The sequence below is a fragment of the Seriola dumerili genome, unplaced genomic scaffold, assembly GCF_002260705.1.
Source record: "Seriola dumerili isolate Sdu_G_001 unplaced genomic scaffold, Sdu_1.0 BDQW01000088.1, whole genome shotgun sequence".
Taxonomy (NCBI): Eukaryota; Metazoa; Chordata; class Actinopteri; order Carangiformes; family Carangidae; genus Seriola; species Seriola dumerili.
Window position 1 is genome coordinate 11,704,342 of NW_019174343.1, and position 72,089 is coordinate 11,776,430.

General features: G+C 39.9%; 3 protein-coding genes and 1 non-coding gene across 4 annotated transcripts; 2 read left to right on the forward strand and 2 right to left on the reverse strand.

The window, feature by feature from the left end:
* Positions 1–1,033: 1,033 nt before the first annotated feature.
* LOC111221923 (uncharacterized protein KIAA1755-like) lies at positions 1,034–29,777 on the forward strand. Its single transcript, XM_022745518.1, has 24 exons — positions 1,034–1,148; positions 12,954–13,151; positions 14,416–15,970; positions 17,021–17,224; positions 17,686–17,809; positions 18,741–18,834; positions 18,993–19,079; positions 19,188–19,304; positions 20,336–20,434; positions 20,521–20,669; positions 21,749–21,887; positions 22,112–22,234; positions 22,436–22,633; positions 22,787–23,772; positions 24,010–24,259; positions 24,805–24,894; positions 25,454–25,678; positions 26,369–26,539; positions 27,540–27,717; positions 27,797–27,913; positions 28,011–28,274; positions 28,470–28,747; positions 28,994–29,052; positions 29,202–29,777. The coding sequence occupies exons 1-23, from the start codon at positions 1,146–1,148 to the stop codon at positions 29,030–29,032; spliced, it is 5,688 nt and encodes a 1,895-aa protein (XP_022601239.1). The 5' UTR covers positions 1,034–1,145; the 3' UTR covers positions 29,033–29,052; positions 29,202–29,777.
* A 3,046-nt stretch (positions 29,778–32,823) lies between these two features.
* LOC111221924 (protein-glutamine gamma-glutamyltransferase 2-like) lies at positions 32,824–44,568 on the forward strand. The gene is made up of 13 exons (XM_022745519.1): positions 32,824–32,915; positions 36,472–36,651; positions 38,653–38,871; positions 39,339–39,457; positions 39,876–40,004; positions 40,132–40,309; positions 40,486–40,618; positions 41,094–41,197; positions 41,289–41,528; positions 41,909–42,184; positions 42,271–42,431; positions 42,699–42,835; positions 43,656–44,568. Exons 1-13 carry the CDS (start codon positions 32,906–32,908, stop codon positions 43,804–43,806), a joined length of 2,037 nt encoding a protein of 678 aa, XP_022601240.1. The 5' UTR covers positions 32,824–32,905; the 3' UTR covers positions 43,807–44,568.
* Positions 37,602–37,673, reverse strand: trnac-gca. The gene has a single exon. It is a non-coding gene; the product is annotated as a tRNA-Cys (tRNA).
* A 2,236-nt stretch (positions 44,569–46,804) lies between the features above and the next one.
* LOC111221885 (V-set and transmembrane domain-containing protein 2-like protein) lies at positions 46,805–69,033 on the reverse strand. Its single transcript, XM_022745475.1, has 4 exons — positions 68,793–69,033; positions 49,558–49,727; positions 47,836–47,880; positions 46,805–47,307 (listed from the first exon to the last, which is right to left on the reverse strand). Exons 1-4 carry the CDS (start codon positions 68,905–68,907, stop codon positions 46,999–47,001), a joined length of 639 nt encoding a protein of 212 aa, XP_022601196.1. The 5' UTR covers positions 68,908–69,033; the 3' UTR covers positions 46,805–46,998.
* Positions 69,034–72,089: the final 3,056 nt, after the last annotated feature.

The following is a 72,089-nucleotide window of genomic DNA, read 5'->3' on the forward strand; positions in this document are numbered from 1 at the left end:
CACGCTCATTCTCTGGCCTTTAGCCGACAGAAATAAACGGTGGCCTGTCAATCTCTTCCCTCAAGGAATTTCTCAGCGATGAACCTTGCTTCTTGCCGCAGAAGGTCTTGGGTTTCGTACTCTATACATCTTCCAACTCCAGATGTAAAATGTAGTCCAGAGGGGTGTAACCCTACATTCCTCTGGCCGAATGTGGAGGTATAGCAGCACTCTACTCATGCCTGCTGCTTGGCTTGGTCCTCTGCAGGGAAGCCCTTCCGCTTTGATATGAGTCAAAGAGACTGGGCAGTCTGCCGGAAGACAATTGCTGAAAAAAGGAAATGAGAAAGCCTGGAGCAGACAGTGGAAGTCTATGAGGGATAGGAGAGGGGAGAAAGACTGACTTAGCCCTCTAAAAGCTCCTAGCGATTAAAATAGAAAGAAAGGGGCCACAAACGAGGGGCTGGATTTCTGCAGCTCTCTGATGCCGGGCCAAAGGAGTGTGTATGCATCCGTGCGCATGTGCGTGTTTACATGCATGACAAAGTAGGATGTGGGAATGTTTGAAGTCTTACCTTACATAGAGTAACACATACACACTGAGTGTGTCTGCGCAGGCTGGCATGCTTTTGTGTATCCATTTGTGGAATACTGTGACTGTGGGTGTGGTTGGGTGTGTGATAAAGCCTGTGTGTTTGAGAGAGAGAGAGCGAAGAAACTCTGAAAAGCCTTGAGGGGGATTTCCTCTGAAAGGGAAAGCTTTTCTCCTCCCCCTCTCAGACACTCTTGCCTTCCCTCCTTCCCTCTCTCTCTCTCTCTCTCTCTCTCTCTCTCTCTCTCTCTCTCTCACCCCCAAACACTCAGAGTAGCCAGAGAAGCGAAAGAGAAGTGAAAGAGGAGGATCAACAGGCAGCCTGACAATTTGCTGCTTTCTGCGCCAAACACTCAGACTTGTGGAAAGTCCATGAAGAATGGAAATGACTTTGGTTACTTTTCGACCAACACAACTCACTGTCATGTGGAAGTACTTCAGCCGCCTTCTGTTGTTGATGCACTAAACATGGCAAGTCTATCAGCACGGAGCCCAGGGAGGCTGTCTGCAGAGGATTATCAGGAACAAAAATGAAAAAACTTTGTGCCTGATAAGAGGAGAAACTCCTGCAAAGATGGTAAAGTAACACCAGGTTTTACTCCTGGTTGTCATTCTTGTCTGCTGCTACTTTCTGGTAAAAGAGTTAAAGTGCTCCACTGACCCACTAACTGAGAGCATGAGTTTCTGACTTTGTTTCTCTCTGTGGCTTTGGTAGTCATGTGTCACTCAAGTTTTTCGAGCCTGATATGTTGTAAGTCTAGTTTAGACAACAAAAGAAAAGAAATGCTTTTAGTAAGTTTTTTTTTTTCTTTCCCCAATTGCACGATACTGTGCACAGCATTGATACACAGTCTTTGTTCTCTTTTTATGAAACCTTGTCTTTGTGACACACAAAGGCAGCACAAAGCTAATGTCACTGCACTCTCCAAACCTTTTTGTTATCCTGAGCACAGTCGGTGGGACTGTTTCACTTCCACAGCCCACAGCATCTCAAGCTTTTTAAGTGTGCGCACGCTGACAAAGAGAGTGACGGAGAGAGGCACATTGTCTTTTGTTTTGCTTCTTGAAGCACTTTGATCAGGACTTAATTGATGCGGATGGCAGACATACTTCAGTGAGTGGAGAGTGTTTTGGTGTATAAATTATTTGACTACTTTGCATGTGCACATAATGGAATTCTCCAGTTCAGTGTTGCGGCTCTTTAAGAAGTTCAGACCGCAGGGCTTTAATGACTGGAGAGGAACTGGTCTAATCCTCGTCACAACAGAAACTAATTAATGACAGTGAGTGAGCCACAAGATGGGAACATGTTAGACTCTGAGGACGGGTTCGTGGGAGGATGTGGCGCTTTTGAACTTTTTTTTTTTATTTGCTGGTTGTTGTTGCTGCTGCCAAAACTGTCAAATATATGCAGATAAAGATCATAATGATGCATGTTCAGCTTACACTCCCAAAGACTCTGAACTTTTTGGCACACTGAAATCTATTCATTGAATCTCCACAATGTTCACCTTTCTATTTTTTCATTGTACCTTTCTTCTTTATATGGAAAGCAGTCAGACTTAATATCTGCCCAAGCGTGCCAGATAAATGATAGCTTTACAGAGAGCAGGAAGGAAGGATGTTTAAAGAAGTCCAGACTTGGCTGCTCATCATGGCCACCGCTGCACTCTCTCCTCCCCTCACATCCACTGCAGCACTTGTTTGACCAGCTTTTACAGCCCCGACTGTTTGTTTTACTTATTGCATGACTGATGCCGTCCTCTGTTACTACTCTCCAACCTACTGTCATGAGTCTAAGTCATTGAATTACTGCGCTGTGCGTGACCAGGAGTTTCTATCTTGGGTAAACACTCAACAATAATACAAAACCCAGAGCAGTAGCATGCTGGTGTGCACTGTATTTGCATTTAGTTACTGTGTGACAAAGCAACCAAGAGTCATTCATTCACCAGCAAGGTCAAGCACTTTCTGCTTAAGACCTCAAAACAGCATGTGCTGTGCGAGTGTACAGTAAACATGGTGATCTGGCACAGGACAGATAGTATGTTTTGTGTCGTTGTCTGTTGCAGTATTCAAAGTTTATCCAAAGTTCATGCAAAGCCTGTGTGAGAGTTGCTCTTGAGTTTTGTGCTCTTGTCTTAGCAAGACGCATTTCGCATGAGCCTTGCAGGTCTTTCACTGATTCAACCATGAGGGTTAATACGCCAACTGTCATTGGCAAAGTTCATTTCTTAGATGATGCTTTTCTTAATCCATAGCAATGAGACAGACCTTTTTAAACCAGCGTTTGTTCATTCATTGCTTTTTCTGCAACTTGTGGGAAGCAAGTCAAAAACTGATCATTAACATATTATCACCTTTTTACACATAAAAGCAGAAACAGAGTAACATTAGCATTTAGCGTCATGTTTGTGTCCACCTGACTAATGTATATCCAATATTTACTATACTTTTAGCTCTATTTTAGACTCCATCATCTCCTTTAAAAAAAAAAAGAAAAACTAGTTCCTTAGCTTCTAAATACTAAATGATCACTAGCTGGTTGCTAGCTTATTTATTGTTTTATATATTTTTATTGATTATTTATTTGCTGGGCTGGAAGCAGACTTCTGAAGACTACCTTCTGGCTGCATCTTGATTGTTGCCAATGAGAGCAGTGAGACTGAACCAAAATCAAAACAATGAGCTGAAAGATAAAATGTTCTACAGAGCTGAGGGAAACTGCAGAATCAGCTGGTAATTCTCTGGGTTCGTCATTACAAACGGCCCCATTTCACGTGCAGTCATTTGGTCCATTGTCGTAAAAATAAAAAATATTGCCTATATTGTCTTCAAGTCTGGAGCTAACCAAAAGCAACAGTCCCAGGCTGTCACATAATATTACGTACCTGCTCCATACATTACAGGGTCACAGCTGTATGTCTCTCTCTCTCTATAAGAGTGCTGGGATAGTCATCAGTGGCTCCCTCCCATGCCTGTATCAAGTCAGCACATCTTTACAATGCTATCATCTGTGCTCCAGTCTGGCAGACAAATAATACTTCATGCCCATAGCATTGCTTCACTTGCTGTGATTTTGCCAAATCCCCAACAGAGGAGGCAGACAGGGAAGATCTAAACAATAGACCAATGTGATTTATGGAGAAAATATGAATAATTGTAGACATCTGCCTTGTGTAGCTGTATGAGCCGAATTATTTCTAATTTGCCCAAGTCACAGAGTCAGGGTTCTGAGAGTTGTTATGGAGCTGTGAACTGTATTTTCGGTGTGTTTATTATCTATGTATCACAAAAGTGGGTCAAACCCAACAGAGGCTGTGCAGTGTATTTTCACTAACAGATGCATTGCCAAGTGTTCAGGGGAAACGTCTGTGCAGCTATAGGCTGTGTGCGAGTCCGTTTTCAGATTGCATTGTCTCTAGAAACTCACTGCAACACTGTCATTTCCTTCCCAGACTCAGTTTGAATGTTGCTGTTGTTGTGGCCTCTGGAGCCTTTTTTTTGGTGGAGAACAGTTGTATTTTAGCTCCTGCAGCGGTCATGACACACCACTCTGCAGTCATAATAGGTTTCTGCTCGCCTACATTTAAAACCAGCTGAAGAGCTTCAATCAAATCTGTGGAGGAGAGCATGATGTGGCACCCTGGGTGACAAGGCAACATTGTCACCCAGGGTGCACAATGATTAAACCTTCCCATGTTATATTTTTAAAGCTCAGTTTGTTTGTGCTATGGGCTAAAAAACTAATTCCTCTCTCTTGCATTTTTCCAAATGTAGACTGCTCTTGCTCTGTTTGGAGTCATGCACTTGTTGGACTACTAGAAAATGTTGCATGGCTAAAGACTGAAGAGCAACAGATGTCAGTGTTTAGTACACTCCTTATAAACACACTTGCATGCTGACCAACTAACAAATTCCTTGTGCTACGGTTTAATGGATTTCACAATGCCTTACTTGTATTTTTAATGCTCTTCAATTTCTTGGCCATTTTAACATTATGAGTTGAACAATGGGAGCTATTATGGCGTGTTGCACTATTCAAAAACAAACCATTTAGAGGTGTATTTCTGATAGTTTGCCAGAGTGCAAGCTTTGAGAAATCAACTCTGTTTTGTCATGTTAAATGTGAGCAGGTTATTATGAAGCAGTCATGGAAACCGGAGAAATCTACATGTGAACTTTTGAAATGTTGCATACTAGTTTTTTTTCTTTTTTTTATGTACATCAGGGCATTTCATCTTTCATTTAAGTGCTAAGCGCCCTGTACAAACACTGTACTACCTTGGCAATCACCTCATCAGGCATTGGGCGATTCCTTTAACTTCACAACTGTCTGATCCTGTAGTGCAGCGGTTCCCAACCTTTTCTAACTTATGGCCCACTTGAGAATCTCTCTAATGCTGATGGCCCACATCCAACCCCATTACAATACACTGCCAAACAATGTGTTCTCAGAGGACTTTTAATTTTAATTATAAACAATCAACCATTCTGGATGGAACTGAAAACAGGGGAAGCTCAATTTCTCTTTTTTGTTTGATGTGGGGGAGATCACTTTTTTATTCACCATCCATCTCTTGATTCTCTTACCTTTTAATTCTTCCTGTTGCTAACCAGCTATCATTGTGTTACTCCAGTTTTTGCCATGAATTTTTAGTGCGCAATCAGACTGAGATAGCAAACAAGTAAAGTGGTGGCAAAGTGGTCCAGCTGGCAACAACATAAAAGTTTCTATCATTACCTTCTTACAGTGCCTACAGAGCCTTAATACAGACACAAAAAACTATTCATTTTAAAATATTTAGTCTTCCCATTTGCTATACTTTTGTGGCCCACAGGTTGGGAACCGCTGCTGTAATGAATTTAAAAATATGCTGAGAATGGATATGAGGGAAGGATCAAATCATTTTTTCTGTTTATTGTTTCACAGCCTCCAAACAGTTTCGTCAGATCAGAGAATGATGCAGGCATCATTTTCAGAGCTTTAAATGTTACATTTCATAACATGTGGTTGCCATGAGTGGCAACTGTGAGTCAGTGTCTGTGATCTCGAAAGAGATGAGAACAGAGATTTATGTAGGATTTACGCACACTTGCTTCATTGTTTTACATGGGGAAATATTTCCAGGATGACTGTCTACAGCAGTGTTGTTCTGAGACTTTCAGGTTAGATGGTAGATTATAACAAGATAGACGTTCATTGTTCATTATTTACAGATTCAGATGACTAAAGATCAAACCAGAAACCTGACACAGGATTTATATGCCCTCTTCACTTTATAAACATAGCTTTAGTTCTGCTGAAGTACAAAATGAATGAATAATAGGATCCCCTGCCAGATTAAAGGTCTGTTAGTGAGAACACACCATGTTTACTCCTGGCAGAAGTGACTCTAAGCGATGATGTGGGAGTTTTTGTCTAGTAGGGTTCTTTTTTTTTTATTGGTTAAAAGGATTTTGAATGGTTTAGCTGAATGGAGTGCCCCTCTGCTGAGTTTAACAAGAGTGGATCTCACACAAAGACGGCACTGTCTCAGCGCCAAACAGGAGATACTGAATGTTTAAGAAGGAAAGAGGGGAGAAGATGGGGGAGTAACAAAAAAATACTGGTTACATGTTTTTGATTACGATCTGACTAAGACTACAACTATGATCATGGTTATGAGGGTGTTGAGTGAAACCAGCAATAGTAAAGCAAGCACTGCAAATACATCTATTAAAACCACAAGTGAGAGAACGAAAGATGAAATCTGCATAAGGACACGACTCACTTGAGATCTCTCTCTTTCTTTCTCCCGTGATAATATTTCTTGTGGTAAGGAGTCATAGCCCATCAGCCCTCTGTGTCCACACTGTGACTGTCTTTTGTTATGGCTGAGTTGGTGGTGTGTTGTCTTAGGCTCCTGGACACATCTGCATGTCCGTACCTGCAGAACTGAGTCAGTGATGGGGATTTACTGGCAGGTCTTGACGCAAATGCCACTTTTGCTAATAGTTTTGGTTTGAGGCCTGATGTGGGAGTGACAGTCCATCTGGATTTCAGGTAAATGTGGTGGCCAGTCAAGAAAGAGACATAAGTAAATCCTTTCAGCATGTCACATCAAGAGTTGTGTCCATTTAGTTAAGGTTAATCTTCTTTACCTTCGCTAATCTTTTGACTGTTTGTGGCTGATGACACAGATACACACTTTGCTTTACAAACTTTGACAGCTCGTTTATACTGTGGCTAAGATCTGACTTTCTTTAGGCAGAGCCCAAGGCAATACAGAAAAATCTATAACTACCTGCTTAATACTCTACACTGCAAAACCTCTCAGCCCTCACTAAATGGTAGCATAGACAAAGAGAGAGCGAACCTTTATAACAGATGCCTGTTGTTCACGCTAACAATTCAGGTCAAACAATGATCTGAAGCTCTTTCTAGGGTTAAATCACAGGCTCCACCGGACAATAGAGAGGGAATCCCCTCGTCTTGAATGTGAAGAAGAGGCGGTGGTGGAATGAGGTCATCAGCTGGACATCGATCAAGCCTCATAATCTGCAGGCCAAGATAAAGGCTCAGGATTTAAGCTTGATTGAACGCACCTCGCTGGCTGACTGCGGGGGTAACATACCTCGGAAAAAGAAGTAGCAATTCTGTGTTTCTGTCAACATAAGGAAAACGAGAGCCAGGCTCCATACACTGATATACAGTGAAAAATTGTGTTTTGATAGTGATGCATAAAAGTGATTGTATCTCAGTGCTCAAATGGGACTGAACAAATTGCTGTTGTTTATTGTAGGGGTGGGAAGATGACGCACTGCACTGAAGACAAAACAGCAGAGAGACTAAACACTAGCTGCACATGCTGTAGAAAATCCCATGAAATGTGGGAATATTGATATCGTCTATTCTTTTAACCCTTAGCAACATGTTTACTAACATATGCAAAAATATGAAGTTTAGAAACATTTACATGTATAGATGTTACAGTACAGCACATTAATGGCTTCACAATGATACTGCTACATTCATTTTTAAATGCTGGTACTTGAAGATGTTCTTTTGAAAGGCCACCTGGTATCATCTGTGCATTTTCTGTTTTTTATCTGTGATTTTGGCATGTAACATGTTTGGTATATCAGCTAGGTGTTGCACCAAAGGAGGCTTCATCTTTGACCTCTGTCAAATGGAGACTGCATGAAAAGACCGGGAAAGTCCAGTACACATATCAGAGCTTCAGGTGTATTTCTGGTGTTTACAGACATAATTTATAATTAATCACTTTTTCAGTTGGTGTACAACCTTTCACCTCCAATGAGTGCCCACACCAGCTACACCAACTATTTGTAGTATAAATTGGGATACTGGGAGAAACAAACAAATATTCTTTTAAAAATGAAGGTCATGGGAATCAATAATGATTCAAAACATGCAGAATAACAAGAGAAATCAAAACCATGAGGACTAGAGAAGATGAAGTAAGTAACTGAGCATGTGTGTTTTTAATGTATCAAATGCAGATGCTGAATGCGTTGCCTGTCAGGCATCCTGTCTTGTCCAGAAAGGTTGTGTTCAAAGGCCAATAGTTCATACATATGTATTTTTACAGTTTGCTTGCTCATTGAACAGTGCAAGTACTTAGCTAACATATTTTAACCAGCATACATATGGTCACAGTCCAAAAGGGCTACTACCATTTACTATCATTTTTCTGTGATTACAATTACGACCATCATTCTCATTATGGTCACAATTAAAGCCAGTGTTTTTTCAAATGCCAAACCAACAGTACCTCTTCAGGACACAATTTTGCTTTGTCTCAAAAGAATTCATGCTGAACCTCTTGCAGCTCAGGCCTGTTTGGCATGTTGTCTGGCAGTTTGTCAGATGTAATGAGATACAGAAGAACTCGCAACACCGGCAGCCACCCTCCCTGCCCTCAGTTCATTTGGCTGGCTAGCCTGTCTGAGCTGGGTCCAGCTGAGCTATGCTTAGGAAAGTCTCAAGAGGGTCTCACTCATATGAATATCACTTGCCAAACCACCCACAGAGAGGACCTCCAGTCAGGGGGAAATGCCTCATGCTTTCAAACTTCGTTGTTTTGAGAGTTTATCCAGGCATTCAGCCTTTGTCAATTTAGACCACAGTGTTAACAAAAAGAGGCTTGAATCTCAAATGATTTTGGAGTAATGTTATGATAATAAGTCACTGACATTTTAGTTGGAGGTTGAATTGCAGTGAAGGACTGATTTTAAGTTACAGAAGAGTAGACGTGCTCTAATAAATGTGTCAGGTGAAACCAGTACTTTCACAGGTACTTTGGTGGACCCACCCACAAGAGGTTAAATACCTGGGTCCTACTCCATTTTCTTGGTCAGACTAGTGCGGACTAGAGAGACCAATACATGATGAACTGATGAAGCCGCTTGGATAAGAGGCGAAACGTCTTCCACAGACAAATACAAGTCCAGTTGCCTTCGATTTAATTTGAGAGAGAGATAATAAATGTGTGGAATCAGCAATGAAATCTACAAGTCAGAGTGACAGCACACACGCCAAGCTGTGCTGATTTAAATAAAACTGAATTGGAAATTGAATTTTTTCTGGTCAGCAGAGTAACTTCACAGCACTGCGCTTTATGAGATAGGAACTCAGGCTTACATTTAGCCATGAGAAATTCAGTAGAACCCAAAGTTGAATGGCTGCAGTCAGTCTAAAACAGCTGTGATGCATTATCATTCAAGAGCCAGCCTCAAAGGTATTCTCTTGTCCATTTCCTAATCTATTGTGACAGATGTGCACAATCAGAAAAAGGAAGCATTCCTTTCTGCTGAGGGCATGCAATGTCTACAGGAGATACAGAGAATCAGAATACTATAAGTGGTCAAATATTGATATTGATTTACATCCAACACCCCACATTAACTGCTGATGATTAATGTTAGCTTATTTCACATACATCTCAGACACTCAGACAAAACCACCAAATGCACAATACCAAAGATGTAGCTAAGCACAAAGGCTGAAAGATTTACTGAAATATTCATTATGACCTTTGCTCCCAATGTTTGATGTCCAAGTTGCTTACATACTGTATGTATCCGTTAGCCAAGTGCTTAGCACGGTCCCAGTGCTAACCAGTGTGAGGTCTTTGAAGCTGCTAGACTTGTGTTTACCCTGGGCCAGGCTCTGGTCTTGGTCAGGCCATCAAGCTAAATGAGGAAGGGGATAAAAACAGAGTCCTTTGTGGGGCTGGGAGATTTGCACAGCAGGGTACTGTGAACTGATTGTATGAATAGCATGCCTGCTGTGGTTAACTTCTAAGACCTGTCCAGACCCAAAATATGTAAGTGTCAAGTCCTTATTTTCAGCTGACAACTCAACCTGAATATTGTTCCTTTTCATCGCAAAGAGACATTTATTTGACTATACAGTCTAAATGAGACAAACTAAAAGAAGCAATGATAAAGAAAAAGTACACCCCTATCCAAGCCAAGACTGTGATATTAAATATAATACTGTATGTTAAATATAAGCACCAAGGATCCTGTTTATTTAGAAAGGTGAACATGTGAAGAAAATTGGTGATTTTTTGCCATGCACAAGCATATTACTGCAAAGTTATTGTTTGTTTCATTTGACACATTACAGCCAACTGACAGGCAAATCCCTTTTTGTCAAAGTCTTTTTTACTGTAGAAGCCATATTATACAATCAAATCAAAAGTACAGTGTTTGCAATGCTCAACATTGTGTTAAAATGCTTGAATTTTTTACTAATCTATGTTGACAACCCTCACATCTCAAAACATCATCACCTCAGTCTTGCTCACCGCCCGGCCGGTTCACCAAAAAGATGCCCTATTTTCATCGCTTTAGTTTCTGAGTATTTAGCTGGACTTCACCCAGAGCTGGTGCCAGTAGCTTATCCAATGCAGATGTTCAGAACGTTACCAAAAGCAGATTTGTAATGCAGTAAACACTAGCACCCAGTGTGAAAGACAATGGTGTCATTTTACACTGTTGCATCTCTATGGGCATTTGTGATTAAACCATATGCTTCTCTATGTGCTTTCCTCCTGATGTCACTTTGAATAAGATCAGACGCTGCCCCTGGTCTGCTACAAATATATCATCTTAAATGAAGTGTATCCTGGCCAGACATGAAACAAGTTGCACATACTCACACAGGACAGACTTAATCATCTCCAGATACAGTTGAAATGCTTTTGATTAGGCTCAGAAATACCCCTCTTGAAATATGACAGTTTTAATTTACCTTAAGTCTTGTGTTGAGTTGACAGACTTCTTCACTGTGATTTTGGTGAATCTGAACTTTTGCTGCAGGTTTCAGTTTGTTTGAGATGATTTTGCTGTGTAAGATTTCACTGATCCAAAAACTGTACTCAAACAGAAAAACATATCACTGTTTCCTTTTGTTCCTGATACTAAAACCAAAGATTCTTTGAGGGACTCCAAACAAGCACAGTGCAGGGTAAAGGGCCAAGAAAAATATCTGTCCGGTCATTTTGCATTTACAGAGCATTTGTTCTGCATGTATCTTGGCCATGTGGACTTCCTTCAAATAAATCAGTGTTACAACATGTCCAAGTAGACATTTTCCTTTGAAATTCACTAGAACTAAGTACTAATTGATCACAAGTGCAGATCACAATGAAAAGCCATGGCTGACCAGAGCTGAAATGCAAAGATGAGCATATTGCATATTGTCTAAAAGTTGCATTAAACACAAATTAACAAAAGTATGGTGATAAAAACATAAAAAGCAGGCAATGACTGGACCCCTTTTAGGGTAGTTGATGTGATTCCATAACCACTATGAAAATCGGTGAACCTATTTAAAGGGTATTTTATGTAATGTTTTCAAACTCTCATTCCTCAAACTATGGCCAAATGAATTTTCCAGTCATAATAGATTGCTGCCAGGTTGTTTCACCTTTTCATACACATATTTCCAGTCAAATAAAAAATGAATGAGGCTGGAAATGATAATTGCAGATGTCCATCAAGTCATAAGAGGAAAAAGGCTACAAACCAGGATTTCAGTGTGAGGGAAGTTGCATTAATTATATGACACAATGTAATCTAATGAAATATTTATTTTGCCTCCATAAAATATTTTGTTGTTCATGTGCCTTGGTTGGAAAGTCAGCTCATTTCTCATTTGAAAAGTATATGCAGATCACACCACTCTTTCGTTAACATAAACACTGATGTTCTGTTAAGCCTAAACTTTATATGCACAGCCGATGTATTCTTGCGATCATTAGGTGTTACGTGATTTTTTATTTGATTTCTGCAGTCCTACTTACGCAGTTTGGTGGAGTTCCTGTGAGTTTGAAATACAAGCATTTGATAAAATGAGGTCCAACATAAGGCTATTGGATACAATCTTAGCGGTTCGGTAAACGATCGTCACTAGATGTCGCACTAGACCACCAGCATCTCAGGCCAAAACAAACGCGTCGTCGGCCACAGCTCTAACCTCCGTTTGGTCACAACTACCCTCCTCCCCTCCATTCATGTTCTCAGTCAGCATGTTAAGCGGCCACTAAACAGACAACAAGAAGCCCAACCAAAGAAAGTGACCTTGTGTACACGAGAGCCAACAACAAAAACAATCCAACCACAACCGTTAGCCCAAGCTAGCCTTGCCTTGATATGCTCCATGACAATGCTGACAGTTAGCCAGCTAGCGATAGCAACATTTGCCGAATACATGTATAATATAGGTATCAGCAAATTAGCTAACTTTATCATGCCTACTGCAGCCGGTTACTAATGAAAACAGACATGTGACATTATGTAGCCATCAGGTTACTTACGCATTGACGGGAAGAAACACCATTTCGGAGTGAAGCTGGAGCAGCTCATAGGGTTCTCCATCTTGGTAAAGCAGGACCAGTATTGGCTCCATGGTTGGACTGGAAAAAAAAATTCTGCCCTGGACTTATCCACGCGAATGAAACACAGACCAACTGGGATTTCAGCATGTAGTCCCGATGGTCAGTCCGTCTGTCATTGTTTCTTCAGTGGAGGAACTTCTGGAAAGGGGCGCTCACCTGAACACTGACACTTTCACCTGAAGGCTGCTCACCGCACTGTGCCATCTAGTGTGTGGGCGGTCCCAGTGTATTTATAAACAGGAGGGACTAATACTACTCACTAACATGCACACGCGCGTGCACTAACATGCACGCCCTACCAGATCTAAGAACAGAGAAACTCAACATTACACACCGTCTTTTTTTTTCTTTTTTTTAATGTCTTGTATTCTTGAGATAGGTCCTGGAAAGTCTCACAATATATGTTTTTTTTCCCCATCGAGACTGCACAAACCCCATCTCACTGACCTCCATCTATTCTTGTCCTGTAGAACCCAGAATCTCTGGACTCATCCATCCAGAGCGCCCTCTCAGCTCTCTTCCCGCCTTTCGAGGCCACAGCGCCCATCGTCCTCAGCCAGTTGTTTCGCACCATTGAGGAGCGTTACCACGGTGATGCATTGCAGTGCCTGCTAGATTTCCTCATCCCCTCCAAACACCTGTTGGAGAGTGTCCAACAGGCAGCATGTGTGAGTATCATACATCTTAACTTACACACTTGTTCCCCTCTCTCTTAAAGTAAAAACTGCATATGCACACATCTTTTAAAATTATATAAGCTGTACCATTACAAACAGCAGTTTTCTTAGAGGGACTTAATGTGCGTCAGGAAATGTAATGCAGTTATTTATTCAGTTAGATTTGGCAGAAAAGCCTCTGCTCTTGGAGGGATGGTTAAAAAAGAATTTAAAATAGAATTAAATATAGGAGGTGGTTGGAGCAGAAACAGTGACATTTGTCAGATTTATTATTTTTACACTTGTGTAAATATGACGTGTTGTCGAGATTTGGATTAGACTATGTAGAGGTTTTCAAATTGTGAGGCACACCTAGGGTTTGTGGGAAGGATGCAGGGCAAGGACACTGCCTGAGGTGAACAGCTGCAATTTTCCTTTAAAATCATAGCTGCTCCTTGTCATGAGTCATAACTCAGTCACATCTTAACACACATGATACTTATAGTTTTAGATTCAGTGTTACATACACTTCTGTAATATCACAGCCTCTGATCAAACAGAACTTACCTAAGAATCATCACATTTTGAAGTTTTATCCAATATCAAGGTAATTCAGTGATAAGTATCTGTACAAAAATCAACAGGTAATAGTTTCAATGCTAACAATTTGCTAAAATGTAAAAAAAAATTAGGTGAAAAAAAATGGGCCCAAGCTGTAGCTCACAGCATATCTCACCAACTCCATGGCAGTATATTTTCTGTGTGTAACCCCACCCCGAACCCCAAAATTATGATTACAGAACTTATCCCAAGACAAAGAATAAAAACAGGGACACTCCCTCTTTTCTTTTCATATACTGCACAGTTTGGGGTGGTGGTGGGGAGTGCAACTGTCTATGCATTCCATAAATAATGTTTATATAAAACTATGATGAATATATAAGCCACAGATTAGCTAGTGTACACTGTTAGGCCAGTGTTTGTACATACAGTATATACAAACACAGAAATGCATGTGAGATAATTCGGATCTTCATATCCTATGTGTATTAAATGTCCTTGAAATCATAAATATTTCATATTGTTCTGGTAATAACTAAGATTTAAAAGTATACTCTTACAAACAATTTACTGCAGATGGCTGAAATTAGGAGGCAAGGAAACTACTTAGAAATAGGGAAAAATACATCAATGAAACTCTGAGAAAAATGAATTATGTAGAGCAAATTAAAACAAAATGGCACTGTAATGATGCTCAATTTTAATGTTTTTCTAGGCTGGATACTCTGATGTGGTTTTCCGCTGTGAGGGCTGGCCTCTATGTCTCCATGACAAAACCGTCATCCAGTTAGCACCTGTGAACCCCTTGCTTCTGCGTCCTGGAGATTTCTATCTACAGGTGGAACCTTTCGGGGACCAAGCGGCTCGCATTGTCCTCAAAAGTCTTCTGGAAGAGGGCTGTCGAGAAGTGGAGGAGACCCCCGTGCCTGAAACTTCGTACCCCAGCATCTTCACTGAAGATTGGCTGCAGGACATCAATGAAGGACGCCATGGAACTCCTCTGTCACGCTGCTTGCTTTGCACAGATCAGGGAGTGATCACATTTCCCTGGGCCAAAATAGCTATCCCAGAATTTCTGGACAAGCCTAAGATCATGCCCAGTTATCGGGAAGCTCCTCCTGAGCCGAAGCAGATCTCAGTTCCCTCCCATTTTAACTCCTCCACCCTCCCGATAGAAGCGGCGATTTTCTCTGCAAAAGACAGGATGTCAGCATCTTTGAGACCTGTGGACTGTTCTTCCAGACTTGTCAAAATGGAGCATGAAAGAAGAATGCCAAAATCATACTCCAAACCTTTAATCAAACCTGTGGGTTGGGTTTCTCCTAATACCTGGGACAGTCGTAACTATCCAGAGATTGAGGGTGACTATGTAGACCTGGTGGATATCGCCAAAGGGAAGGACTTTGTAGATAAACAGAGAGACAGCCACCAAAATCCACCCAATTCAGCTTTGTTCAAACCTGTGACACCTACACCTGCACCACTTGGGCATAGTGTTCCCTGTGGGCGCACCCTCCAGTATGCAGAGGAGCCTTGTACGCCATGTAGCCAGAGAAAGCTGGGGCAGGAGCTCACTGAACACGACTTAAAGTGTCGGTACAGAGACTCTTACCTGGCAGCACTGAGAAACCCAGTCCCTTTTGAGAGGGGGAGTGTAGACCTCCTGTCTGCTCTGGAGGAGGTCGGCCTTTGTGAAGAGGGGGAGTTAAGATCCAGGGGTTTGTTTGTAGCTTCAAGAGATGAATTTGGAAGCATTTGCAACCACTCTAAAGAGGCTGTGATACGTCATGAGCTCTGCCAACACAAACACTGTTGTGAAACAACACCAGAAAACTTTGCGTCTGTCCTTAAAGACAATCCTACGAGTTCTGAATCTGAAAACCTTATGAAGGAATCACCCACGATTTTGAAATCGTCCCCTGGTTTGAGCCATAGTCACAGAGTTCAGACAAAACTTATTTCCCACCCATTAGGACATAATGTCAGTGTGCATCCAGGGTCAGATGTGTGTCTTGGAGAGGGAGACATGAAACCACAGCAGAAGGTGGAGGTTGTAAAACCATCGGGGAAACACAAAGTTAAGATGAGGTCTCTGTCCACTGTGTCAGAGACACCTAAGGGGAGTCCACTTCTCTACAAACTCAACAACAGGAGCCACAGTGATATTTGCCCTGAAACAATCTCCAGCATAATCCAGTGTAAAAAAGGGGAACTGTTGGATCAGGTGACTCCGAAGCTTGAAAGACTGGCCGGAAAGTGTTCAAAAAGAGGCAAGTAGAGTTAGCAAATTAAGACTGACTCTTCAGACTTCTTTTGTAATTCAATATTTCATTCTCTACTGATTTCCTTTTAACCTCCACCCACACACACATTTTGTACATTGTTATTATTGCACACAAAGCCATTTATTATGATCTGTTACTCAACCCTCAAATGGTCTCTGAACGTCCACACCAAACAGACTGATTGAAACTCAACTGTGACCTTGTGTGCTCAAGGGAATGCACTCAACTTAGGGTCACAGTTCATAAAGGCTCTTTAGAAAAAGGGTTCAAAGGTCAAAGGTCAGGCTCTAATATGATCTTCCTCCAAGGATTCTCCCACTGTTGTCTGGGTTCTTTGGCAGTACGGCTGCACTCACGTCATTCCCATTACCGAGGGAGTGAACGGAAATAGCATGCTGCCCCCTGATGAAAGAGAGGGCCTGATACCACTGGGTAAAAAGAAAGAGCAGAGCATTCCTCTAATGTAGAGAGACAGCATAACATGCAAGAAGGAGGTTTCTGTGTGCCCTGCACCCGCTGGCATGCACCATCCTGCCCTCAGAGGGGCATGATGAGATCTTGACTAGAGACATGCTTGTCATGGACTATTAAAGCCGCAAAGAGAGAGAGCACAGGCGAGGCTTTGTTGGCTCTGAGGAGAGTTCAGTTAGGATGTCTGAAATCAAAGCCAGGCTTAGTAGCCACCGCAGTGCTTTGTTACAGACTCGCCATGTCCAATGTTTACATTCTGTCCGCACACAGCTGTGCACCTGTGTAGGGTAGGTCCATGTTGATAAAGAGCTATTAAGCGTTATGGCTGAAGAAATGAGTGATTACTGTTAGTAGTTAGTATGAAACGGCAAATGTCACTGGACAGAATTTAAGTATTGTCTTAGAATTCCCTCAAGAAAAACGGTCTGATGGTTCAAACTAAATCAATTTATGAGAAACAGAACACACCCAGACTAACTTTTCCTTGTAATGTCCCCATGAGATTTTGACTTTTTAGGTTGTCTTTGCTGGTCAGAAAACATGTATATTTGTGTCTACTGACAGACTCCCACTCAAGCAGATGTGAAACTTCCTCCACCACAGATGGAGCCACCTCCAGACTCCACAACTCCAAGATAGAAAAGCCATCATCTCCGCAAGTCCAGATTCCGTCCGCAAGTTCTGACACGTCGCAGCCTCCACAAACAGAAGAATCCATTTTCAGAAGCATCAGTGGTCTGCTTGAATTAGGCATTATTTGTTTGCCAGGTACTTTGCACTAATATGTCTGACATTAGTAATCTTATATTAAAATGTGGTTGGTTATGGGGAGGTTCTTTTAACATGTTTTAGCTTTATATAAAAGCATTGTACATTCACCCAAATAATCCCCAAGTCGATACAGATTTCTTTATCTCAAAATCTCACTTTTATGTCACTGCGTGAAAATGTTATACTGTGATGATGGCGATGTTGAAACGACTGGGAGTCCTAACCAGTCACTAGAAGTCATGACACCTCAAGGACAAACATCAAATGATATATACATTCAGTGATTTGGATGATTTGTAATCCTTATAGCATTTATCAAGCAAATTTACAGTACAACATTTAACAAAACTTTCAATGTGTCTTTACTTGTCTTAGTGCACTACTGGAAGTTTTTCTCCTATCATTTCCTGATAAACAGTTACTAGTCACTAACTTTTCACTGCCCTGGTTGTCTCCAGGCAGCAGGGACAGGACAGGCAGAGCAGTTGTGGAGGTTCATGGTGACAGAAAGGAGTGGACATCCCCCTTTGTATCAGCTCAGAATGTGTGCGAGTTGCTGCTCTACCTACACTCCATACCAAGGTACTGGAAACAATGCTTTATGTATGTATGTATTTAAAAAAAACAACAAATACCTGTAAGCAACAGGCCTTATTTAGTCTAATCATAATTAGAGGAAATTGACCCATGTTCATTGTGGGATAGTGATCTCCTCACTGGCCGAGCAGAACTTTGTTATTGTTGGCTCACTGGGGAGCTCCCAGTGTTGTGGTATGTAACAACAGGCCTGACCACTAGAGGGCAGCAGAGCATTATTGAAGTGTATTTTCTAACTTTGGATATGATGCATGCTCTTAGATCCAAACTAAGAGATTCCCGATGACTCATCCCTTGAATATTTAATGTTTTACAACTAATACAACAAAAAAATATGCAGATTCAGAATTTTATGAATAATTCTGTCTCATCAAGTTTTGCCTTTACATCAGCTCGCAGTTAACATTGACCTGTGTTGACCCTTTGCCAAAACTGTTTCCCATCACCCTCAGATGTCTACTAGCGAACAGTGTTATTTGTTTACACTGGGTTTAATTGTGTCTTTGAACTTCAAAAAGCCATTCTACCAAGATAGCTTGGCCTTCCTCTGTCCCCCCAGTAAAAAGCCCTACTCCCAACAGTCTTTAGCCAGGCTGGCTGCCAACTGTCTGGTATGCAGCGCCTCGCTAGAATTAGCAGTCATGTCTCATGTGGGTTCACACAACAGTTACCCAAGAACAGGGCATTAAGAGGGAGGTTGCGTGTGAAGGTGTTGAAGAAGTGGAATAGGATATGTGAAGAAGTGTGAGTGTGTGTGTGTTCGTGTGTATGTCAAAGAGCGAAAGAAAAATACAGATCTGAGAAGTGCAAGAAGTGAAGCATGAAAGCCTTTGAATGATGCAACTACCACATAAAGACCACTGTGATTAAATAAACATGTCCTCATATGCCCTGACATGAAGGATTGTTTTCATAGGAAAGATGTTCGAGAGCTGGGAATGACTTTGGTCATCAATGCCAGGAAAAAGCCTCCTCCACTCCACCTCTACAAAGCTCTGCTGATGGCCCAGGTTAAAACAAGACAGCTGAATACACACGCCAGAATGAACAATCAAACACAGTCCTTACCCAGAAAACAAACACGTGTCATCAGCAAATACTACTTGTATTAGACCATGAAGATCTTACCTGATTTTTTTGTCTTTCATTTATTGACTTCCTGCTGCAGGAGCAAGCTCTTCATGCTGTGCACAGTATCGTGATGCTGATGGATAAAGACACTTGTCCACGCCCTGAAAAACAGCCCGGGCTGCAGGTCAGAAATAAAAACAACTTTCATGTCCTCCTTTTATTTTCTGACACCAGAGCTGAGTGCTACTTTTCCTTCCTTCCTCACCAAGCCCCTGCTTTGTATCATTACCAGATGGACATGGTGACTTCCATGAAAGCCCTCAACAAGACAGTTGAAGCTTCCCAGCTGACATCTGACCTGGGCGGTACCTTTACTTACAGCCATACAGACTGGCTGCAGTTCTACCAGGTACTGAATATTCACTATGAGTCTACAGAACGGCTGCAGCTGTGGTGTCACATGACACAGTCACTTCGCTGAACTGTGGCTTTTCCTGTACATTCAGAGTAGTTTGCTTGTTATCCTTGTAGGAGCCAAATTTCTCATGTCAAAATACAGTGCAAATGTTATCTTTATTGTCCCATCAGATATCCAGTTTGTTAACTTGCTTGCGTGCTTAGTGTTTAGACACGTTCATACCAGACATTCATAATCTCTGCTGTTGTTTAATGCCACATGTAGCTTGAGCCTTTGAGTGGAGGGAAGATATGGTCACACACAGAGTTTTTTGCACATCAGGGGCATTAAACTGCAGGTCAGAGCTAAGCAGCTGAAGTGTGTTATGTAGAAGGCTTCTCAGGGGTTTCTACATGATTACATAACATATTTCTGTCAGTTTTCTGACTATTTTCTATTACTATTTTTTGTGAATTAATTTGTCATTTTACATCTTCGGGCCCCTTAATAAAACTGAGAGGGAAAAGTTATTCTTTGGTTTAACCACTCATAGACATCTGTATGCAAAGTGTGATGTGAGTAACTAGTAGATAAAGCCTCGATGTAAAGGGTCTCAATCTAAAAAGGCCGGAGAGCAAAACCACTGATGCAGAAGATGGAAACAATCCTTAGGAGCAGCTTTAGGGAGTAGCTGTGTCGCCTACAAAGTAGACAGGCAAAGATGAACAACCCAGGATGTTAAAGTAGTGGTCAGTTCCAAGAAACTACTGTGACATTGTTCAGTATCTCTGTTCTAGGTCTTTTTCTGCCATAGCAAGCAGCACACTGAGCGAAGTCTCCTGTGTTTAGAGAGCTTCAACTAATAAGCACACCTCAGTACACACGTATAGGCCTTAGGATGATACTGCCCGTTGTTCTCTCTGTAGGCAGGCAGCGGATTGCTGATATGTAGTTTCTGTCTGCCAGAAAAAAACCCTGTTTTCATTACAGTGCAACATATGTCTGTTAACCTCCAATAAGTTATGACCTTAATTCTTTTCCAGAGGCTGGTTTCCTTCATGACTAACCTGCAAGGGGCAGACAGCTTGCTGCAGAGGGCCATCAGAAAAGTAGATGGCAGCAAAAAGATAGACACTGCCCAGGTAAAATGTATACACTCATACTATACTATAATATAATATATTTATTTTGGACGGGTGCATAAATATTGACATTGCATGTGCCACAGGAGGTGCAGCAATGCATTCAGGAACAGAGGGCTTCAATGAAAGAGGTGCTAGAGGACACTCGACTGGTTAGTCTGCAGAGAGAGGGAGGGGCTGTTCTGGCCAGGATGAGGAGAGAGGAGAGAGGATTTCCACAGTCTGAAGACTACAGGTATCCGATGATATTTAATCGTACTTGTACATACAGTTCATTACAACGTACTTACTTAATCCTCTTCCTACTGGGTATGCGTAAGGCCTCCACCAGAGGCCGCCAATGCGCGTACATCGTAACAGCATTGCTCAAATCTCATTTCTTCTACATTGTCTACACTAGCCAATTCTTTATTTTTTACTCAAGTTCTGTACTTCAATAGAATTTGAGGTACTTGTACTTCATTGGAGTATTTCCATGTTATGGAACTTTTTACTCCATTACTTTAACTTTTACTACATTTATATATGGTCACTAGTTACTTTACAAATTAACTGCTCTGCACACCCACACAGGTGTTCTCAATTATGTTGGCAGATTATACCTTTAGTCTGGTGTAAATTAGCTGGAGGTATGACGGGAATAACACTAAATGTCACCAAATTGAAGTACAGTACTAATTAGATTGATGCAGGGTGTCCTGCTCTTACAGGTACAACAATACCAACAGATGGGTGAGGGAGATATAAATCAAGCCCAGTTTGTGCTTGCCCACTCAGGCCTGAGAAGAGGTCTAATTAAGCAACATAAGTGGAAACACCTGTGTGGGTGCAGAGGCAATACATTTCACCACTGTAATATGAACACACATCAACGAACATAATAAGCAGTTAGAATTTGCTATACCTCAAGCGCCCATAATGTTAAAGTTAAACCTAAAGTTATATTAAAATGCAGGATTTCTGCACTGGTATAATATGAACACTTCTTCCAACACTGTATAGAACATATGTTTCTCTTCCACAGCTGTGATTTACATCATCAGTTAAAGTTGTTGTTTCAGATAAATGCACAGCACATGGATAATACTTAATTTTAAATGATACTTTAGCCATATGCTTAGGTAAAAAAATTAGTTTTAATATTGAGTCAGTTAATTATTCCATTTACGGTATATTGTGATATATACACATCATTTACATTAGACTTTTTTGTAATTACAAGTTTATCAAGGCTGCAAGCATGTGAACAGCATGTGTAGAGTTATTATGCTCTCCATTAATAAAATTATTGCTTAAATAACATATTCCCTGCAGAGATGCTCTGGAGTCAGTAACGAGTCTGTATAACCAGGTGGAGGAGAAGCTCCACATGCTGGTGATGAGATCGAATGAGTCACTGCAGCAACTGGAGTTCCTCTTCAAGCTCAGAGAGATGGAGGCCAAAATCAGCATGGTACTATCAGCTTTCTCAGTCTATTCACACTAATAAAATCTACAAAATGTATTCAGGTATCTAAAAAATTCATTAACGATGTATTGTTGACAGGGATATGAAAGTTGGTCACATTTTGTCCACATTTTCATTAATGTGACTGTTAAAATGAGAAATGTAATACGACCCTCATGGTTTGCCAAACTATAAACCAATATTATATAATTCTTCATTGCGTCTTGCAGGCTGGGACCTGGTTCAATACAGAAGGCGAACAAAGACTGACGGACTCTTACACAACAGATAATACCCTGGTGTGCACAGAAAAGGCTTTGCAGCACTTTGAACAGTTTCTCATTCAGTGCAAGGTATTACTCCAATATATCAAAGGGATGTAAAAATTTATCCTTATTTGGCTCTCTGTTTTTCTGTTCCCCTGCCAACATTTTTCTGTTATTCTCCCAAATCTGAAAATGGAAATATTTAAATGACTGCAGTGATAACAGTAAATAGTAGATTAAGAACTCACAGACAGAGAGTTCCACTTCACATCTCATGGTTTTTCTCAGGAGAAACAACAGCATGCTCTGACCCTGGTGACGGAGGCAGAGGGACTTGTAGGTACCAGTGACTCCAGTCCTGCAACAGATATTTTTCGTACTCTGGTCAGCACTTTCAAATCCAATATGGATGGCTTTATGTTGCGGGCAGAAAAGAGGTCCAAAGAACTGGACACTCTGGTGCATGTGTACCGCTTCTGCTATCAGGTTTGTTTTGTTTTTTTTATTGCTCCATGTTTTTTCCATTCACTTGTTTCTGTCTTCACTTGCCCTTTGTCTGCATATTTCTGTGTGATTTGTGCTAACTTTTAAATCTAAAATACTAAATTCACTTTTCTTTCTCCCTCTCTCTCTGTCTAGGCGTCTGCCCTGGCCAAGGAATGCAGTCATTTTTTGGAGCAGGTAGGGCAGGGGTGTTACTCAGCTCAGATCCTAAGCACACTCCAGATGTATGAAGAGAGATTAGGTGGCGAATTCTCTACCCCGCACTTCCAGGCTCTGAGAGTTAAGGCCTGTGGTGTGGGATCAGGGGCCTCTGAGGTTATGAAGGTGTGGAATGCAACTTGGGTCCAGTGCCAAGAAGTAAGGCAGTGTCTTGAGGAGATGCAGAAGAAGAAAAACGTAGATAAGAACCAGATCCAGCAGGCCACAGCTGCAAACTCTCAAGGGGAAGATGGAGGAATGAAGAAGGAGAGAAGGACTGAGGTGGGGGAGGATGAATCCTCCCTGACACAGCTGCCAACCTCTCCTAAAGAGGTGGACAATAGCTCAGAAAATGCAAGAGAAAGCATCACTGCTGCATGTTCCAACCACCATTTAAAACCTGACTTGAGAGGGTGCGAGAAAGGAGAACATCATGCACAGAAATTAACTGATGCAAAAGTTGAAAATGAGAAAACAACTCCTGTTTTTTTACAAAATGTTGACTGTCATCCAAAAACCAAATGGAGGCTAAGAGAGCACCACAGCGAGGCAGATCTGAGGGGCACAGACTCCACCGAAGTGGGCGATTATTTTCCATTGCACAAAGCCTTGGGTCGGTCCCTAAGCGAGGGATCATGTGTTAGCTCTCATTTGACGAGCATCTCTGGCTTTTCACCTTTAAATGTAAGACACAAACACTGTCAGAACAGGATACAGCCACTGGGACAAAATCTGCAGCCTGTCAAAAATCTGCCCATTTCCCATAAAGAGAGTTTACACCCAGGAAACTTGAGCTGCAAGTCAAAAAGAGACAGTAATGAGGAGGAGGGAGAAGGATGCACAGTCTCCACCCAGAGCCCTAAAGATTTAAGGACCCCAGAGACATTACTCACACCAGCAGAAAACAATGGCAGCAATGTATTGTAAGTAATGCATCCCTCCCTCAGCTGTAACTTTAAATTAAGTGAAATGCTAAAAAATATATCCATACATTCATGAATGGTTCAGTTGTTCAACAGTTAAAGAATAATGTCATATAAAAATTAAAGATTAAGATAAATAACGTAAAACTGAGTGTGATCCCAAGATCACCTGGGTTTAGTTATGAGCTTTAGTAAAATCAGTGACTTTACATTTTTCATTTCCTACATGTGGAACAGGAAACTGCGGAGGATAATGGAGGAGCTGCTGTCCACAGAGAGGGAGTACGTGAAGGCTCTGGGTTATGTCCGAGAACACTACTTCCCTGAGCTGGAGAGGGCCGACGTCCCTCAGGACCTCAGGGGCCAGAGGGGGAGCATCTTCGGTAACCTAGAAAAACTCCACGACTTCCACCGACACCATTTCCTGAATGAGTTGGAGAGCTGCGTGAATGAACCCTTCAGAGTGGGACGCTGCTTCCTACGACATGTTGGTGCCACTTGTGTTATTGTGACTGTATTGGAAATTGTTGGCTCTGAGAATGTGATGACCCTTGTTTAGGAAAAATTAAAATTCTGAATTTGATTATGTTATTATTTGACAATAATTTTAGATCTTAATGAGAATATATTATAAACACTCACATTGTCTCTCAAAGCTGTGTGATTGTTATTCAAATAACAAAACCACAGGCAGATGTGAGTCCGCGTACAAGTAGCCGTCCATGGTTTCCTGTTTTGAACCATAACCGCAGTAATTCAGAATAATCGATAACAATAGCTCTTCCAGATGTGTCCAGACCGTGAACCGATGCCATGTCTGTAGCTTCCAGGAATCTTTTCTTCCAACAGCCGAAATGTTGATATCATTGACACGTTCTTTGAAAATAGCGAGGTTTTATTAGCTTACGCAATCCTCCAGTGGTAAACTATGCCTGAATTTCACAGTGCGACACATACACATTTTTTAACTGGTGATGATAATGATGAATAACTATGGTATTTTTTTCTTTCTTTTTTTCTTTTTTATCTTAGAGAGAGAGCTTTGCTTTGTATGCCCTTTACAGCAAGAACAAACCACAGTCTGATACTCTTCTCATCAATCATGGACAGGCTTTCTTCAAGGTGAGAACCTCTGCCAGCCTGCCTTTGCTCCTCTTTTTCTCATTTCTCTGCTAAAACTACATCAGGATTTTTCTAGAGGAGAGAGCCTGGTGCATTTTAACAAGAGTAAGTCAGTCATGATCCAAAGTATTGGACAATCTGAAAATTTTGACCTGATGAGAAGTTGATCACCAAAGTTATTACAATTCATTCTGTGGGGAACATGAATATCTGCTCCAAGTTTCATGGCAATAATAGCTGTCAAGACATCATTCACTAAAAAACAAAAATGTCAACCTCATGGTGGCACTGGCGGAGATATCAAAGGATCACCAAAGTCATTACGATTCATTCTTTGGGGAACATGAATATTTGTACAAAATGTCATGGTAATCCATCCTGTGGTTGTTGAGATCTCTCAGTCTGGACCAAAAATGGTGGAACTTGCTGAGTCTCATCCACTTTACATTAAGCTGTTCTCCAACTCAGTTTTAGCATTATCCTGGTATTGTAGCTTTACCAGTACATATCTAGCACTGCTGCAGGTTCACTGGCTGCTCTGTCTCCTCTCTCACACCAGCAAAAACAGCTGAGGCTGGGGGATAAAATGGACCTGTGGTCGTACCTGCTGAAGCCCGTGCAGCGCATCAGTAAGTACAGCCTGCTGCTGCAGGACATGATGAGAGAGTGTGGTCTGGGGCAAACCAGAGAGATGGCTGAGGTCAAGGCCGCCCTGGAGGTCATTCACTTCCAGCTCCGCCATGGCAACAACCTGCTGGCCATGGACGCCATCCACAATTGTGACGTAAGCTTTTTGTCATTTTGTAAACATCAGGCAAGATTATTTGAAAGGAGGATTTCATATCTTACAGAACATGCAGAACAAGTATTCTACACATAAATGTACTGTAATGAGAATTTTTTTTTTTACTTGTGATCCTTCATTGAGCAACATCACTGGAAAAAATGCAATGGAGAGAAGGGAAACAGGTACAGGAAAGACTATGGCATACATCCAATAAGGATTATGTGTAGTGGGGTCGAGGGGAGGTGTTCTTAGAAATGTCTATTTACTTTTTTACAATATCATTGATTAGTCATGAGTAATCTGGGATGGAGTGAGTTGAGCAGTGAAAACTGTAGTGTTATCATCTTCTTCATGAGATGTAAAGGGAGGTGTGATGTGTGGGGGTTGATGGCCTGGAGCTCCATTATCTGTACAGTGGAATTGACTTGGATTCACAGCAGTTTTGTTAGTTACTTTATGAACTTTATGGTCTTTCTTGCACTCCAACAAATGATAAGGAAGTTCATAATATGTTGTGTTAATGTTCACCGTACTGGTATGAGCAAAATCTGTCCACTGATTCACTAATTTTTTATATTATTTAATTTTTTCACTATTTTTGAAGAACAACAAACGCATTACTGCTGACTACAGAACATGGCCATGGCTTATCAGCCTAAGCGTGTCTCCTCCTTTTGTGTACTGCAGGTTAATCTGAAGGAGCAGGGACAGCTGATACGCCAAGATGAGTTTGTGGTAACATTCAGAAAGAAGAAATGTTTCCGCCACATTTTCCTCTTTCAAGAACTCCTCCTCTTTAGCAAAACTCGTAAGACCGATGTAGGAAATGACACATATATCTACAAACAGTCATTCAAGGTACACATAGTATATGCACGCACACACCCACCCACACACACCCACACATTCTTGTTTTACTTCATTCATGGGGACCCATCATTGATTTAATGCATTCCCCAGCCCTTTACCCTAAGCAGTAACCATCACAACTGTTAGACTTACCCTAACATAATTTTAGCTCTAACCCCAAACCCTATAACCCTGTCAGACCTCATAAGTATGGTGAAATACCAGTAAATCCAGCAATATAAGGCCTCAGCATTGTTACTACTTCCTCATTGTCAGTACAATGTGTTTTCCGTCAGGCCTAAGAGCATGCTGCTGCCTTTGCCTTGGAATAGATTTACTCATCACTTCCAGAGAAAATTAAATCTCCTTTGCTTATTACAACGTAGCAAAACTGATTCATCATTTACCGGTAAGACATGAAAAATGGCCCTGGACTTTTGACCACACACCAGCATAAGCACGAATATTTTAAATAATATTCGAATAGTACAATATGTTATGTTAAAAAATAGTTGCAGTACATTGAAGAAAATAGAAAAGCAGTTGATGAGAGCATGATTTTAAAATGTACTGCTTCCACACAGTTGTTACTAAATGATTAAATTAATTTTATGTTGTTTTTACTTATTTTTTTAGTAGTGAGTGTATATTAGACGAATCACTATCTGAGCAAGAAACCCATTAAGACCATGAACCTAATGCAAAAGCCAACCATTACAACCACTACTGTTACCACCAGGTCAAATTCCTGTACTGTACTCCAGATGACTGGTCTGCCCCTCCTCGTAAGATTCTTTGCCCACCACTTACACAACATTTATTTCACTCTCCTTTCCAGCAGTTTATTAGCTCTCTGACACACTTCATAACTCTCCACAAGCACAATTTTTATGCATTCCCAAGACAGTAGTCTTGGAGTCTTGTCTGTGGTTGGCCAAACTTGCATAACTGCTTGCTATGTTAGAAACTGCCATTTTACACGATCAATTTGTCTTTGTTTGTAAATAAGACATCAGATGTAGGCATGACCCAAAACAGCGGTGAGAGCGGCCTGTGTTTTGAGATCTGGTTCAGGAAGAGGAAAACCCAGGACACATACATACTCCAAGCACTTAGCCGGGAGGTGAAGGGGGCTTGGACCAAGGACCTGGAGCGGATCCTCTGGGAGCAGGCAGTACACAACAGAGGTACCAACAGCCACATTTCAGTTCATTTCCTTCATTTGAAATATTTTAAAGAAATTGTTTCATTTTGTGTGTTTTTTAGAGGTCCGTATGCAGGAGCGAGTGTTCATGGGTATCGGAAACAAGCCTTTCATGGACATCCAACCCAGTGAAGCAGCCATCAACGACAGAGCCGTCAACTATGTGCTGATGGGAAGAGGTGAGCAAATACTGCCAGTCAAAGTTCAGTTATTCATTGTGATTGTTTTTGTAACATCTGGATCAAGCTTCCTCTGATAAAACTTACTCCCACCTAGTCTCTGCAGAAAACAAGGTGTTGTCCTCTGTGGGGTCATGTGGGGCACAGGACGGGCTCCCGGGGAGTCGGCCAAAATCTGTTGGTTCAGGAAGCTTTACATCTTCTTCCTCTTCCTCTGGAGGAGGGTCCCTGTCCCCTGTGGGATATGGGTGTGGGCCAAAGCGGCGGGTGGTTATGGGGGTGCTTGCAGGATACGTATCACCCCCTGGAGCTCTGGAAGAAGATGACCTCGACCATGAGAGTGGGAATCAGATCCTAATATGTAAGTGGCAATTTGGACAATGCACAACTTTACAGTAAATAGTGGGTTGTTGGATGGTTTTAGGTTTGTTGATTCATTTGTTGATTGAATGATTGATAGTGGGTTGATTGACTGGATTTTTCCTTCATAACTAACCATCCATCTGTTCACACATCCAACTGTCATGTGTATAATCAAGTCGTGTCCATGTTCCAGTGGACAGCTCCGAGTCATCGGGAGAGAGTGTCAGCGGCTTCAGCAGTTGCAGTCACAGCTACCACTCCGCTGTCGGAGGAGAGGCGGAGGACACCTCCTCTGTCTGTGCCTCCGTAACCACTGTTAAGGGGGCTGCGGCTGCTCATCGAGCTGAAACTTCTGCTGCTTTCCACAAACCAAATGCTCTGGCAGGATCCCCAGAGAAAACCCAACCACCAGTTGCACCAAAGCCCAAACCCAAACCACAGTACCAGGCCAAGGATCTCCCCTGTGGCAAGGTGCGGTACAAATCTCATAACCAGTAACTGAGTAATTGTTGGTTGTATGGTTAAAAGCACTGGAAAACACAAAGCACTTAATACAACTGTAAATTACTCCCAGAGTCATTCATCACTTTCACACTCAAGTAAACTATCTCTGCCCTCCCTTATTTTTTCCCTGTGCTTGCTGTATTTCCTCATGTCCATTATCAATCATCTGCTATGATTAATATTGAATTGATAATGTTTTCATGAATCCCTCAGGTTCAGAACACCAGCGTTGGAAGATCCACTGAGGTTTGACCTGTGAGAGACGGTACAAGGTGAGTAAAGTGCAATTCTATACCACCTATCCTTCTTAACCTAATACATAATCTAAATATTACTTTACAGTTATAAAGTGTATACTAATAATAAACTGTGCTGCTGTGAGAAGGAAAAGTTTGTTAAAAGATTTCACTTTTTTCTGCAGATCTGAGGCAAACCAAGAAAAGCCGAGAGAAGTCTGCTAATGTCTGCGTGAAAGAGGAAACTATTTAAACAGACACCCTTTTATACAAGCAGTTACTGTAATAATCCATTACCACTCTGTAAATACATGTTTAATCTCACCACTAAAAGGAAGGGTCTGAAAAATGTCGATATATGTACATGACTTTGCATGGTGTGTCTAGTTTCATAGATCATTTGGAGGATCATAGAGTTGCTAGAGTCTTTGTGTCTATGCTTACATGTTATAACAAAATGCTACACTACACGGCAGTTTGAAAACGTGGCTAATTTCATTGTGGTAGAATAAAAAAACAATAAATAACATCCTACAGTAAATGTATTGCCTTTTGTACAGATTTATCAAACTTAATTACTTATTTTCTCTGAAAAAAAATTACATTCACTCTGTCTTTTTTTTAACAGTTTTGTATAAACTCACGTTACTGCTATGAAGATATTGATGTATGTAACAATTGTATGGCTTTCTGTTTGAAATACAGAATATTTGCAGTAATGAAGTGTTTGTCTTTATCTGTGTTTTTACAATAAACGTCACTTACAGCCAGTTTTAGATTTGAAAACATAATATTTGAATTAACACTAATGTCAACCTCAGTTCAAAAATAGCTTAGAAAGGAACATATAATACAGATGTAGCCATAACAATAGTATCATCCATGTTTTCCTTGAGTATTTCATTAAAGGTTGTATTTAATTCTCTACACAGACTGTAGAGAATCCCTTGTTCTGGTCTCAATACAAACCATTATACTTAACATAAACAGTGCAGAAAAGGAAACGCTGTAGTCACTAATCTGCATTAGACAGACATTTATTGGAACTAACAACAGTGGTATTTAAAAATAAATCTTAAGCTGATTTATGTTTTATGCTGCAATATGTGAAAATAATCATATTTCCCTTTAACCATTTTGTGAAACTTTCTTCAGAACTTACAGACCCAGCATGTGAGTCAGCGAAAAACAAGAACCAGGAGGGAAAATATGATAAAGCTGAAATCTGGAACTTTTAATTCCCGTTAATTCAAGTTATTAGTTATTAGTTATTACATTAGTCACTGTCTGGCGTAAAGAAAAGAAGTTGCCTTTGCCACAAGCAACAGTAGTCCTGCATTCAGTGTGAATTTTTTAATTATTATTGATAGAGCTGTCTTCATTATTTTTTAATTGTATATTTAAGATCTATTTTCAGGGGATTTTACTCTAAAAACCACTGTGTTCCACTGTTTCCGCTGTCTTTTCAATTTTGTTCTTTTGCCATCATCATAACTCTAACGCTGGCACTCTTGACTGAAATCCCCCCGCCCCCCTTTTTTTTTTAAACAGCCAAACGTTTATTATTTAACCTGGAAGTGAGTACAGGTGATAGATGACACATTCACTCTGAAGTAGCCAAGCCTGCCTTGGCAAAGACTCTCAGTCATTTCCACTGTGCAGGTTTGGACAGAGCTCTGGCTTTGGTTTCATTTCTGTTAATCACTGAATTCACTTCTCTGACGTAATGCCCAACTCTGGAGCCAAGACTCATGTTTGTAGTTAAAACTAGTCTGCCGAGAGCACTTCAAACCATATGACTGACTTCATCCTCTGCTTTTACTGACATAGTTATAATTACAAATTCTATACTGACATTTGCATTTTTGTTGCATAATTTGTACTTGTTGTCTTGCGCACAGGACAAAAAACTGTAGTTTTTCCAAAGAAGAAGAAACCAATTTGCTTTGATTTGAAATGCTGCTTGTACAATTCGTCCTTTTGTGCGCTTGGACCTGTGCATACAGTCCCTTCTTGACCTCATTATGTACAAAGACAATTTTTTTTGTGATGGAGAAGATGCTCTGTTGTAGCCTCAAAGGAGGTTTGAAGTGTAGTTTATAAAGCACATGTGGGGTTAAGTTAACTCAGTAGTAGACGCGACTTACAGATTTAAACCCTTCTTAGACAAGAAGTATTCAATACTTTTCTCATCAGTTCTCAGCAGTAAAATCACTGGTTCCTACTGAAGGCTCAAATCTGTCTTTTATATGTGCAAAAGGGACAGATACATAATATTTGGGCATTATAAATTACAGTGCCCAACTGTTATTCAAAGAATACATTTGTTGGGGACTATTTTGGGTTACTAAAAGCTAGTGAATATCTGAAATAGCAGGGGAGTATGGGGGGTTAACTCAAAATAAAGTACTACTATGAAAAATCCTGTTTATCATAATTAAAGGACATATCACCCAGTGCAAAGGTGTGGCTCACTAATGTCTTTTAAACTAATTTCTTGTCAACACTGGCACATGTGGTTACAAAGGCAGTTAATGGGTTCAATGTACTCAGGGGCAACATAATGGCACTAAGTTACCAGGGGCCCTCAAATGCCTTGTTTTTATCTGTAATTTTGAAATTTGATATCATTAGCATTATATAAGCATTATTAGTATTAAGTAAACTAATGCTGTAATTAAATAGAATAAATTGCTTGACAATCAACCAGTTGAAGACATGAGGATGATTAGTTTACTATAGTGTTTTGATGAGTTTTGCTAATGGAAATAAACCTTCAGCAGCATTGGAAAGGTTGTTTAATATGTCTATCAATATCAGGATCAGTCAATCGATTGATAGTGATTGCAATGTTCAAGGCTACCTATTTTGTATGTTTTACTATGCATTTTACTTTTACTATTGCAACACTAATTCACCGTAATTCTGCAAATAAAACATGATTCCAGTGAAATCTCATTCGATTATTTTATTATTATATTATTATTTATTATGACATACAGTGAAGGAAAATCCTTTCTGAGTGTAGAGGCCAGAGTAAGATGGCCCTCCATCTTTGTCTTATGCTCAGCATATAATGAAGACCCACGAACTCTGACGTAATTAACATTTTGTAATGTTCTTAAAACTCACATAGAAACCTTCACACAATGATCACAGGATGATGAGAATTTTTTTACAATTTGTTTAAAACACTACTGATTACCACTACAGATCCATAGGCTTAGACTTATTGATTTAGTTATTCATACAGGAGAGGCAATGGATCATTAAACAAAGGGCCCACTGAGACTGCAGATGCGCACAGGCCAATTCTTTGTGTTATGCCCCTGAATATACTGCATTATCGGTTCTGCTCTTCTGTTGACAATAAGAAAAATACGACATTTCAAGTGCCCTGATAAGATTTGAGTGTAACTAAAATACAACAGCAGTTGATTGATAGGTAACTTTTTGAACCCAACATTCACCGTTGCATACCACTCAGCTGCTTCTCTCCTGCTGTTGTTTTCCCTTGACTCATCATCAAAACATTAAAACCTTTTGGAAATCTACTGGCTCCACCGCCAAACAGAGAGGTAGAGCACTTATGATTTGGTAACCCCGCAATAGATCTTACTGTATCTGACGTACACTCGGATGAATCATGCACAGAATGTGTAATGCAACAACGCAACATATGTGCGCTCGCGTGCACGTGGGTGCACGCACACGGCCCCTCCGGTGTAGGGGAGGGTCGCGTCACGCCCACCCTCGGACTCACTGGCAGAAGGAGGACTATATTAGCCAGACCGAGATATGCACGGGCAGACAGGGTTAGACACGAGATTCTCGTCTGAGCAGAAGATTCACTGAAGACACAGTTTAGCCAAAGAAAACAGCAGCAGTCATGGCACAAGGTAAGTTACACACAGACTTCTATTTATTTTAAAGCACACCATAAATTACCTGTGTTTAAAAAAAAAAGAAGTGGAAACTCTTTGCTATTTAATAACAGTTTATAACTAACTAAATGGTTAAAAATACATAAATTTCGATTCAGTGACACAGTGTAATGTATTCAAGTAAGTTCCCCTTGGATTTTGCTTTGATGTTTTCTTCAAAGCATTTCCTAATATGGTTCTTTGTGTTAATATAACTTTAAATGCTGCTCACTGTCAGTGTATTTTTATGATGAACTGTGAAAGTCCAGGAAGGTCAGGCTTCCACTGCAGTATATCGTTGTCACTATCATGCTGAGAGGGTTGCAAGGGTACAGTTGTCACAGTCTTCACATATCATCACCCTGAGTTGGTGGATTGGGTGCTCTTTCAAGCAGACGTTTCATCAGACATCCGACGTCCAGTGCATCTGAAAAATGTTACACCCTCATGTTTGAACAGATTATTGTTGCCCTGGGACCTTAACATTTACAATAACAGCTGAGAGCAGTTGGAGCCTCCACCGTTTAACTGCTGCTATCTTTACAAGCGCACAGACTGCACCCTACAAACAGTTTGCTTTAAACTCTTGTAAAGGCATTCAAAACATCCCTGACAAGAAACTGGTCAAACCTTCAGGTTTGCTCTGTATCCACTCTAAAAGTTGAAATTGTTGTTGACTTGTGAGTGAAGCATACCACAGATATCTAAGGAGGGCTGTTAGCCACTCTTTAGTAGAACAGACATACAGGTTTCTATTTTAGATTCAATGTATTTTTGTATGTGTGTGTGTGTGTATTGGATAACTGGAACCACCTAGTCTGAATCTTACAAAAAATGTACAGTTTTTGCCAGTTGGTATATTTTAATCTTCTTATTCACAGGAAAGGTCAGTCTGTAGGAGCAACGAAATACAAATATAAAGCAAAACTTGCTGGAAATCCTAGTTTTTAGAATAAACAGCACATCGATGAATCAGCATCACCTGTTTTCCTACTGTTAAACATGCACAAAACATTCATTTTAAATTGAAAGCGCCTGTGATGAAGCTCTGAATTCAGCATGGGTGTTACCTGCAAGACTGAAAAGTTCTTTTTCTTCAGATGGGAGTTTGCATATTTATTTTTCCAAGGTTAAAATAGTCTGCCCAGTTGACATGAGTGGCATTTTGCTTTAATTTCCTTATTAGGCTAATGCTGGGCTCAGTGCTGCCACAGAGACAGTCCCTCTGCAGTGTGGGTCATGGTTGGTGGAGTGGGAGCGAAGCATGGGTGTGTGCAGTATGTAAAGCTTAGTGAAGAAGGCAGGGCCAAGGCTGAGGAAAGTCTCCCCCCTGCATTCATATTAGAGCACTGGGCTGCTACAAGTTATGTGACCCTATAGAATAAACTGTAAAACAATGAAATGTATTGAGTCTGGCTTGACACCACACATGCATACCATCTGGCACTGTGGGTTGAGAGCAAATCCAAAGGAATTACGTCATTGCACCCTTATTCTGTTGTTTCTGAAGATTTTGGGTTGCAGACTTTAATATGTTAATTGTTTTCACATTGTGTAAGATGAGGAACCGTTTAATGGGGCTCTCTTGCCTCACTTGGGTGTGATTTATGCAAAACTCCTCTGTTTTCCAAAGAAAAAGGAGAAAAAATTGGAACTTCTGGGAACCATGTTAGATATTTATTTCTCCTGCTGGTTCTTCAATAAACTGTTAAATAGCATCTGTGCTCCCGTGCGATGCTCATACTTGACACTTGATGTTTGCACAGATCAAATGTGAGTTAAATGGCTGGTGAGTATGAACAGCCTGAACAGTCCTCTGCCTACAACAATCTCCAGCTGTCCCGGAATAGTTAGCATTGTCATCTTTAAGGCATTTGCCCCAATTGGATACACTAACGTCTTCAATTAGGAACTGAGCAAAGGTCGATTTCAGTAAAACATCAGAGCCCTGAGAAGTACTGAGGAATGATCCCTCATGGACTTCATGTAAAACAGCAGGAAGTCTTTGCAGCTTAGTCTTTGTTTACTTAAGTCTAGCCCAGCCTTGACACCATCACTTCATGCTTGTTTCCAGGGTTTTTCTCATGTAAATGGGGGGATGTTAACCTCCTGACACGGAGCAGCCCTGCCAGTGGTTAGCCAGCAGCAGGAGGACCTTGAAGGCATTATATAGGAGGACCTTAAGTTTTCCTACAAACAGGAAATCCAAGGGTGGGAGTCTGTTAGTCACAACACACACTGGAGAGAGGAGGTGGTTGTGTGTTTGCACACCTCACAAGCAGTGACTGACTCTCTGTGTTCCCCTCTTGTTAAAATCATACAGAAAGCTCCATGAGACCAAAATTATCTTACCATAAATGACTGTGAGTGTCCTGCAGTCCACGGTTTTTATTCCAAAGTCCACAGAATGTGTAGTGGCTTTGAAGATAAAATAATGAGCCCTTTACAAACATTTAACCAAGCTCCTTTTAAAGTCACTCAGGAAAGTGAAGTCATTATGAAATTGAATTTGTAGGAAGGAAATAAATTCACTTTTCAGGAAAAAAAACAAAAAAAAACACATTCACAGCCACAACATGAGGAAATCTAGAATCTGATTAACTACGGTTTCCTGGATAATTCACCGCAAGTCTGCTGTAAAAATACATTTGTAATTGTTACACCTTGTAAATTCTATTAAACATCCCTCATCCTACACCAGCTATACATTTTACAACTTGCACTTCACCAAGACTTTCTTGTGGCATTTTTAAGTGTTTCATAAGCATATACATCATCTTCCTGTTAAATTAAAAGAAGAACCAAGGCACTGACTGAGGAGCAAAACACAGATGTATATACTTTACAACGTTTCAGTGGTTATACTGAAATACTTTTTAATTGCTACAGTCTGTTGTCAAAGTGAAATTAGCAGGAATCATTTGTTTATCATTATTTTTTGTTTCATCAGTTATTCGCTCTGTACCTATGGTAGGTTTATTGGAATGTGGGAAGAAAGTGAAACACATTACTAATGCATTACAGATGTTCTGTGTTAAGGCCTCTTTTTCTTGGCATCTGGTATCAGACCCTATGCTCATCCTGATGTTCATCCTTATATTAGTGACTCTCCAGCTTGTCCATGGCTTCTTTCCGGTTTGTTAATGTCATGTTGTCTTTGGTTAACCAACCAATCATGGCCCTCAGCTTTGTTTTAAAGAAAACTATAATTTTACCTCCTGGCCTTTTGTCCGAGGAGATTCTTCCCTTGGTTTCAAGGTTGTAAGGTTTAGCTCAGTGTTTATTTCTCTAAATAGAGCAACTTTTTTCACAACACATTTATAACAATTGTAGAAAATTGCAAGAATTCTTACAAAACCGACTGTAACACACTGAATAATAGAACAAGTATTTCTCTAGTTACAGTCATGGTAGTAACTCACATATTTCATCCATAAGAATGATACTTGATGTGCACGTACTGTATATTTTGAATAACATCAATCTCTTTTATTGGGTTATATTTTAGTTTGTTTTTTTTTCTTCTTTTAAGCTCTGGACATTGAACGCTGGAACCTGGAGTGTGAGTTTAACAACACCGACCATCGTACTGATCTCAACGGTGTAGATCGTCTGATCGTGAGGAGAGGACAACCCTTCACAATCAGCCTGTATCTTCGCTCTGCAAGCTATCAACCAGGAGTCAGCTCTCTTGACTGTGTTGCAGAAACAGGTGCTACTCTCTTTTTTTAAAATAACACTTAATAACTGCATTCAGCATTTTATCCAACAGTGGTTTAAGGATTTTTAATATAGAATATAGATAGATATCCCATTTTTTCCTTATCGATATCTATTCCGATACCTGAACTTGTGTATCGGCTGATTCCGAGTACCAATCCGATACCAATGTGTTAAAAAAAAAGTTTTTAACAGCTGTATTCTACCATCCCTGTATGGATGTGATATAATTGCTGTCATTTTTGTATGGCATGGCTCAGGTTAAACCCTTTGTAAAACATGAACAAATACATGAATGTCATAGAATCTCTCTTTTTGTACTGCTCATAGTGACCATGGTTACAGTGATCGACTGCTTCTATGGATCAAAATGCTTGGGACAGAGTCATTCCTATACAAATGCTGTTCAAATAATTCACTTATAGTAATCAAGTAGTCTGCTTACAGTGTCCATTTTGGGTCTTTTCTTTACAACATATGGAAAAAGAATTTAAAACTGTTGTAGCCTACCACTGCAAGCTGTCCAATGCTGAGGCTTATTGCTGTGTATCTCACTTACTGGCTGCACCAATTAAAACAAAAAACACTTAGTCAAAATGTAATAATTCTCAATAATTTATAGGTAGTAGTTAACCAATGGCTAAAGGAATCAATTATTCTTCGTTGCTCTTTTACAGTGGCTGCCAGTGGCTGTGCAGCACAACTTCCTGTGTAGGCCACTGTTTTAGGGCGGCGAGAAAGAATGGATTTTCTGGATAAGTGCCATTTTATCTGCATGTGAAACATTAAAGTCTATCAGTACATTACACAGTATGGGATAGGTGCATAGACTCACATGCTCGCCGACTCCCGATTTAGTATTTTAGGGAGTCTCAGAGGAATTTGTATCGGAATAACTATAATTTCAAAGACAGGCTAGAGATGTGAAATCTGTCAAGTCCAAGGGGGCATCTGGATTTGAACCAGAGACCTCTTGATCTGCAGTCAAATGCTCTACCACTGAGCTATACCCCCTCTTACATCCTCACAAACTATCACATTTCTGTTTTTAAGGTGCTTTCAGATGTTTTTGAAGTTTCTGTCCAATGGTCATTTGTACTTGATTAAAACCTTTAGACTGAAAAAGTAAGTAAGCAGCACTTTGACAAGATGAAACGTGTGTCATAATGATCTTATAATGAAAAGAGGATGAGGGAAAAAACACAGTGGTTACAGTATGTCCTCTCATTGAGAGGAAGGAAGGAAACAAGGTCATTTTTGTTCAGTGTATCTGCTACTGGCTTTTACATTGAGTTTCATTACATGAAACTGTACAATGTTCTGTTGTTGTTTCCATTGTTAACCTAAGCCTCTCCCTCATAGTACTGCCGGTGTTGATAGACTTTGCCATTATTATTGGGAGCCCCAGACAGCTACTGCATTCCCATGCTTCTGCTGCCAGAATAACTTAGAGAAACACAGAAAATGATCCGACTCTTCTCCTCTTTTGATATTTGGATAAACTTCTCATGTAAAGTTTGATAAGACAGCTGCTGCTTGCCCAAACTCTTTAAACAGGAAGTGTTGGTTGCCAACAGGAAAGCATGTGTATAATCACAGATAACAATATCAACCTTTGAAAGTCAAATACATTTGAATGGATAGGAGGAGGACCGTTCATCCCACCCAGTGAGAAATGATCAAACAACCTGCCTTTAGTTTACAAATGATTTTAAGTTTACATAACTCTAGTACTTGACTGTGAATGAGGTCGCAGAGTGAGACTTGAATCCCAGCCAGTTTTGGTCTTAATTAGGGGCCATTATACAGTTACACTGACCATGCATGATAAGATTCCTGAGATGTTTCAACTAAATGTAGCATGGTTAGAGAAAACAGTGAAAATGGCTTTATCCTGTGATTTTCCATTTCCCAAACACAAATATTTCACTAAAATCTCTTTGCTTCTTCCCACATGCAGAGCTATAACCATATTAACTACTGTCACATGCAGGTCCTCAGCCTTCTGAGCAGTATGGCACCAGAGCCTCCTTCGGTCTGTCTGCCAACATTGACACTTCCCGCTGGAGCGCCGCTGTCATCAGCCCCCCTGGGGACATGGTTACCCTGTCCATCTGCTCCGCCCCTGATGCACCTATAGGCCGCTACACCCTGACCCTGGGGCGATCAGGGCGGATTGAGTTTATCCTGCTCTTTAACCCCTGGTGCCCAGGTGGGTAAACAGACCATACTTCAAGCTGTCATGCAGTGGATCCTGTGTGAGGGATTTTAGACTGCAAAGGGTTTTGATGATCATGTTTCATGCCAGAGTTAGATGCGAAAATCGACACCACTCTCATATCTATCTCGTAAATGTAAGGCTACACAAGCAGCTGGTTCGCTTAGCGTAGCATAAAGACTGGAATTGCCTGACAACATGCAAATGAAATATAATATGCTAATTAAGGAGATGTTTCCCCCTGTTTTCAGTCTAAGCTAAGATAACCAGATTCTCTTTAAGTAAAGTGGAAGTTTCAAATTTCATTGAAATGCAGTGACTAAACTCTTATCACCTGCAGGGTGAGAATATATGAGCTTTTAGTTTCCAGGGAATTAAGACCAACACTATACCAGTAATATACCAATTAGGACATGTATTAGAGCAGTCTCAGACATGTTTGTTATGTTTCTTGGCTGCAGGTGATACAGTATACATGGAGAATGAGCAGAGTTTGGCAGAATATGTCTTGTCCCAGGATGGAATCATCTTTCGAGGCAGTGCCAAACATCCCATACCCCTGCCCTGGAACTTTGGCCAGGTACCAACACCAACAGCGATACTGTCAGCTTCACTTAATCACACAGACATAGTCAACGAGGCCAGCCAACATTCTGACAGAGTTTATCTTGATAACAGGGAAATAACCACTTATCAAGTGGTTACTGGTCATTGCATAACTCATAACATACAGTAATTTCTGAACATTTGCTGCAGAAATTAACTGAGATGTTGATATCTGACACTAATCAGTGTTGTTCTGATAAATGAGGGGAGTGTTATCTTTTTACAGCCTTTTCTTCTGATACAGTTTAATTAGCTTGGCATTAGCATTAGCAGAGCATTATTTGTGACGAATGTCAGAATTAAGCATCTAATTTGTTGTGTGTTTACACCTGTTTTTATTAAAAGGTGAATCATGACAAACAACTGATGTGCAGTAATACTTTTTTGTTCAGTTTGAAGGTGGAATTCTTGATGTCTGTCTGAGGATCCTGGATATGAATCCTAAATGTCAGAGGAATCCTGGCAAAGACTGCTCAGGGAGGAGAAATCCCATCTATGTGTCCAGAGTGCTGAGTGCCATGGTAAGCCAAATATGCATTTCTGATGCTTCGTAGATATCTCTATAAGTGTGTGTTACCAAAGAAAAAAAATCTTGTATTTCCTATATTAAATATGTATATATTTATAGTCCTTTCCTTTGCCTGTCAGGTGAATTGTAATGACGACAGAGGGGTGTTGCTGGGAAAATGGACAGATGGTTATGAAGGAGGTGTGAGCCCCATGTTTTGGAGGGGCAGTGTGGAGATTCTGCGCAACTGGGACACACAAGCCTGTCAGCCTGTGCGCTACGGACAGTGCTGGGTGTTCGCTGCAGTGGCCTGCTCAAGTAAGATATGACAGAGCAAAGCTTGTTGGCCTATCACTAGAAAACACACGTGATTTGTCTCAAACAGACAACATAGCAACATAACACCATATATGTACACACACATTTATGATATAGGTTTTGCTCCTCCTTAGAGTATCACAACACGTATGTAAGTTATTTTTATACCCCATCAGTTTCCAGAGCCCTTGGCATTCCCTGCAGAGTCGTCACCAACTACCTGTCAGCCCACGACAGCAACAGCAACCTGGTGATTGAACGCTTCATCAACGAAAATGGAGAACTCATTCAGTCCAGAGAAATGATCTGGTAAGTACACATATGTTTTAGGTATGTAATATTACAGTAGGAGGCAGGGCTGTTTAGTATTAATTTACGTGGAATGTAGTAACTCTACATATTGTGAAGAAAAAAGGCACATAAACTCCGAAGACAAATTTATTTGTGTAAAGGAGATTGTCAGGACGACTGTGAATTACTTAAAAATCACAGTAAGAAACTTTGAAAGCTGTTTAATTCGTATTTTAGTTTCTGTACTTTACCTCAAATAGATTTAATGAACGCTTTCTTGGGGAATAAACAGAACAGTATTTGATCAGATGTACCTCCCATGAGTTTGTAACACCCCCCTAATTTGATTATTTATGAAAGGGAAATGATGTTTATACAAACCCTGAGAGTAAAGATTTACACATCAGAGGTTTAGTTTAGTTCCGACTTAACTTAAGTCAGCCAGAAAGTTTAAGTGTAGGGATCAAGCTGATGGTGTGTGTTGTATCTGTAGGAACTATCACTGCTGGGTGGAGAGCTGGATGACCAGGCCTGACCTTAAATCAGATTTTAATGGCTGGCAGGCCAGTGACCCTACACCGCAGGAGAAAAGTGAAGGTAACAACCGCTCTGCACCAGCGCACCCATGATGATATTTCTGTTCACCAAGGTGGATCTATAATATCAGTTTTGTCACATCCTCCCTCAGGAGTGTACTGCTGTGGCCCCGTCCCTGTCAGGGCCATCAAGGAGGGCGAGCTCATGTTCAAGTATGATGCCCCATTTGTCTTTGCTGAGGTCAACGCTGACGCCATCACCTTCATGAAGAAAAAAGATGGCAGCACATCAAGAGTCACTAACACTGTAGCCGTAGGCCAGAAAATCAGCACAAAGAGCGTGGGCAGTGATGCCAGAGAGGACATCACTCATCTCTACAAGTATCCTGAAGGTAGAGGACACCACAGCGTACGCTACTGTATATCGTACATGACAAACCTAACTCAACGTATATTTCTCAAGATGTCACACTATGCTTTTACCTCCAGTATATACAAACTTCCTCTGCATACCGGCAGGTCACACCAAGGTCACTTGCTGTGTAAATTCCTTCATTTCTTATCAGCATTTGTGTTAATCTTAATGTACATAAACTCAAGTCTTAACTGCCTTTGTTTAAGAAGGTCAGGTTTATGCTGCTTTACTCACACAGACCGTTTGACATGTTGAATATACTATGGAAGTGGAGTGTTCTGGATGGTAAAACTTAATTTTGGCAAATTTAAGACTTCTCTTATTCAGTGTGTGATTTTGTTGCATCCACATTGCTAGGTTCTGATGAAGAGCGGGAGGTTTTCAAGAAGGCCGACCACCAAAACAAGCTGCTCCACCAGCAGCAGAATCAAGGCCTACACCTCGCCGTCAAGGTGACGTCAGACATGAGGAAGGGCTGCGACTTTGACGTGTTTGCCGTGGTTACTAACAACACGCAAAGCGACAAGAAATGCCGCCTGGTCTTTGGATCCTGCGCTGTTACCTACAATGGGTTCCTGGGAGGGAACTGTGGCTTTAAAGATCTGCTCAATGTAGAACTCGCACCAGGAGCAGGTAAGACACGTCGCGGTGTGGTGTTCACATGCAGACGCTTTATACACTTCACGTGAGTTTTAAATATGTTGTGCACGTTCCTCTAGAGAGGCGGGTTCCACTGAGGTTGAACTACTCTAAGTACGGTGGCCTAGTCACTGAGGACAACTTAATCCGGCTGGCAGCTCTGTTGTTGGACTACACCACCAAAGAGACAATACTGACAGTGAGAAACATTGTGCTGGACAATCCTGAAATCAAAGTCAGAGTGAGTACAGTAACCTGCAACAACAGATATGGACGTTTTAACCAGTCTGGACGTATTATTATGGTACAACAATGGCAAAGAATTACATATACAATGTCCAGTTTAAGGCAAATTCAACCTACAATACTTTGTCTTAGCTGCACGATTGTATACTGTGAAATCAGTGCCTCTTCCTGTGTATTCAAAGAGCTTTGGCCAAGCAAAACTGTATAGTAACTACGTTGAGACTTTCATTACCTAATACCTCATGGTGGCTTTGCTCTGCAGATCCTGGGTGAACCCAAGGAGAATCGAAAACTGGCTGCAGAGATCACCCTCCAAAACCCGCTGCCAGAGCCGCTGGAGAACTGCTGCTTCAGCATCGAGGGGGCCAACCTCACCGGGGGAAACGTCATCTCTGAGAGGTATGAGTGTCTCGTGATCCAGCTTTTGAGTTTGCCCTTCTTCTCTAACACAGAGCGCCAACTGACCAGACATAAATTAGAAACTGTGACATTTTCCTCAGTAGACACAAGGATACACATTATAATGATCCTCAATTTCTCCCTTATTCAATCATTTGAATATTTTTTTCTTCAAGACAAAGAAGCAGAAAAGAAAGAAAATACATACCAGGACTTTTGTACATCATATGATCCTGTGTGATGGAAATGTTTCATCACCATTTGAATTCCAAACTATGAGATATGTATTATTTGGTTTTATGATTTCTTGTCCTGGTCACGGTCTCGTCCAGATGTCTGGCTGGATGTGCTGCTGTTTAGTCAGGACAAGAGCCCACTGGTAAAGAAAACATGCAGCACAGGGGTTTGCTGGAGCAAGCAGTGGATGTAGACAGAATGCACTGGATGAACTGTCCGCTTGTTATTACTCAACAATGATCTCCCTAAATACTTTAATCTTATTCAGTGAGTAAAGTAAGGAGGAGCCAATCAAGTACTTTACTGTGTGCAGCTTTGGATGTCTGACTGCATGAACATGATGCATTTTCATGATCAGCACTATTTTTTGGCCAGAGCTCTGGTAGATTAAAAAGTTCATGAAACACTTATTAAACTATGTCTAACCTTCACTCACCATCTCAGCACCGTCTCCATAAATAGTCAGAGCTGTCCTTGTCAGTGGTAATCAATTGTCTAAATATTTATGCGATCAGTCTGAAGATTGTGATAAAGCCCCCCCTGCGTGTGCCACAAAATTAATGTTTAAATATTTATCCCACAGCCTGTCCTCCTCAGTGGGACCAGGGGAAGATGCCAAGGTGAAAATATATTTCACTCCCACCCATTCTGGGCTGAGAAAGCTGGTGGTCGACTTCGACAGCAACAAGCTGTGTCACGTCAAGGGCTACAGAAACGTCATTATTGGAAAATAGAGCTTTCCAGCCTTTACTGTCCATTAGACAGCACTATTCTCACTCTTTTTTATTAGAACTGTTTATTCCTCCACCATTTTGCAAAGCATTCTTTTGCACAGTTTTTAACATATAAAATGTTTGTCTATTCTTATACTTTGCAAACTCATTGTATATTTCTGATTGCCACATGTGAATCTATTTTTATTCAGAGCCAAAAAAATTTTAACGAGACATGAGAACTTTTTGTACTCATTAAGGCGAATTAAATATGTGCATGCAAAAGTTTTAAAGAGAATCTGAACTATTTCTTCTCATGCTCTGAAGTGATGAGTAGTATTTTAAGTACCATGTACTATTTTTAGACTTTCGAGGTGCTACAATTAAGAGAGCTGTTACACATGTCTCATTATTTTGTAATATTATTTCAACCAGCCACACTGCCGTCACACAATCTTTGATGCTGTTTGACAAATGACTGAGAGCCTGAATGCAATGTGTGGGTTTTTTTTTTATTTTCAACAATCTGTATTTTTTGCACATTCTCCCTACAGAAAAACTAATGAAGCATCTGGACACAAGATCATTTAATAACCCTGCAGTGCCACTGCAATGCAAGGTGTTTTTCTTTAAAGAGCTTAATAAACCCCTCTCCTGTCCAGTATAGATCCTTCACCACTGATCATACTCACTGAGACGAAACCTAATCTAGGTTATATAATATTGCATGTATTTTCATTTTTCTGCCAAGTAGATCAATAAATCTTTCCTCCCTGTGCTCTATCTTTCATTTTCGTTTTTTTGCCTGTAGTTCTAAGCCAGAGGGACGGAAAGAAATGGCACCCGTCTTTATCTCAATTTCCTTGTCTACTGTGACCCCTGCCCTCTGACATCTGTGCCCCTTCACCAGCCTTTCCTGGGAGTCTTAACACCTTCAGTGCCAGTGTCCTTAATGCCTCCAAATGACCAGAGGGGATGATACTGACTTTACAGTAAAATCCAAGTGTAATTGAGTGAAACAACAGCAGAAATGAAATAATTGGAATCTTGTTTTAGCACCTTTTGTAGCCACCACTCTCCTACGGTGCACAGAGCCAGTGTATGTGCTGCTGGATGTATCCTCCGTCCTGCAGAGGACACTGACTACTGGCAGGAATAGTGTCTCAGTTGCTGCTGTTGTGATCTCAACTATAGATGTTATTAAGGAATTATGCTCTTAAGGCAACGCACACTGTGTGGCAATTTTTCAGTGATTAAGATTTAGTGATGTACATTTTAAATGTGATTCTGCTACCGCTGGAATTGACTGTAATACTGGAGTCAAAAACTCTTTTGTTCACAACAAAGCTGCAGTGCTACTCTATACAAGTTGTGTTGGTCCTATAGCCTAAAACAAATCACCAACTTAAGGTAAAAAACATATTTTCCTATTACTACCTACTGCATGTGTATATGCAAGTATTTGTGCATGTGTGACTTAGTGAAGGATAAAGGAAATGCTGCTCTCTGCTGGTCAGAAACAAAACCTCCAAGTTCTGAACAGGAAGTCGGAAAGCCGACTGCAGAATGCATTGTTTATGTTGTACAGTAGCTGGCAGCAACAGACAAATGTTTCACTGATGATATCATTTTTGTCTAATGTTAACATTTTATATAGACAATCAAAACTGAATTACCTACCCTCCTATCATCCTATACAAGATACAAGGAAATTTGTTTGCCTTTTCCCACTTTTGGCAGGAAGCTCCCAGTCACAATATGTATTAGTTTAAACACTATCAAATGTGATTTTACCACACAATTTAAATTAAGGACATAAAAGTTTCTGCTTCTAATACATAGTTAAGATGAATAAGAAATTAAATAAACGTATATCAAATTTAACAAAATAGATCCATCTAAGAGTCTGTTGTGTTACATCAAAACTAAGTTTCCTTTGACACTTAAATTACATGTGAGTATTTTATTATGCTTCAATGGTTAGGGTTAGGGTTTCTGTCCTTTGTATTAATCCTTTAATTCAACACGAGAAATCAATTCTTCAACATGATTCAGTCCTTATCTCACAGCAATGTTGACTTTGAGGCTCCTTCATGTGTTTCCTTGTATGCACTTCATCACCAATCAGCTTGAACACCTTTAATTTAATATATTATAGAAGACAAAAGCAGAATCATGGAAAAAAACACCATATTCATTTCAAATGAATGTATTTAACAGAACAAATACCAAACAGCAGCACTTAGAACAAACACAATCAAGAGGAGATAATAAACATGTAAAAGCTTAAGACAAAAAATGTATATTGTGGTTGAGAAAATGATGACAAAAATTTGGAGTGATTAACATACCATAGTTGTGTTTCTTGAGTCATTTGGTTAAGTAGCACAGAGTAAACTTCATTTTAGCGACAACAGTAAAAGTCTACAGTGCCAGGTGGGAATATACACGAGAATCTATATATATTATCTTGGTGTGATGAAGGCATACATCTGTGTTTTAACAAACATTCTAGTTGTGGTTTAGAAAGCTAAACACAAATAGGTTTCCGTGAAAAAGTTTAAACAAAGACTACAGATTTCAGATAAATCAAAATTAAATCAAATAAATCAAAATAAAAAAAAAGAGCTTAATTTATTCTTTATTCCTTGAAAAGCATTTACATTGAAATACTGCAGCTTGGCATATTTTAATAAAAGACAGGAGAAGTGGCACTGGGTGTGTTCTGCGTCTGCTTCAGTGAACACCCAACTTTGCTCTGTTTATTATTTAGGTAAGCCATAATAATTCTGACTCTACTGTGTTTTACTGTAACTTTGTGAGGAAAAGTTCCAGGTGTTCAGCCACTGAGGGAGTCCTCCTCAAACAAAATAACAAAATAAAAGCGCCCCTTTGCTATTATAGATTTGCTGCACATTAACATAAAATTGATGCAATAAGAAAAAGCACAGAGACAAAAAAAACAAAGCAATGAAAAGAACATAATCATATATACTTTCAATAAAATCATACTCCTTTATTGGCATTCAACAGCATTGGCATCCAAATAACAATATTAAAGACAAAGACAAATGAATCCATGAAACACAAAGGGTCCATTTAAGATCGACACCTCGGCTCTGTGGTGACATGTGTGTTGATGACCGTCCCTCGTCAGAGATAAGTCATGACCATGCAGACAGACAGATAAGACAGGCAGACAGGCCGCCAGGTCTAAAGCACACAGCTCTCATTACAGTCAGTGTTGCTGCCAGCTGATCTCCTCTTCAGTTCCCTGCCCTCTGTCTCGTGGTGGGGGTGCGGGTGGTGCCTCTGCGGCCGGTTACCTGGCTCCTGCAGCCGGACGTTATCCAGCCCCTGACTCCTCTCTGGCTCCACATGGAGGTAGGCAGAAACCCGGTGGTGCTGGGCCACGGTGCCACTGAAGTCGATGACACGACACTCATATGTGCCTTCGTCTGATGGCTTGATGCTGGAGAGACGGAGCTTGTGGGAGATGTTGCTGCCGGCCACTTTTACCACCTAGTGGGGAGAAAAGATGGTGTACACTTATTTAAAGCCTTATGGTAAATATTACATGACTTCAACACATCCTGTATAATTCTTGACTATACTTTTTCTTAGCTTTATAGATAGATAGATAGATAGATAGATAGATAGATAGATAGATAGATAGATAGATAGATAGATAGATAGATAGATAGATACTTTATTTATCCCCTAGGGTAAATCCATGTGTCCATTAGCTCATTGTACAATAACAATAGTTGATAATAAATAAATGGCTGAGGTGTTGTATAGCCTGATGGCAGTGGGAACAAAGAATCTCCTGAACCTCTCTGTTCTGCAGCGCAGTGAGGTGAGATGTTTGCTTCTGTATTTTGTTTAAAATTTACTGTTGCTTTTTATTTACTCCATTCATAAATAGAAATAAAACATGCAAAAACTTGGACGTCTTCCATATTCATGATAACAAATAAAGTCTGTTAGTTTTCTTTGACAATGAAGTTGCTTTGTGCTTGCTGACAGTTGATGTCAGATCAAACTCACACTAATTTTGGTGGCATCTTTGGACGTCTCCTCCAGGGGTACAACCTGCACAGAAATATGGATGATGTGTTAGCAACAAAAACAAATAGCTGCACTATCACTTTTCTAATAAAAAAAAAGCAAAAAAGCAAAAAAGCAAAAAGAAACCTCATTGCTTGCATCGACTCATAGCAGCCAAATATTATCGTGGATGAACATGTTTGATGTTTTCAGCAGTTTTATAACAAAACTTCATTTTCTGAGCTTTATCTGTGTTTGTGTGTACTTATGTATGCACGCTTAACATGTGCATGCTTAAATGTGTGTGTGTATGAGCACACACTCTACAGCACCAAGCACGTAGGCCTCTGAGCAGGAGTGTGTCTGTGAATGCGTATGCAGAGGCACAGAGGTATTCTTTTGGGCATAGGTATGAATTATGCATGGAGCAGACAGAATTTGAAATCTATTTCTTTCTCAGTGCCAATTATAGTGTCTAGAGGCACAACATGGGAGCTTGAGTTCCCCCATGATGGGAAAGAGTCAACCTGTTCCCCCAATGCTGGCAAATGCTAATCAGCAATTATCCCTTCGTTTTCCGTCCTAGAGGATTTCTGCCATTGCTAATACTGCATTTCCCTCTGCCTGGTATACAATGAGCTTTAGGTTCAGTCCAACAGTTGTGTCCAAATAAACTGAAATGCAAAAACCGAAAATGGAAAATACTGTGAAACTGACAATGGGATTTATAAGTCTACTTAACAGTTAAAAAAGAAAGGTTTAACCTTGAAGAAGAAATATGATTTACTGGGTAAAAAAAAGCCCTCTCAGAAACCACGTATAAATAAATAGCTCTGTCAAAGATAATGTTTTAAAGCACTAACGAGCAAAAGCATCTCACTGATAACTCATGTTTACTGGGAACCACTAAATATATAGTTTGGACAGAGTCACCTCTTCACATATACATTTACTGTGAGTTAGCCAGTTAGAGACTAAATAAAGATAAAGATTGAGCTTGTAGCATTTCTTTCCTTCTTATAATGTCTTATAATCCCAGTGGGAGGGGCGAGATGTTTTTACATTACACAGAAATAAAAATAAGTACTGTCTTCATACATATCTTATGTAAACATTTATCGACACCTTCCATGTTCAAATTATGTGTTCTTATGAATGGATTAAAAACTGGATGTTGATCAATACTTGTTCAATAAAGAAGGTTTTTCATGTTTTTGTAAATTGTCAGTGTTCATGTTATTTTGATTTGTCATCTATAATCCACATCCCCACTATTAGCTAATTATTTCAAGTACTATTAGTGAGAGTGAAAGGAGTACTATGTAGTACTATGTATGTATGTATGTATGTTATATGTATGTTATATGTAGTACTACTACTACATATTACTTTTAGCTAACAATATCATAAGTTAAAAAAGTTAATTCATTATTTTAAGTTAACTATTTTGCTACCTAACATCAGGTATATAAATAGTTAATTAATTTAAGAACAGCTTCACAGCAACTTGTGATGCTATTTGGCTGTTCTGTTTTTTCTTAACTCAAATATGTGAATATATTTAATCAAATCTCAGTTCCTTTTTTTAAGTTAAGTTTAGATGAGTTAATCAGTGGCGCTTTCCCTTGGCAACTGTAAAAGTACCCTCTGGGCTATAAGTATCTCTGCATCAATACATTCAACAAAAACAACAAAAGAAAACTGTTTTCCCTTGCAGCTTACATAATTGGTGATCTGGGCTGACTTCTTTTGCCAGTTTCTGTGGTCCTTGATGTACCACCACTGGATCTCCAGGGAGTAGGAGGGCGAGCCCGCCCCACGGAAGGAACAAGCCATCTCTACATCCTCACCGCTCTGCGTCGTGATGTCGTGTGGCACCTCTGTGAAAAGAGCTGCAAGAGAGAAAAAAAAAAAGAAAGGTTGAGGGAAATGATGGGTTTAAGACATCCCCACAATGACAGAAACCCAAATCCTCTAGATTTGTATTTCTCAGGGTGCTCTGAGACAACATTTCACTGGTGACATTGCTGCATCACACTTCAGCCAGGGAAAAACTGCATGACATACAAGTAAGGTGTTGGTAGCAAACTAAATATAGCAAGGAGTAATTCAAAGAGAGATTATCCACTTAACAAACCAGTACTACTTATCAAATGGAAGTGTTGCCCAGGTTACTTGGTGACCAGTTTTCTTCATAATTTCTCCAAAAGCGAGAGAAAAGAGCCCTTTTGCAGGTTGAATGACCTTTCGTTTTAGTTTCCAGGGGAGTGTCAAGAAAATAGAACATAAACTGAAGTAAAAGGGTGGCGAGAATATTGTATAATCCTTCTGTGGATACAGCAGCCAGAGCTGAACATTGTACAGATATACTAATTTGGAAGCATCACTGCACTTCAAACCCATGCACCTATAAGAGCAGCCACCTACACCAAGAACATCATTTTCTCTGGACAAGTTTTCCGTAATGGATGATAACTCATCATAGCAGCACATTCTGCATCACACATCATCTGACTCAGCATGCAGTGTGAGTGTGGAGGGACACCTTGTTTAGCCCTCTTTTCTGGAGAAGCTCAGACAGAGTGGAGACAACACCAACATACTCCTTTATGTTCAAACACACGTTCAACTTTCTTAAACCACAGTCATTGTTAATCCACTTATACTCAGCACTACAGAGAGAGACAACACGGTCTGTGTACAGTCTACAATCAATGAAACAAAGAAGAAAAACAGGGATACAGAAAACATGAATCAATTTATTGTTAATAAATGATACTTTAATTAAATTAAGAGACAAACATCATTTGGAAGTATTTCAGGAACCTTTCTTTTTCCCTTTTTCCTTTTGTGTTCTGGTGTTTCAGATGTAATTTAACTTGACTTGTGAAGGATTTTAAGGGTGCAGATCAAATCAACATGAGTGACAGCTTCAAATTAAATATAAATCATACATTATTACAGCTATTATAAATTACTGTAACAGCGTATAAAAAGCTGAAACAGAAGCATACACAATAAACCGAACCTAGTCACCGGTCAGAAATAACATGAAATTGAACTTTATGTTGCCTTTGCTCTTTTGTACAATTAACTTGGAATCAGTGCAAACACCATGCTCACACAGTCACACAGTATTGACCATTCTAATCATAATATAGTCAATATACTGAATAGTGAAAGTATAAATCACATACAACCTTCCAAGGTGGTCTGCAGTCATTACATGTAAATCTACAGAATCAATCTGAGCCTTGTTGTCACGCCCACCAAATACACACTTATGAGTCTCACTGATTGCATTGATTTTATATGAGTATATTTAATAGGGCTGGGAAATATCACTGAACTGTGATGAACAAATGACTTTTTTGTTTGTGCTGTGGTCAGCATTTTCACTTTTGAATCACTATAATTTACTAATAAATATTAAATAAAAAAGAGGATTCATTTTTATTGTTCACTTTCAACAAGTGCTCCAATGAGCTCGGTCCTCACTTACAACTAAATTAAACTGCACTCACATAGAAACCTCTGAAGCTTTGACTGAAATACATAAACTGCTCTATACAAACACGTAGCTACATAGCTACTAACACAGCTAATAACATGCTTCTGCATTGCGATTCAAATTCACCATTGTGATTGCAGGGACTTATTATATTATTACATAATATATAATATCATCTTAGAGCTTTGTCTTTCATTTGGAGTCATGCTACTGGCCACCTGGTGAATCTAAGTCCAACATTTTTCTAGCTTTGTTTTGGTGTCTACCATGTAATGAGAGAAATATTCACCTATTTAGTTTGCTAAATGCTCCACTATGTTCGCTAATTATTCTATATATAAGTAATTAAAAAATATTGATAAGTTCAGCTCTAAAGTTGTAAGACTGATTTTTAATAAAAATGTCAAGAATCTGTTGTAATGTAAATTAGGTGTTTGCCTTCAACAATCTTCATGTGACTTTTTCCTCCAAACTGAACCACAGGTATGTTACTGTATGAGCAAAATGCACCAGCTCTACCACATCAAATAAAGTCCACAACAGTTGAGAGAACAGCATTGACGAGCTTCACTAACAATATTCCTGTAAAGGCTATGTGAATGTAATTTGTATTATTCCAGGTATTTATTGTAATGCTTTCTGCTCCTAAAAACAAATCCCATTTTTTTCTCATCATACACACACATGGGTGTAGGAATGATGTGCGAACAACTGTTAGGTAAAACAGTGAAATATTTCACATAAAGCCCATTGTTGTAATTGAAGTGTGATCACAGAATAAACTGTCAGCTCCATCTATGGGGAATATTCTACCTCCCATCTACACACTAACCCTCCTTCAGAGAAACCCTGTCAAACACAGATGGACTGAGAATCTTTAGACCAGGTGAGCAAAGAGAGGAGTTAGTCACCGTATCTCTAATTGACATTCGCTCGGCCTTGTGCAAAGTGGATCCCGGGGGATGAGGAGGAAGATGGGAGGAAAAATGGCTGAGAATAGAGAGACGGATGGAGATGGCTTCGGTGTGGTTTGACTGACTGGGCCCTCAGGAACTGCGCCCTTGATGCACCGCTGCTGGCGGCCAGGCAGTGGCCTCATTTGTCAGGAGGAGACGTACTGTTGGGATGGAGCCGTACAGGGGCCGAGAAGGGTGGAGGAAGAGGAAAGAGAGGGAAAGAGAGAAAAGAAGGATGAGGGCAGAGGTGAACTGAAGCGAGTGGTGAGAAGAAAGAGCTGAGAAAGATAGATGGGAAAGTGGGGAAATGTGATAGGAAAGGCTGAGAGGAGCTGAAAAGCTAAATACACACACACACACACACACACACACACACACACACACACACACACACACACACACACACACACACACACAGAGAAGTGTCCAGTCTGTTGACTTAACAATACTTTTTGCTGCAATAACTTTTCACTTATTATGCAAAGCCTTACATATGAACAATGCATCAACAACACTTTCATACACTTTTTTTCTTACATTTTCAGAATGAAAATACCTGCCAAATGTTTAATATCAATATTTGTTGGTGAAAAATACAAAAAAGCTTTATGCACAGCATGTACCTCCGTTAATGTTCTCCCAGTGATGGTTCTGCTGGAAACTGCAAATGCATTCAGAGACTGAAGTTAAGACACAGCCCACATCCCCCGAGAAGCTACTGAGTCATCTTTTGAAAGCCAAAACTAAAGTATTTAAAGATGTGTATATGTTTTATTTCTTCCGCTGGGAGATAAACACGCTGGCTAGAGTATAGACAGTATAGATAGAATGTATCCATGTTTAGGATTTAAATCCTTGAAATGTTTTCCTGAATATGTACAGTGTTACATTATATTATTGTGCATGCTTTTGTCACGGCAACATGAACGTCTGTTACGTATGAGCAGGCAGCATTTGATGGTTAAAAAAGGAGCAAACTCAAGCCACTTGAGAATAACGCCTTCTTTTACTTTTCTGTCTAGCTCCCCTCTATTATGCAAATTCTCCTCAGATTGAAAAATAACAGGTGAGATAAGGATACGTCTCTGTCAAATTCAGTCTATCTCTCCTGTCTTGTCCCATCTCCATCCTTCAGTGTGAATCCATATTAAGATGTTGATGGATACAAGGGCAGAGAACACACTTTCTTCCTGGTTTCTCATCCTAGGAGGCAGATCTCATGAAGAACAGAGAACGCACAATTCTCATACCTGTCAGCTACAAGTGAGGGGTGCGCTATACAACACATGGCCTGAAGCTTAGGTACAGAGGGTAAGAGTAGAAAGCATGACACTGTGGTGAAAGTGACACAACAGGTATTAAAGGTTGAAGCTGAGAGTTCATTTTTCACCCTAGAAGCAGGACTCTTAATGCAAGGTTTTCTGGAGCTTTCAACCACATGTTGTGGTCCTCATCAACAGAGAGACAAAAGCAACATCCATCTACTAATGACTGCTAATGACACATAATGAAGATACACAGTAAAGCACTTTGTTAAAAACTATTCAGGATAAAACACAGAAAAGGTATTTATTTCATTTCTGGTCCTACAATTTTAAAATCAGGCATGCACAACATTTTAGAAGGCAAAATAAAATGTATTTAATTTGAGAGTTTATTCTTGTATTTATTAATCTTTTACCTTTTATGTGCCATATAAGTAAAATAAGTGGGTGAGAGGTAAGGTTGGCCACATTATTTCTACATATTACATAGAGTACTGCAGATTAAATACATAATAATTTAATTGAATCAAGTTTTATCATGTGCTTGTACAAAACAACAGAGGCATTTTACAAGTATGTCTTACTAGGATTTCTGGTTTGAAACTGTGGTGTGAAATAAAATGCCAAAGGTGAAACAAACAGAAAATAGGCATTTAACAGATATGACTGACTGTTTCATTTTAAACTATCATTAGGTTGGAGGAAGACCCGAAGACAGCAAAACAGAAGGACACAAAGATAACTAGACGTCGAAGCCAACAATTTTTTTTTTTCCTGGGTGTGATCTTGATTTGTGTGCAGCTCTGTTAAAAGCAAAAACGAGACAAAAAACATTAAATGCTCCTGCACTCATTCCATGTGATTCTGCTGCACTGTGGGACGCATTTTCTGGGACAGTTTCCTGTGGCGCTAACTATTCCTCCGATGCCAGTGTAGACTGTAATCACAGCTGGCATAATGATTCACTTTCATCTGATGATGGGAGGCTTTCCTGATGGCAGGAAAATCAGCATGTCAGGGTAACAAAGCAATCCAATCTGTACCGAGCAAGTCGAGGAGATTCAAAAATAGCAACATTTATTATAAAGTTAAAGGATTCAGAAATTAAACTGTAATGTAACCAAACCTATAACCTTTGAAAGAAACATGCAAGAGGAGCTATTTTAGACGTATCGGCACAGTGTATGCTATAATTCTTCAGCAGCTAATTGAATTTTACACAAAAGTTTTGTGAGTCAATCGACTGATAACCACAAACTCCTTTCACTCTCAAAAAATATATTGTGAAGGGGGAAAGGTGGAGGCAAAATGTGCATTTGATGTCTTTGTGTCTTACATATTTTATATATATATGGCATATTATATTTCTGGGAAAAGACATTTTCTTTGTACTTTCATGCCAAGGATCCTTGTTCCTGTAACAGTGTTAACATTATGTTTGAAAAAACACTCAGACCTTGAGTTTTTTCAAAGGCGCTGTATGAGTAAAAAACTTTCACTTTTTATTTAGTCATCTTCTTATTTCTTTCACTTTTTATCTTCCTCTTTACATCTTATTATTCAAGAGTGGCATTCCGTCTCTCGGATGTCTGATGAAGAGCACAGAAGGTGTGACTAAATTTATCATTATGTCTTGTAATAATGTGTTTTGAGCATATGGTGCCAGAGCTGGAGCCTGGAATAGCAGAGAACTTCACTGTGCATAAAATATATGAGCAAAACAACAAAGGGTGGCATTTCAATCATATGAGTTTTCTTAGTATTCGATGCAGGTGTTGGCACTTTTTTTTTTGTCCTCAAGATACAGTATCAACAGCCAGCGGCAGAGCACAGACAGCAGCATCTGTCACTTTGAAGAGACTGTGTTCCTGCAGAGAAAAAAGATGTTTCTGGAGCGCACAGCAAACAACACAAAAGCAAGTTAGCATAGAAAATGGGATAATATGAAAATATATACAATTTAACTTAATTGACTAAAGTAATGCAGACATTATTATCTGAGAAGTTGATCAACAGAAAATGAATAGATTCCACTATCAACTGACTGTTCGCTAAAACCCTTCACTAAACAGCAATTGTCTAATCTTAGTTTAGCAACCATACTAGGCAGAGCAGGCCTGTAAGGATTCAGATTTCTCTACATGTAGAAGCTGTGTGCACGGGGCTGTCGCAACAACCGTACTCCGAATAGAAAGAGTTTGGATGGAAAACAAAAGTGTAAGAAATGGATTAAACAGTTATTAACAAGGTGCAAAATATTTAACTAGCTTATACAAAGTAGTAACCTAAGCCAGCATTATCTCCAAAGCCCGGGATATTTGTAAGGTTGAAGGTTACATTAAAAGAAAAATACCCATTCATGTTATTTCTATTATTATCTCCAATGTGTGGAAGCAGGTCCTGGATGCTGCTATACCAGTGTAGGCTAATCTTAGCAGCTCCAAAGCTTAATTAGCTAGTTGGCTACAGCTGATTAAATCTGATAGTTGTCATTTAAGATGGCAAAATGCACAGTTGCCAGCTAGAAATGAGAAGCTGGCTTTTGTCCATCTGAAATAAAGAACCCATTGTTTTGAAAATGACCAAGAATTTTACCAAGAGTGGTAAATCTATAGTTATCACTTGTAAATGTGCCGCAGAACACAGATGGCTAAAGGTTGCACAGCTTAGTGAACTGTCAGTTTCTTGTAGTTAATTTGCAAGTAAATATTTAAAACATTCCCTGGTTAGAGTTTATTTATGATTTGAAATTATCATGAAGCAATATGGTTTTCTGTCTTTATTCATCTTTGTTTTATAGATTTAACGACTGACTATATATACATATATATATATATACCAACAAATATATACCAGACACTAGTTTAATGCAACTTACAACCAAAGTATAGTATGAAGGAGAAGTGAATTAATGAAGATAGCTGAGTCTCCACAGCCATTTGAAACCAGTGTGTGAAGTCAAAGTCAAGTCAAGGAGAGAGCTGCACAGGGAGTCCTGAAATACACTCGGGAGTCCAGAGCTACAGCAGGACAGGCTTATAGCTGCAAGGTAATTCCTGCACTTCCCCATTTCCCCAGCCAGCCAATAAGACCCTGATTCTGCAAACACAAGATTTTTCCCAATTTTCCACCTCTTTCTTTCTCTTGTTTAAATCCTTTCTTAGCTCTTTCTCTCTCCTGCTGTCTCTCTCGCTGGCTCAGTAACATCTCCCACAAATCTCCCCTTCTTGTTTTTGAAAATACACTGTTTTTACTCTTCTCTCTCCCATTTCTATTGCCCTTTCATTCTTACTTTCTACCTATTAGTCCTTATACCTCATTTTTACTCTCACCTCCCTTCCTCCTTCCATTCAGTTCCCCTCCTTACTTTCTCCTCTCTCGCTGAGTGGGCAGTCTGTGTCTGTTGGCTCTCTGGTGTCTGGCATAAAGAGATGCTTCCAACACTCTCAGAGTAGCTCACTACATCTCCTGGAGCCTTGCCCACTGGCATTGGCAGGTGTTCAGCATCCTGGGAGACTTACCCTATGTGTGTGTCTCACTGTGTGTGGTGCCCTATGGCTTGTATTCAGCTCACAGTGCTATATATGTGTTTATGTAACTGTGCTGATTTGAAATGTATGTTAAAAGGTGTAACATTTTCCTTTCACAAATGTACCATAATGAATTCACAAGGTGTCCCTAAGTATTGAAGACAGAAGAGAACCTCTCCAATTACCATTCTGCAACACTTAACACACACATGGTTTCTCTCTCTAACACACACACACACACACACACACACACACACACACACACACACACACACACACACACACCAATGTCTTTCAACCACACAACCAAAGCACAGAGAATCACAACGATTCAAAAAACATCAAAGCACAAAGTAAAAACTCTTCTCCCAAACAGATGGAAGAGAAGGATAGAAAAATTAAAATACATTTATGGAAGACTCCCCACACTATGCTGGAAGCATTATAAAAAAGTAATGCATCTGCAGTTTTGCAAACTCTGCCTCCTTTTTGTTTCTTTCACCACACAGATGAAATACAATTGTTGTTATTCTCTTTTAGCCTATCATGCATTAACTTATTTCATAAAAAAGTAAATGTAGACACAGCAGAGAGAGAGATCAAAAGACATTTGTGAGATATTACATTCTTCAACTAGCTTCAGCCTCGCAGTTTTATGTCTCTGCCAACCAGTAAAGTAGCAGTTTACATCCAGACTCATATATGTATTGAAGACTGTATGGAATTTCCTAAAGGGAATTAAGTATATTTTATCATAATTAGTGTATAAATTCTAGCGTTATGGTCAAAAATGTGTTTTGAGAGGTCACAGTGACCTTGACCTTTGACCACCAAATTCTAATAAGTGCACATTTGTGCCAGATGTAAAGTTCCTGATATATCGTGGTCAAGGATGGGCTGGATGTAATGTGAAACGTATATAAGGGACTGAATGTTGCAATTACATGAATCTGCAGAGGGCTTTTAATTTGAATTGACAGATAAAGTGGAGACATGTGATGTCCCCTCTGTCAAAGTCAGATGGAGACAGAGAAAGCTAGATTTAACTAGCCATCATTAAGTTAGCTAGATTTTTTTTTAGCTTTTGATCTTCACTCTGACCGCTGGTCTTCTACGCAGGTGCACCATACAGGTGCCACAAAACCCTTCATAGTCTGCAAGCATACCAGGACAAATCAGGTAGGCCGCCGCATCGGTGGGCTGGTGGACCACCCCAGTGGTGTCAGTCTCTCTACTGGCCCTCTCTGTCTGCCTATCATTGGGGGTTCGCATGAGCGCATGTAACGTGCATGGTCCGGGTCACTTCACCACTCCCTGTCGCCGGTGCAGACGCATAAAAAAGGAAAAAGCGGCAATACAAATAATTCTCTAAAGTAAAGTATGCAACAGTCTGTCCAAAATTGGTAAAGAGGCATTTCTGTTGAATAAACAACAAATTTTTCTGGTGTCCCCCAGCAAATGTGTGGCTGTGCAAGCAGAAACCAGCCATATCATTAGCTATGTCCATGAGCTATATTAGAAAGGTTTGTAAAGGGTCTTTCAATTGTTAGATCTATATCTAAGTGTATACATCCAAATAGATATAGTCATTTCCGTCTTGCCTTTACTTTTTGATACTTGGATGGTGAAAGTAGAGCTGAAACTATCAATTCAATCAATTAGTTGGTTATGTTCCTTCTCGGTTATTCTCCTTCTGTGCTCCTCCAAGGATTGTTGTCGATGGCATTGCCATCCCTGCACACAAAACAATCACAGTCCAGACTGTTCTCATCTGTGGTTCCCTGAGGTTGGATCAAGCTACCAAATGCCATCAGAGCAGGGGCGTCCCTCTCTGACCTCAAGACTCACCTCTCTTGAAAGCACCTCCTCTCCTGCCACCTCTAACACCCCAACATGCCTAACTAGCACTTACTATGAACTTTTGGTGCACTTCTTAATCGATCTCCTTGCACTTATTGAATAGTTGCACTGAAACTTTACTATTGTCCCTCACTTGTAAGTTGCTTTGGATAAAAGCATCTGCCAAATGACTAAATGTAAATCAACTCAGGCTTTGGGAAACTGTGATGGACATTTTTTCACAGCTATTTAAATGATTATTCAATAAAATAATTGGCAGATTAATCCAAAATGAAAAAAATGTTCATTGTATCTTTAGGTAACAATACCATGAAAATGAAAATACGTCCAATAACAGATAGTAGTGTGCACAGCCACAAAACCTCCCTGGGTTGAGTATTGGACACAAAGATCAGTGCAATAAAAACAGAGAGGTAACTGCACACTACAAATTAAAGCTCTCTTGTGAAATTGGTTTTATTGGTGACATTTTGACCGAGCTGGCAGAGGAAAATGTATTAACTATGCTTTATAGATGACATGAAGTCAATCAACTCCTGTGATGTATTACAGTCTACAATAACCCTATGGCCTGACAGTCTTTGTGCTTGTAAATGGAGTTATAATGTGCTTCCTTCAATTTCTGTCTTCACTAATGGATATGGTTTTGTTCATTTTTCTTCATTTTCATTGAAATTTTTTATGGAACTTTGACATATTGACAATGAAACTTTCTTCAGGGTTTCTGTCTCAAATGTGCATAAGAGCTTTTGTTGCTTTTTAAGTCTTGGCCAAAGAACTTTTCACTACATCATTCATACTATAGGCCTTGAGATACAGAGATAGAAAGATATGTCCAGGTGCTACATTATTCAATAAAGCATTATTATTTCAGGAGATCTGCTCTTTATTTAATTTTCTATTATTTATATATTACTCTTACTCTACGTTTTAACATTAACATTTCTGAGGATCTCCTTTTCTGTAAACCGCAGAGACAAGTGTCCTTTAACACCATGAAATATAATTTTTGGGGTTTGTGGGGATATACAGACTAATGGTGATCATTTATTATACCAAGAATGGCTCCATACTGACTGCAGAAAAGCTGAAGAAACTGAGGGAAGAGCTCAGATTAGATGGACATGATGGTGGAGAGACTTGGCTAATAATGACTGTAAACTCTACAGAGAACTGGAGGTGAGTACAATTTGCTATTAATAAAGGGGAAATATGAGGTGAGCTAAATCTTTGTATGAAAATGAAATTTCCCTTCATTCTTGCTTAAAGGCAAGGCAACAAAACTGACTGTCAGTATGACAGAGTACAAGGAAATTGTGTTACATGTGTTTATATTCACCAAATAATGAACTCGGAGTATATCAATCACAACTCAGTTCTATGGTGGACCACAGTATCGCAGAAATAGTAATGAAACATGTCATTATAATTGTACAATAAAATGTGAATTATTACATTTGTTTTCAAGTGTATTTATTTATCTATAAATTAATATGCTTAATAACAAAGTAATCAGTTGTAAAGGAAACTGCCCTGATGAAATCTGTATTCTCAATTGTGAATCTTGTTATTTATTTTTTGAATAAAGGTTTAAATTCTATTATGTATTTATGAATTCATTAATGTATTTTTAAATGATGTACTTATTGACTGCTTTTGATATTTATTAAGTTTTTGATACTGATTAATATTTCATTTGTAAATTCTTATTATAATTCCTCTTTTTATTGCCTATTAAAATATCAAAGAATGAATTACTGGTCTATCTATTTATATATTAATAAATTAATTGCTAGAGAAGTATATTATGTCTATTTATATTGGACAGTTAGTTATCAATTAAAGAAATGCTTTATTAGTATTTCTGTGTCATTTGTGGTCCTCCATAGTTTTCAACAAAATCTAACAAAATATTGTTTCTCTATGTGCCTCTTCCTCAGATTATGCATCTAATTTCTGTCAAACATAATATTTTTTTTGTCTTTTTACAGCACTGGACTGGGTCCTCTGTCTCTATCTCACCCTAACCAAAACACCACATCATCTTTTGTTTCCTCCTCATGTGATATCTGTCTGCTCCATATTCATGAGCTGCAGTACCTGTGCCGGCGCTTTAAATCTTTGCGAACAGATATCATGACTGTACCTGTGTGCTAAATTTGATGTGATTATGAACTGAGTCAGGTAGTAAAATAATTTGGGAATTGACTTGTTTCTTACTAAATCTCACATTGTACTTGTATTGATTTTTACCAAAATCAAATATAGTAAACTAAAATACTAAAATAAGTAAATAAATAAAAGGAACAGGAATCAAATAGTTATGTGTTCATTCATTTGATTTGAATGACATAAAATTGATAATCTATATCTACTGTAGAATTAGGAGATAATACATATACAGTATATTCCAGGTTATGTATCACAATATTACTTAAAATATGTTCACAATATTCATATGTATCGCAATAAGGAAAGTGTATGGAAAATCATAAATAAAGTGATCAAGAAACTCTCAAGATAAATTTTATTCATTTTTAATCAGAATTTGCTTGTAATTTTTTTATTTTATGTTAATATGTAACGATTCCACTGACATCCCTAATGATATCATGCACAGGGTGTCACAAATGCAAAAAATGTTATAACCATTATAACAGATAAGGTCCTAGAGCTTCATGCAAACATCCCAAATGATCAGCACCATCAGATCATGCTGTGTCCAAATAAAGGCCCCACCTCTCTGCCTTTCCTGTCCTCCTCCCTCCTCCCTCCTCCTCCTCCTCTCAGCTTTATCGATCTGGTTGTTGTCAAATTGCCTTTCAGTTTGCTATGCACCATCTTCCACCTGCCTGTGAAACACGACTTGTTGACAAACACACTCACACTGTGAGTGCTGTGCCGACGTCAGGACCTGACAAGCCTGCTCAGCAGACATCTAACTGTTTCCTGACTTTAATCACAGTAGCTTCACCAGGAATCAATCGCATAACCTTGGTAAAACGCTAAATCAACACAAAATCTGACTCAACTGGTAAATTTTCATGGCCCCAAACCGGCATAGAGAAGAGTGAAAACATGTACTTCTGAAGTGAATATTGACTTCCAGGGAAATCTCAAGCATGCTGGTTTCTTTGATTTATACTGCTATATAGCTGGCTTGGCCTTTTCTAAGTATAGATTTTCATAAAGGCAGTAGTGTCAGAGCCGTCTTCCAGTAGAGGCAGGGGACCCTTGTTTGAAGATGCAAGTACAGTACATGCATTTTTAAAACGGCCCTCCTTGGCATTTTTCACTATATTGCTCAGGGAGCAATGATAGAAGCGAGGCCACGAGAAGACAGGGCGGCTGCTCGCTATCCAGCAAAGCCTCATTAAAAATGAAAAGGGAAGAAAATAATGAAAGAAAGCAATGCTGTGGAGGACATAAATATATAAACAAATGCATGTACACTGCTCAAGCCCAACAGAGACCACTCTTAAGTATATTTTCATGTCAGGTCCCAGGCAAAAATGAGAGGGATACATTCAGCCTGAGTGCCAGTGTGACGTGGATCCTCTCTCTCCCTCTTGCTCCCCCTCCCTGTTATGGTGGAAGCTTGAGCTGTTTGAGGATGACTAAATTACAGAGGGCTTATTAGCATGGACGAGAAGCAAGTGTGACATCCGTATCTTTGCTTGTCCATGTGTGTGTGCTTGTGTATGAGCAAGACAGAGAGAGTCAGACAGGCATACAGGGTAGGCTTGTCACCAACCCTGCAAGCTTGTGAGTGTGTGTGTTTTTGTTTTGTTTTGAGGCTTGTATTCTTACAGTCAACATATCACATGAGACCAAACCCAACAATGAGTTAGTCCATCTCTATACACTTTCCTAAAGTCAAAAATGTTCCTACTGAAGACAGATTTATTGTGATATACATACTGCATATTTACTGCAGTTTTTTATGTTACCCACTCAGGAGTACATAGTGCCTTTATTGGGGACTACCTGAGGCTGCGCATTTATACACAGTTGGTCTTCTAGTTATTCAGCACCACTAGAACAACATATGTGGAGGTTTTAAATAAACTGCAATGCTTTTGGTCAGGGTAATGAAAAACATGTCACCCAGTGCAACAGTGAAAAAAAAAAAATTAAAAAAATAAACTACAGGAGCTAGTGAGGCTAGCAAGCTAATAATACCATTGCACAAGTTGAAAATTACACAGAAATGACACATTTTAAATAACTTCCACTGATATTTTTGTCTTTTTGTCTATCGTCTTTTCTGACATTCTAAATATAAATAAATAAATACATTACAGAAAGAGTATATTCAACACATGCTTGCATTACAAAGCATGAAATAAGGGACTTTGTGAATGTTGGCGTATACCTTATGCTCATGTAAAGGATCTGAAAGAGTAAGACATTTGAAATGATGCCCTGGTAGCTGGGAGAAATGTGGAAATCCTCCTCTAAGTTAAGTGCAAACATTTTTCATCTGAAAGGGTGCCACCTTACAGGGACAGCTCGGGTTCATTAACTCAATACCTCTATTTGAGTCAGATCCGCAGGGCACTGAGGAAGAGAAATGATTCATTGAGAGGAGGAAAAACCAGACACAGTAAATACCAAGACATAAAAATCCAGCTTAACATCCTAACTTCCACCAAGGTGCATGTAAATAGCCCGTGAACAGAATCCCTGTGGGAAGAGGTATTTCACTAATTTGATGAATGGCTTTAATAACCAGGGAAGCCCCAAGGGAACGGTGCATGAAACAACAGGAAGCTCCTGTAATAAAAAGACCAGCTGCAGATATTTATCTTGGTCTTAAAAAGCGTTAATCCTACATGTGGATAACCAACTAGAGGAAGAAGTTATACTTGGTTAGTCAATATGGGAAAAACCTTCAGCACTTTGTAGAGGTTTGGAAAGACGTTTCTTCAATACATGCCAATACAAAGATGATATTATTTTATTTAGCAGCCAGATGAAGTCAGTTTTATAAAATCATCGTATTCTCAATAGCAGGATGTTTATAGTGTTCCAGCACCTCTTACAGTCACAGGTGAGTCAAATGTTATGCCTGCAGTTGTGACTATTATTACCGCCCTGACTTACTGTGTCAAGGGATTTCTGTACAGCACAGTTACTGTACAAGAGAAAGCCTATACACAAATGTGTGTGTGTGTGTGTGTGTGGTGGTGGGGGGGGGGCACACACAACAATGGTAAACAATTAGCTGTTTTGGTTTTTGCCAGAAAGTCAATAACACTGTATTTGATTCAGACTCAGTGGTGAGGCAAACGCTCAGGAGGCTCCTTTGGGAAATATTCACTTGCTGAGAGACCTTCAACCTCCATTCAAGGTGGAAGGTAAAATAATGAAATAAGAACGGAGCCGGTAATCAAGCAAGCAGCTGTCTGCCTGTTGCCGCCGATACTCTGGGCCTGTGGAGTGAATTTTTCATAGCCCTTGGGACACGAGACTCAGAGGCTATTTCTGCGTCTCCCCCCAGTGTGCGGCAACACAAAGTAGCACGTGTTGTTGACAACACATGCCCGAGCTCGGAGGCATTTTCGAGAATGCCCACTGTACTCCATCTGGACTCCCCAGAGACGGCCGACAACATTATGTCCTGTTCTAGTGTTGCCCTTGAGAACCTTTAAGTGACGTGTGATTTCATGAGATGGGACCGTTGAAGCAGTTTTTACCTTCGTAGTGTTGTAAGTTGAATTGCAATTTAATGAAGCTTAATGATAAAATATTTCAATTCAAGTGTGTCTAAATGAGCTTAGTCAACCAGGACTTGATCACAGATGTACTGTAGAGTGTATCCTCCATCGTTCTGATCCATAAACCATCTGAGTCAGAATGATTCACTTTCTCTGCACCTTAAATGTTGAAGCTCTCTCTGTCCATGGTGTGGGCTATATGCACAGAGATAAGGGTTCACACAAAGATACGTTTCTCAGGCTCACTGTTTGGGAAAAGTGTCATCTCTGCCTGTGATTTCAGTTTTCTAAGATTTTTCTTCAGTGCCAAAACACAAGCGTGCTATCTTCCTCCCTCTGGTGGTTCACAACAAATTTGACGATCTGATCCTGCTGTTAGTAGAGCCAAAACAAAAATTAATCAACAACAATTTAGAAAAAAAACAAGCAATTTGAAAAAAAAAAAAAAATCAGCTAATTGTTAATAAAAACATTCATTAACAATCATTTTTTTTCCTTTTTTTTTTTTTTTTTTTTAGAGACAAGAGTAAGTGTTTGGCTCTTTTGTCAGTAGTTTTAATTAAATAAATCTTAAGCAAAAGTTCATGTTTACTGAAAGGGCTAATCAACAATGAATGACTCCAAAAAACGGGTTTAATTAAGATGTTCAAATTCCAATTCATGTCTTTAGAAAATGTGATTAATTTTTTCACAGAAAGATCAGTGGAACGGTGGAACAGACAAATAATTTTTTCATCAGCGGGTCATGACAAACACGCCAGAGATTACTGCGTCACCAGAGGAAGCAGCTGTCCCTTCAAATCGCAACATGTTCGAATCTACTCCTGTCTCCAGCAGCCTCTTGAGGTGAGCATTGTGTCAACCATCCTCTCACTCTCCTGCTCTCTCTCCCCCCGAGCCTCTGCCAGCACCCTCCGCTGTGACAGCATGACTGTACAATCTGTTGCCCCCCTCCCCCTCTCCTCTTGCACAGTCAGAGCTCCATTAAATTGAAAGCCAATGCAAACTGCCTGGGCTGGCCATCCTCATTAAGAGGACACCAAGGAGAGGACTGGCAGAGGATCCCAGACAGTTTGGAAGCCTAATGAATTGGTACACGCCCCCACACTGTGAAAGTGGTATGCTCACGATGGATAACAGGATGAACGCTGCCAAAGAGCACTAACACTGCAAGGAAATGAAAGGTTGGGAATTTATGATGAAACCACATGTGGCTTCGTCATCACTTTGTATTATATGCAGTCTACAAGGACAGAAACTCACCACAAGACCACACATGCACAAACACCACCAACTGTTAGGTCTCACCTCCTTCTTCACCGCTGAGACCCAGGAGCATGAGAGTCACACTCTGACACAATGTGGTGAAGGTACTGATCCGTGTAACCTGGTCGTTCGTGTTCACCCACAACATATAATTTTGCATGGCAGGTGACTCGATTTACACTTCAGCTCAAGTGGCAGGGGCCAAACCGGATACACCTACAAATGAGCCGGGGCTTTATCTAACAAGCTCTCTTCAGAGCAGTGCATCCAGCCTCTCTGCTCTACATGAGGGCTCAGCTCCCCTCTGTTTGAGCAATTTATCAAAGAGCCAGATTAAAAAAAAATAAAAAAATCTTCTCAGGATGATTTAACCACAAAGGATAGCGCAACTCTCTCTTTTGGTGCTGGAGCTGCTGTTGTTTAAAAGTGAAAATAGAAGGCTCCACACCCCGAGGCTTTTCTTCTTCATGGCCAGTCTGAGTCACAGAGTGGGAAAGAGAGCACAACGATTATAGCCAACTCTAATTAACTCCCTATGGGACAAATGCTACTAATTGATTTTCTAACCTGCCCAAGACATTCAATCCATTTAGAACTGCTGCACTCATCTATAGTGATCAAGCTAAAGCTAACATGCTAAGCAGAGAGGGCTCAAGGGACGGTCAGTGAGACACTGTGATGAAGTGATTATCGACTCAAATTAGATAACTGGTGCTGCTGGAGAAATTGTTAGTAGGTAAAAATGTCTTTAAAAAACACTGACACTGATACAAATAACAGCTTTTTTTTTCATTTTTTTATTTTGCAAAATTAGTAAGTTCTCATCTGAAACAGTTAGCACTGCTGGATGTTAATCTGAGCTAAAAATAAAAGTTATTTTCAGCAGCTGTCTGATCGCTTCATTTAGGAAACGAAAACATATCAAGGATGAGGATGACCTACAGCATCAAACTGTCACTGTGTACTTCAACTATCACTATCAGACAATATACACTATAATATATGGAACAGCATATTCTGCATGATGTCCGTTAATTAAAAGAAAATACAGTTTTACTGCATGTTTCACAGAATAGGGATCATCCTCTTTTAGTGGAGGTTCATCAGTGGAGAATGTCACTGACTGGTTAATGCAGTAACAGGTCATTTGACGTGATCGATCAGTCATCAATATACGTGTCTAACCACAGCAAACAAAACAGAGCCACTTGAAGGCAGCAGCAGAAGTAGCTAGAACGTGGACAAGCACCAACCCCTGAGTCTTGTTTCAACACTCAGCTGTGAATATGAATTATGACAAAGTACAGTAACAGAGCATCCAACACCTTCACCCACCTCCATAAAAAGCACATAGTGCAGCCCAGAGCCCCTCTCCTTAGCCTGCAGGAGCTGTAATTTGTCTCAAGAACACTGGAGGCACATGCCCTTGTGCTTTCTTTTTTACGGTTCACCTTGGCTTGTGTTACTGTACAAGTTGCTATTCCATGTCATTCAGACTAGACCCCCCGCCAAAGCTGGGCTGCATGCTTCTTATCATCAATGAATCTGGTAACACTGTGTTCATTTTAACAGCTGACAAACTGAACTGTTGGTCTTTTGTGGGTTTATAGTTCAACTGATTTGAAACAATATTTGTTTTTGGTGTCAGTGATGCTATTTTATTTTTATTATTTGATGTAACTAATGATGTGCACCTTCACATACAAAGCTGATTATTTACAAAATGAATTAAACATGTTTTGGATAGCAGGTAGTATTTTGACTGGGGACTTGTGTTGCATGTCACCCCGTCTTTCCTCAGGTTTCCTGTCTGTTGTTTTCTACTGTTGACTATTGAATAAAGACAAAAAAGCCCAAAAAACTATTTTAAACATTTCATAAAAATAATAAGCATTTATTAAAATTATTATTTTTTATTTATGTTATTAGGTTAGTAGGATTCTGGGATCCTCAGGTCAGAGAAGAATATTTGTGCCACAACATTGGTTGGTGGTTTAGAGTTTAAAACTCTCGAATACATGACTAGAGATGGTTGTGAGGACTATATCTTTCAGGTGTGATCTTATGTGTACCGTATGCAAAGCTAGGCCTTGGGTCAGTCAGACAGTTGAGTCAGTCTTGTGTTAAGTAAAGTCAGACCAAAATCAAATTAATATTTAAAATTTCCAGGATTAGTTCCTGGAGCTATCTCATCTTATTATCAGAATATTTTCAACTGCTACAGGTAAACTAACAGTAATTTTAAATTTCCATCCTGATCCCACTATAACAGTGTGCTGTACTGCATTATTTGGTCCACAGTGATTGTGTAGCTCATTCTAGTCTTACTAGAATTTTATTTAATTTTTTTCATAAAATAATTTTATGCAGAAATAATGAAACACAGATACTTTAGTCAGCAGCTACTAGCTTATTGTAAACTGGTTTAAAAAGCTTGTTATGTCAAACTAAACAGGTTATAATTAAACTAATTCTTAATCAGTTTGAATGTGCTCTGAGTAGCCCTAATAAGTTATTGAAAGTGATTTGTCAATATCAGGCAGATCAAAATGCTTCACCAACTTGTTCTATACTCAACTACTTTCATATGGAAAAATTAAAACATGATAAAAGTGCATATTCAGAAGTTTTATCACAGACAGAAATGATACTGAAAAGAATAATCTACATGCAATTCTTCATAACAAAGACAATTAAGTAATAAAGAAAAAAAGATCACCATGTGATCAAGAACAGTCAGTCTTCACTGAACCCCACCCAGCCACTCCTCAACAGTGGAAATCATATAATATTATCAGCTTCCTTTTCCATTTAAGCAACCACCAACAAACAGGCGAAAAGCAACTTACCATTCCCAGAGATGTGATTGTCCACCTCGCCGTGCCCGACGTTTAGAGCTGCGTTAAGTTGAATGTAAAGTCCCGCGTACTGTAATATCCCCACTAACACTCCAAAAGCTCCCATTGCTTCAGCCGGTCTTTCTAGCAGTTGTATGAAATTGTCACATTAGGTGGAGAGCATCGATGAAATATCCCCACTGAGCGCTGGGAAGCCCTCACAGACATAAAGCTGGAGCTGGAGAGAGGGAGAGACGCTGCTGCTCCGCTCGGCTCTGCAGGAGGAGATGATGCGGGCAGCGGAGGCGGAGGCGGAGGGAGAAGCAGCGTGGAGACAGGTGCAGCGGCTCACACCGAGTAGTCAATTAGGCGCGGAGGGATCTCACACTGACGTTGTTAGTGTCAATTTAACTTTAATTTTCTGCACCCGTTTTGTCTATCCACTGGCTGATGGTGGTGATTATACTTCAACCACTGATGACGGTTGGATGGTGATGGCTACAGGTCGATGTACAAACTGTTTTATATGATCTTAGTGGATTTCATACAAAATGTTTTACATACATTTCACGTGTTTTATAACAATTTATATTAATGTGTTTTCAGTTGGCTGCAAGAGGAACTTCCTCTTTAACTTTAACGATAAAATTAAAGTTTCAAGGAATAGGCCTTGTTGCATTATGGGAAATGTAGCCGCTCGATTTCTTGCTGAGAATTATAAGATTAATGGCACCCTCATGTTTGTGTGATAAATATGAAGCTGAGGACGGCTAGTATTAGTGTAGCTTAGCATAAATACTAGGAACAGCTATGCTGACTATGTCCAAGGGAATGTACTGGACTATTTCTTGGCTGGGAGCAATTGCTTGGCAACCAGCAGAGACTCCAGGAAGTTACTGGTCCTGGCCATGAAATAGACTCGTACATCGTCATTTTTGTACTTTGATTTTTGTATCAGTTAAACTTTATGAGACACAGAAATTAGTGAGCGTTTGTATCACCTGGCAGATTTTGTTACTGTAGGACAGACGCAGGCGAGCTGTTGCCCACTGTTTACTGTCTTATGCTTTCCGGAGCTAACAAGCTGCTGACTCCAGCTACTACAAAGACCATACAGTTGCAAGAGTGGTATCAATCTTCTCGTGTAACACTTGGCAAGAAAGCAAATAAGAGTATTTCCTAAAATGTCAAACTACAGTATATTCTTGAAATACTTCATACAGCATAGTCTAGAATAGGAGTATGACCGAAGAGTTACACAGTCTGATCCAGACACAACTGCTGTATGAGAGGAAATCTACAATGTCCTTAATAAACTGCTGCCTCCCACTATAATTACAGTATGCATGGGAATAATTGGATTGTTAACCCTGGTGTGAGTGTCCCAGATGTTTGGGGTCTAATTGTCATGGAGATAGAAATGATCATTTTGCATTTTGATGGCTGCTGCCATAAAGGCTTAGGCTACAGAATTTGTGGTGCAGCTTGATACCACAAGGAATGATTAAAATAGGTGAAGCAGGTTGAGATCAGGGGGTGACACCAAACTCATCAAAATCCAAACCCAGTCATATCTATGTTTCTGAATGTCTATGTATTTTTAGATTCACCTTCACACGGTACAGTGGTGGGTAGATATGAGTCTGTATTGAGCTGCCCAGGACTGACAATGCGAACACGATCTGGGCTCAGTGAGAAGACAAGTGGCCTTTAGCCAGTGTTCTTTCTTTCCCAGTTTGACAGCCAGAAGATTCACATTATAGCTGAAGGACAATGGTCTCAAATTGGAGACATGGATATAAGGAGCATATTCTCTGCTGTCTCCTTGTATCTCTGGCATTCTGCAATCGTGCATTTTACATAAATTTTGCACCACTGCAAAATGAGCACACATTGCACCTTTACGGCAATTTTGCACCAGGGATTCAATTTTCAGTTCAGTGTTATTTATATAGCGCCACATCACTACATTCATTATCTCAAGGCTCTTAACAGAGTAAGAGATGAAATACCTCTGACATTTCATGCAGGTGTAAATGCTGTTGTTCATACGTATGGTGATTCAGTTTTTCACAGTAAAATCTCTCTCTTTCCATCAGATTGAAGATATTTCTTCCATTCTCCTTTTATTAATATGTCAAATATGTGGTAAGAAAATGATAATGTGATATAGAAAGGCCACGTTATGTCAGTGGGTTTTATTGAGAGAGGTATGACCCCCCTCACATCTCTGGAGCCTGCATACGCATTTGTTTTTGCTTGAGTATGTGATTTATTTATGAATTATTAGCCATTTACCCTGCTGACTTTGATCTCTCTGTGCAAGAGCCATGACACGTGGAGCTCACAGCATGCATTTCAGGTTTTCTGGTGGGAAAAAAAGGTGCATATTTTTTTTTAATTAAAGTCTGAGCACATTACAACTGTTATTGTGATCTCCCAGGTTTATATGACTTGTATTAGAGTTATGGGGGGCTGTGCAATCAATTTGCTTGCTCCAACTTTAATGAGGTCTTTAATTCCAAGGCACCTGCTGTCTTTTGTTGGTGTCAGCAATATTGGAAAATGATTTGTTTGGGGTTTAGACATCTGGGACATCTACAGCTAAAAGCCTGCTTTGTCCACTTATGAGTGTGAACAGATGGCAACATTTTAGGGGCTCAAAAATCACCTCACAACTACAAAAGAAAACCAGTTAACCTTAGAAGGCTTTGAGAAACCCTACAATTTTCACTGTGTGCCTCATCCAAAAGAGGCTCATACAGCTGTTTATTTTTCCTCTTGGCCGATGCTGCTGTCTGCTCCCTTCCTGTGGATGTCAACCAGGCTCTCAAGCCCAGAGAACCGAGGGTGAAATTGAAGCTGATGTATGCAGACGTGAGCCCCTAAGATGGACACAACACCTGCCTGGTATAGCTCTGAGCTCAGCACCTCCCCAGCACTAACTGCCTCAGACAGCCCGAGCCCCATGAGGTGTGTGTGTCTGTGTGTGTGTGTATGTATGTGTGTGTAAGTGTGTGTGTCTATGTGTGCTTGAGACGATGGTTATACAGCACAAGGCCCGTTAAATGTAAAATGAAAGGAGCGAACTGGGAGTGTGACTCAACCAGGGAGTGGATTTCAAAGCCGACAGCTTCCACTGAAGCTTCATGACATCCATTATTTATTGAGTTCTCTTTGACACATTCAGACGCTTCTTTTACCTGCTGCTTTTAGACAGCAGAACAGAGGAGTACGCTCCTCTATCTGAGCAAACTGATGCAATCAGCAGAGAATATAGCACACAATAGTCACTCTCAACACGACAAT

Coding starts and splice junctions, on each gene's coding strand:
- LOC111221923 (XM_022745518.1), top strand. Junction 24,260..24,804: donor GACGCTGCTTCCTACGACAT/GTTGGTGCCACT, acceptor TTTTTATCTTAG/AGAGAGAGCTTTGCTTTGTA. Junction 25,679..26,368: donor ACGCCATCCACAATTGTGAC/GTAAGCTTTTTG, acceptor TGTGTACTGCAG/GTTAATCTGAAGGAGCAGGG.
- LOC111221924 (XM_022745519.1), top strand. Junction 40,619..41,093: donor CAGTCCAGAGAAATGATCTG/GTAAGTACACAT, acceptor TTGTATCTGTAG/GAACTATCACTGCTGGGTGG. Junction 41,529..41,908: donor TCTCTACAAGTATCCTGAAG/GTAGAGGACACC, acceptor CCACATTGCTAG/GTTCTGATGAAGAGCGGGAG.
- LOC111221885 (XM_022745475.1), bottom strand. CDS start 68,907: ATGGGAGCTTTTGGAGTGTTAGTGGGGATATTACAGTACGCGGGACTT. Junction 49,728..68,792: donor CAATCACATCTCTGGGAATG/GTAAGTTGCTTT, acceptor TCTCTCTTGCAG/CTCTTTTCACAGAGGTGCCA. Junction 47,881..49,557: donor CAGCCCAGATCACCAATTAT/GTAAGCTGCAAG, acceptor ATTTCTGTGCAG/GTTGTACCCCTGGAGGAGAC.